Genomic DNA, 72089 nt, shown 5'->3' with positions numbered 1-72089 from the left:
AGCAAGTTAGACTTCTTGCTTCTACACATTTAGCCACTACCCAACTGAGGGATTTGATCTAACGGTACTTTTGGTGGTACAATACAAAGACCATAATTCAAAAGTTATGATCTCTTCAACTAATGTAAGTAAGGTAGTAAATAAATTAGTTAGTTAGTTAGTAAGTAAGTAAGGGGAAGCCCTGGATGGTAGCTGCTGCTAACACTGCATTTCAGAAACAGCACATTTATAACAAGACTAATGCAGTGTACTCAAAGTGAAAATGTACGAATAAAACTGAGAAACTACAGAAACGGAGAAAACGTCAGGCAGAAAATTTATAATTAATTCTACCTCTAATATGCATGGAAATGTTCAGTTTACAGGAAGGTGGTGTAGGCATTCAGTTAGGAGTCATGGTCCACCTCTTTCAAATTCTCCATGCACTGTTTTGTGTTTTCTATTCATGTTTGTACAACCGGTACAAGACTTCCTACAGTACAAGCTCTTCTCTGTGAGAGCTAGCAGAGGTAGTTATGAGTAGCTGATAATCAAAGAGGAACTGTATATCCAATTCAAGAAAAATAAAGCTAGAACAAAGCATTGAACCTTCATAAATATTTCTTCTGCAATGTTATAGAACACTTAAACATAAATCTAAATCTAAATCCACATCTATATGCATATAAATACATACACAATAAAATGGATTAAAAGGAAAATGTTTTGGAATACCTTATTTCTGAAACCTCTCCTAATGTCCCTGTCTTTTTTTAATGCTAGCCACCAGTACAGGAAGATCAATGAAAGTCTCTAGATCCAAGAGCAGATCTTCCTTACCATAGAAAGAAAGTTCAAACATCTTAGTACAACGCAGTCAGAAACAAGATACAAAAGTACCTACTCCGTAATTCTTGAGAATTACTTTTGTATGGAGACTCAGTGCTGTGAGAGAAGTTAAAATGCCAAGCTATAATAAAATATCAAAGTGGGCAATGAACAGGCTTTGAAACTTGATCTTAAGGTTCAAGTTGCTACACAATTTTAAAATATTGATTATATTACCAGTGTTCTCTAATATGACTATGACATTAAATTAAAACTAAATACATTAAGGGAACATTCTGGCTGCAAAGGTCAGCATTCAAAAACAAAGAAACAACAAAATTTAAGATAGGTTATGAACTTTAAACTGGAGAAAAGAATAATATTTATTTTCATTCTCACTGCCCAGTAAGCAAACTCCTTTCTCATTAATTCTGCAGTGACCATCTTGTGTGTTGAAGGCCTAACAGCTCAAAAACCATGTGTGTTAATTTAGCAAGATCTGTAGGCTTCAGAAAGCTTAGACCACATTTTTCTGTTTTGTGAACAAATGCTAACTCAGAATAAGGCACAGATTTGTATGCCTGAAGGAATCTAGAATGGCAGAAAATATCTATACTTTATGAAGTCTAGGTCTTTTAAATGATAGATTTGTTCTGAAAAGTACCTAATACATAAATGGCATTTGGTAGGCATTAGGAACACACTTAGAGAAGAAAGTATAAAGACAGATGAAGAAAATTAGTCAGGTGAATGGAGCAGTAGCAGGAGAAGAGGCTCACTGGATGGCTTAGTAACATTAGAAATGATGTTCAACACAGCAGCTTAGTTGTCATATGCCTTTTCCACAGTCCAACACATTGCTAGCCACAGGCGATTAAACTACAGTGTAGAACACATTAAAATGAAAAGCTTTTATCCAAAGGTAGTTCCCAAATACTTCCAATATTTAATCTCGTAGCACAGAGAAGGAATTTTAAACAGAAAATTATTAGGTCTGGATCTCAGCATCAGAGACGACATCATTTGTAAGGCAATTTATAGATGCTAGCATTCCTCCTTCTCTTGAAATATTTTGGTAATACTGCAGCAAGACTTAGTTTCCAGTCCTAAATGCTTATAGTCCTTTGTCCTTGGTGCTTTTTCAGTGAGGCTCTGCTGCTTACATGCTTTGGCATTTTAGGCAACATGCATACCTCAGTGTGAGTGTCCAGAGTTCCTGGTGAGCAGCTCCAAAAGAGCATTTTGTTTCCTGGCATTAACCGACTCTGATCTCAGCCCGGCGCTGAGGTCAGCTGCAGGACCAAGGCTGGCTTTCAGCTATGCGGAAAGTGCTAAGGAGAAAGACTCCTGGCAGAGTTACTCTGTGAGAGGTGACAAAAAAGTGACATCCTCCCTCAAAACCAAATATTGCAGTAAATAATCTTCCAGACCTAGAAGTGGGTAATGATAACCCTGCTGGGGTTTTATTTTCCCTGTGAGCGGAACATTCGGTTTTGCTGATGTTTCTGAAACAAGTCAGGATTACAGCACTAGACCTAAGCACAGTGTACGGTCCAGCAGTGAGCGGGAAAGCTGTTGACTCCTGGGTCAAATGTCTATGAAGACACACAGAAACACGCACACTGCTTCACCCGGACATTAAACCAAAGCAGTAATGTCTCTTCGTAGCTTCTCCACAATCAGAATCTCACCCTGTAGCGACTTGCAGAGCAAACAAGAATCTCACAGCAAAGCTACATTGCAAATGATGCAGTAGAGGTGCAAGGATGTGCAGAGCTTAGGGGGCACCTGTGTCTGAAACTGTTCTTGCTAAAAGGGAGAAATGGGGGATAGATTTGCTATAGTATTTGCCACCAAATATTACAGTTTATAACTGAGAACTTAATGTCTTCACTAATAAAAGGGCTATTAGGTAAAGTGGAGCAGATTAACATACTGATGTTAGGAAATATAACATGATTCCCCTTGTAATAGTATTCTGCCACATGACACAATGCAAGCGTTTGTGTTATTGCCCATTATGATGAAGTAGCCACAAACCCAATATTCTATCTTAGAAAAAGAGAAATCCTTCCCCATGACTTTTTAAGAGAGACTGTCCTGACAACTGTAAAAACAACTAGCCTAGTAAAAGATTAAAGGAAGGCCACCTTATTTAGGGCCCCATGAACATCATGTGGTTTCTCTGGTTTGTACTGTTTCTTTTGAGGGTTTCACAGACAGGTCTGTTTGCTTTCTGTTTACATTTGTCACCATTGGGAACTGTGTACCTCTCATATCTCAACTGCTACTAGTAATAAAACAACATAGCTGGAGGCAGGCTGCCAGCTCAGTAACACAGTAACAGGCTGTGTTAGAAAATGTTCGGGCTGTTGCAGTGATGATCAAGAAAAAAAAAGGAAGAAAAAAAAAAGTAGTAAAAAACCCCTGGCAATTGTTTATAACCAATGACAATAATATTACACCAAGACAGGTAATGGGCAACAGGATGAATTGATATATGGCTAGCTCAGATTTCTTCAAAAGGAAGCATTTTAGAATTTTTTTACCATCTGTTGAGTAGCTCTGGCAAGTCACCCTCAGAAAACTGCATCCCTTGGCCAGTCTGGTGATGTCCTCCTTGCCCTGAAAAGGAGAAGCTTGTCTTAAGACCTATCAAATCTTGACCATTCAATCCTCCCTTTCTAGCTCTCAAAGTCAAATCACAGATCTCTCATGAAAAATACCACTGTATATATCCAACAATATTTGAGAATTTGTTAACACGTCTTCAATTTCATCACAGCAGAGAAAGGTGGAAAACATAAAAAGACACTTTAAAACATTAAGCTTCCCTGTCATACACTGCACAGGCATATGACACAGACATATGAAATAAATAGAACTTGCTACTTCTTTCTTCAGCAGTGGGCCCTGGTAATTTCAAAATGTCCTGTCAATCCTCCATCATGCAAAACACACATTACACTCTCCTCATCTAATTTTGCTTCTCCTTCTCTTCTCCTCCTCCTTTGCCTTTGCCTTCAACTTTCCCTTCTCCTTTCCTTACTTTTTTCTTCCCTTTCCCTCTCCCTCTCTGCCTCTGTTTTCTGTCTCTCCCCTTCTTCTTCTCCCTCTTCTTCTCCCTCTCCCTTTACCTTTACCTCCAGAGACAAACAGACTTTGGAAAGGCAAGATCACACACAAAAAAATTAGAGTAGGAATTCTCATGTAGAAATAATGTTTTGCACTTTAAGCTTTCATTTTTTCAGTGTACATACATCTGCAATGACCTCTAAAATTAAAGAATCTCAGGGAACAAACTGCTTTTAACACCAAGGGACAAACACAATCATGAAGCAGGAACTATGTTTGAGAGTTATATTTGACATTCAGAAGTTACTAAATCCACCTGGATTTCATATGTCTCTGAACTAATTTTTTTACATGAAAATCATAGCACCTTGGTGACACTTCAAACATACTTCCCATCAAAAAATACTGATGCTCATACTATTTGACTAGAAATCACAAGTCTTATCTTGAGACCAGCTGGAGTCTTTATCAATCTGATGATGAAGATTTTTGGGCATACACTTAAAGCAAACAGTATCTGCTACTTGGCTTTACAGTGCATAAACCACACAGGAAGATAGTTGGGCCACTTATTTGCAATTTTTCATCTTATATTTTCATTAAAAGATCCTTCCATACTGAATAGCAGCAACAAAACTTAAACGAGCAAGTGTGCACTAATGGAGACAGATGCTGTTCTGACCTCTACTTTTCAGGATGTGACGGCTGGTTTATATACCATCTGCCACCCTTTAGAGATGTCACCTGAGAGTGATGTTACAGATGCAACATGATGGCCAATTGCTGCCATTTATACAAATCTTATGGTTCAGCAAATGGAGGCAAAGCTTGAATGAAAAAAGCATTATGCTACTACTGCTGCAGAAAACTTGGCTCTTAACCTGACTGGCTATATAAACTAAAAACTTCCTAAAATATTTCTCATGTGAGAAGAATATTTAATTCAAGTTTCAAAGACAAAAATGAAACTTTCATTTATCACTACAGTGATAAAGTACTATGGACTCGTGACTATCAACCGAAGAGTTTTAAGAATTTCCTGTTACTCTTATTATAAATAACTTAGTAAAAGCACCAGCCTTTTCCCTTATCTTCAGTGCTCTATCTTGCAGCATGAGTATCTATTTTTTTACTATTTCCTCTTTACTGCTCTAAGTAACTGGACATTTCTTAAATATAGTCCCTGCAGCACTCAGGAATGCTCTTCTGGGAGCTTAAACTTTACAATTTAAATGTAATGTTAACAGTTTAAAACTTCCCAGTCTTATACTTGCTAATTTAACAGTCTCCTCCCATCCCACAAAAAAAGAAACTGAGAAACTGCCAGTTTTAAATAGATAATAGACTTAATGACAGTGTCAGGTGTTAGAGTGCAGCTTTTCGGGAAAAGCCAGACTTTGTTCCAGCAGAGGCTCCCCATGATCTTCAGATGCCGTCATAACACTAAAAAGACAACACATCAAGAGAGATAAAAAGTTTTTCTCTCTTACATTATATAAGTAAATAATAGGATGGAGTTGCTGGTCTGAAAACCTTAAAGATCTATAGAACGAAAATAGCAAACAAAATTATTATTCTTCCAACTTTACAAAAGGTAAATCGAGACTCAAAATTTTAAATGGTTTAGTAAAGGTTATGTAGCAATTTTTTCCTTAGTTATTTGCTTATGATGAAATGTCCCTATATATCTTCCACAGAAAATTATCCACATTTCTATAATATAAACTTGATTAAAGCAATAAAAATAAAATTAGATATTTTAATAAGCATATGCCTGTAGACCTAGTTCAATATACGTGACGAATAAAAGCAAATTAAGCAATGCAGTGTGCTTATAGTAATCTAAATACGGTATAGGTGACAGAACTGGATCCATTTTAATAACAACATAATGTGTTATGTCTAAAAACATAAACTGAAATTACATGGATTTAATACTATGTTTATTTATATTTTCAAATATCAGTATAATTAAAAAGCTAATGATGTAAGAGACCAGAATAAGACAACTATGTGCAATTCCATTATGCTTCCCACATTCAACTGCTCAAACAGGATGCAATGATCCTATATAAAGTACAAAATGGAATTGAAACAGGGGGAAAAAAGGAGAGAAACAAAAGTGAAAGGTTGTCTACATTTATCTTTCCCAATCTCCTCAGTAATCCCTCACATGATTACCTTACTTGCTATTGAATCAGTCAACGACCTTCCATTATTAAATGTTGAAGAGAATGTCAATAACGCCCAAACTTCCTTTTCAAAAGCAGAATTTGCAAACATCAGAAGAATCTGTTCCTTAGCTTCTGAAGTACAAAGAGAAAAGCTGATGATGTCAGTGATTTCCTACTAGTGGAAAATGCATGTGTGCTCATCACAGATGGAACAGAGAGATCCCACAACAGACATGAAAAATCAAAGCATTACTTTTTCCTTTCAGGTTCACCCCTTTAGGACTACAGTGTCGATGGCCTCAAAGGTTCAAAAGTTGTATCAAATCTGACTCTGAAACAGTTTGCCTCCTCTACAGCAAACCGATATCACGTAACATAGAATCGGGCCTTCAAATTTCTGGTGAATGGAAATATTAGAGAATAAAAAGAAATAGGATGGCTTCCTTTTTGTTTAGTTTCATTGACATAAGCACACAATACAGTCTGATAACCAGAATAGACACCTGCAGGCATTCTAAAGATGCCCCTACTTCAAGCATCAGTATGCAACAATATTGTTGAGTTTTATGGTGATAGGAAATGACTTTATTTTGCCTTGCTTTCAGCATTTTTATTTATTCTTTTTTTAAGTGAAAAACATTTCTTGGCTCACATGGTTCCAAATTTAGCTTCAGCTAGCCAGAACAGGGAGTTGTATGGGCAGATCTTCAATTACAGTAGAGCACATTCAGACTCAAACCCAGAGCCCCACTTCCTCTCTTCCGCTGCAGATCTTCTAGCATCTGCCTGTTACAACCCGTGGCTTGCAGCACCTTCCCTTTCGCTGGCTGTGTTACTGAATGAAAGTTGTGGTGGGTGCTTCGGCTGAACTCACTCACACCCATCTGTGTTGCTCTCAGATGGCATGGGGCCCTCCAGGGGATTCACTTACATAGAAAGAGACTTAGTTTAGAAAGACTGTGTAGTGTTAGAAATGGAATAATCAAGGGACAATTCTTGGCTTTCAACAGCTGTTCAGGAGCTGAGCAAGTTCAGCAGGATTTTTATAAGCTCTCTCTTTGACTCATGTTCTTAAACTTTGCCTTTATTACATTTTAGGTAACTACATGATATTTGTGTTATTGAGCCTAACTCCATAGTAAACATTTGCTAAGGCTGGAGACTGTATACATAGGAAATTTCCAGAGATTGAAAAGGAATTGGGAGGAAGGAAGGAAGGAAGGAAGGAAGGAAGGAAGGAAGGAAGGAAGGAAGGAAGGAAGGAAGGAAGGAAGGAAGGAAGGAAGGAAGGAAGGAAGGAAGGAAGGAAGGAAGGAAGGAAGGAAGGAAGGAAGGAAGGAAGGAAAACTGTCACCACGACCAAAACAGATAAAATGATTTTAAAAAAAGGCAACACTTTACAAAAATGCGAGAAATCTGACAGCTCCCTGGATATTTTGTGTTTGCAGGAGTGGATTAAATGTTATATTAAATGAAAAGTTTACATGGGCCAATAAATATGCTTCCCTACGGATTGCATGGTACCATGTCTAATGGTACTGCTCTTTGGAGTATGCTTTATGTACTTATCTTTTTTAATTTCTGTTCTAAAATTAAAGGGAACCTCCCGCCCCCCAGTCTAGCAGTAGAAAGCATTAGTTTTTCTAACCTTAAAAAAAAAAAAAAAAAGCAAGCAAGAAAGCAAATTAAAAAGAGGAAGTTTTATTTCTACAGTCACTACTGGTGGTTTAAACCACACAGCATTTTCACTGTTCCAGTTTGTCAGGGTAACATATAAAACATTTGCTGATTAACATAAGAACCAACTATTTTGCAGTTTAATCTCATATGTGTATAAGAATCTGAATTACCACTCTTGCTAGCCCATCTGTTTCCCTGATTGCTGCTTGCTTCTCCAGAGGGATAGAAAACAGTAATTTAGTTGCTTCATTATTAACACCTGTGATTTTCACTGGCTGAGAACAAACATGCTCAGTTGGTGAAAGAGCCATGCTAGCTTTCAGGTCCTTACTCTGAGGTCATTTAATGTTGGACAAAGGCGGAAGGTTGCTACCACTGGAAACTCACCCACAGGTCCTTCTCTGTTTGCAAGCAACAGGTCCAGTGGAGCCCCTTCACTTGTTGGCTCACTCACCAACTGTGTCAGGAGGTTGTCTTCCACACATTCCAGGAACTTCCTACACTGTTTCTTCTCTGCTGTATTGTATATTTTTCTATATACCAGCAGACATGTGGTAAGTTGACATCCCCCATGAGAACAAGGGCTAGCACCTGTGAGACTTCTCCCAGCTGCTACTGTCTCCTATGACAATGACCCATCTCTTTTTCTTTATGGAAGTTTTGTTGCAGGGAGTAGGCCATCTTAACCTTGGCAACACCTCTAAGCTAGATGAAACACCATCCTCATTATTGTTTGGTTCCACTTGCAGAGCCTCATGCCTGTACTGTGAGGGCACCTGGGAAGGTGGGTTAGTCACAGAGGAGATACATCTGGTGCTCCGGACAGGAACTTGTCGCCATTGTCCCCCATACCTTAAGTGACCGTGTTCAGCCAGGCGGAGAGAGGGTAGGGAATCCTCCGTATCATGCGCCCTGTCTGCCTGCTGGGCCTGTGCCAGGGAAGGTAGGGTGCAATTCCAGCAGTCTCCCTCACTGTCCCTGATACTCCTCGGCCTACTCACCTCCTGCCAGAGCTCTGCCACTGAGTGGAGGAGTTCCTCTACCTGGGCGCACCTCCCACAGATGTGCTCACTGCTGCCATCCAGTACTGGCGTAAGAGTAGGGCATACCCTGCAGCCTGGCACCTGGGTGGCAGCATCTTCTCACCAGAGCTCCGTCTGGGAAGCTGTGTCAGTTGTGATGGGTGCAGATCAGATTCTTCATCAGATCAACAGCCCTGAAAGGAGAAAAAAATCTCTGTGAATTACAAGGAGCCTCAGGCAAAAGGGAAATGTAGATATTTATTCAAAGGTTACAATTACATTTCGGGAATTGTATCAAACAGAAGATCATTTCTGACAATTTAGACTACTGGTTTACAGATAAATCACAACACAGGATCAAAATAGTATTAACTTCACAATTAATTTTTCATTCTTGGTTGCAAAACTATTGTTAGGAATTGCAGCCTTCAATCTCATACAGTAAACCAATCCTCATCAGGTAATTTCATTTATGCAGCTGTGAAGAACATCAAAGAGTCTTACAGGAAACATTCTGTCTGGGAGCTGCAGATCGGGGATGACTAGTCTAAAGATATGCAAATAAATTAGTTGTTTTACATTTATCTTTAGGATGCTCTCTTCCTCTTTTTCATCTTCCCTTTAATATTTCCTTCCTCTATGTCCCCTCTTTGAATTTTCTGTTTCCATGCATGAAATATATTTTCTGTAGAGATAAAAGTCCATGGCTTGATATCCAAGTGGTAGAATGTCTAAAATTGTGATAATGTGAGTAGAATTTGAAGGACATTAACACAGCGTTTCTAAGTCAGAGCAATTGTCTTGTTCAATACTAGTCCACCAACACTGACATAAGCACTAAAGAAACTACCTATATTTCAAGGAACAGAGTCATATTTTAGACTTCTGTCCTGCACCTCAAGTTGTTTGTGAAGTTAAGTAAAAAAAAAAAAAAAAAAAAAAATTTGTTTGTTGCTAGTCAATGAAATCAATACTTACTTAAAAGGAGGAAATTATCAGATTCTGTCAAACGAATCGCTTCAAAAAGAGTGAGTATGTCTCAAGTTGAAACGGATGTATAATGTAGAAAGACCTCATCATTTTTTTTAACTCTTCCTGCCAACAGATGAAGAACACTTACATTAGGCTTGATAGGTGTGTCGCTTACTTTTGACATGAGAAAGCACAAAGACCTGTTGACTTGGCAGTGAACAGAGCTACTCTTGAAAAGATTTCGTCTTTTCTGTTGGAGGTTTCAAAGGGTAGTTCTGATGATAAAAAATTATTTTGTATCTCATGTAAGGATTGTCTTATACCTGGCTTAGTCTTTTCTCTGTCAAGCAGGACTGTGAAGTGTAGGAGCATCTACTCGGGAGTTTTCACTATGATGGTAGCATTCAGGAGTCTGAGACACTCTTACAACAGCTATTGCACTCTTAACCAATGAAAAGGTAACAGCTGGGCAGCTGAAGCTCAGTCCAAACAAATTCACAGTATAATTGGTAGAGTAGAAGATTCAAAACGTAAGGCAAAGTGAAGATTTCTCTGGGAGTGCATGGTTGCCAGTGGTTTTTTAAATCAAGCAGTGAGATTTCCAGGCACTGTAACATCAGTTTACATCACAGTTATATCATCATTGTTCGAACAAGATGTGCAAGAAGGTACTTCTCTTTTTCTTTTTCTTCTTTTTCTGTTTTGTTTTCTGTGTGCTAACGTCCTACCATCTGAATATGATAACTCCTATCTAAAGAGATAATCTCACTGGTTTACTGGAACTCTTGTGCTTAGAGTTTTGAGACTATCTTACTGCAGGGTACCCTAGATGTATTTACACCTCAAGCTAGTTTAGAAACCAAAGCCAATATAAAAATCTGTGGCTTTATTGAATTGATTTCTCAGTGGGAATATATAACATAATAATTCTGTGCTTTGCTTTAACTTCCTTCAGATCTCTGGGTGGATTTTAAAGGTTTGATCTATAAAGACCAAAATAGTAGACAGTGAAAAACACTGCAGTAAAATGTCCTCAGATTAACAGGGTAAATAATAATTGCAGGCCAGAGGACCACCTAAAATGTGGTCTCCATCATCAATGTAGAAGACAGCAAAGGGAATGAGGATGGAGATAGCAAGACAAAGGAAGGATGTTTTGACTCCATAATAGCTTTATTCATACTGCACTCTGGGGCTTTGTGAAATGCACAATTTCACCTTCATAAGCTGAGGAAGGACTACAGCTTTCCATTTCTTATACAAGTCTTGTACATAATCAGGAAAAAAATATGTTGATTACAGCATTTTTGAGACGGTTCAGAGCTGATCATGTACACATTAAGAATCCTCCGAGCACATGTGAATGATTGGGATGAGTCTATACGTGACATCTCAGAGGTTCATATGTGATTAGTGAAACTATGGAATTGTCACTTTCGGCTCTGTCCAGGATCACAATGTTGAACTGCTATGTCGGTTTTGGCAGAAATATTTTGATTCATGCAGCCTGCTAAAATTTAGTGCCACTATCCTGCTTGGGTTGTTTGGTCAGAATTCAAGTACTATTTTGGATCTCTCTGCATTGGATTCAAGAAAAGGACACCCAGGAAGAGTCGGTCGTGTCAATAGACTCGTATCAGCTGGTGAGCTGAAATGTCTCATAGACTCCACTGCATATACTGACTGCATTTCCATTGAATATGATGGCAGCTCAAACACTCCTTACACATAGAGACGGAAAATGCAGGTGGTTTATTCTCAGAAAATATGGAAGAAGCCTCCAGAATGTGGAAGCATGTTTCATCATGGAGGAAAACCCAGCTCTGTGTGTAGACGTGTCTGCAGAGAGCAATGAACTGCTAGCAGGTTCCAGATTCCTCTGTGTGGAAAGTCTCAAATTCCTGATCTCCAAGTATTCTGATTAAACCAGAAGCCAAGATGCCACTCAGAAATGTTTATTAACAGACAGATTTCTTAATTGCATAGCATTTATTTTTCAAATCCAATAAAGCTATTTTACTCCATTGATCTTGTTTAAATAGTAATTAGTTTTCCATTTATTAGTAATACACAACAATCCTGGGATCTGAAATCAGATGACTTCATAAACAATTTTCTCTAAATCCAATTCGCAAGCTACAGATCTACTGCTGACATATACTGTTGGTATTTTTGTCCATACCTGCTTATTGAAAGGAACACTGCATAAATCTGGTCTCCAGATTTCAAATTCATAATGACACTTTTAGTTCATAGTGGTTAGCAAAGAAATGTATAAACATGGTAAATGTTTTGGTACTGATGGAATTTTCTCTCTTGGCAACAAGAATTAGGAACTGCTAAATAATTAAATTAAGGTTGTAAGTTTGGTCAAATGAGACTACATTTTTTCCCCATATTTCACCTGTGATCTCATCCAGTTTCTCTCCTAATTGTTAATGTACGGTACCATTAAAATATTTGCTTTTCCCTTCTGAATTTAATTTTTGCTTCTATTTTGTTGTGGTTATCATTAGAAAGGATCCTTCACTGCTTTTAACTTTCTACTAGCCTAAACAAGGCATCGTTATGGAGACACTCAGCAGGAGTTTACAGAATCTGCATTAACTGGGGAACCTGCAGGTTTTCCCTGAAGTTTTCAGGAACATTCACTGGAAATAAAGCAGCTTCAGAGGTCAGGTAGGTTCTCTCAGTCTGTGCTATTGTGGCAATCCTCTCACACCTTGTACATCTGAATAGAAAACAAAGAGAAATCCTGTGGCCATATGCGCCAGTCAGCAACAAATCATGTTCTCCATCACTGGCCAGTGCAGGATCCACTACATTGGTGTCATTCTTTACACATGCTTGTCTCGTTTTTCTCAAAGGTCTCCAGCCTTCCCAGAGAAGCTATTCCAGAGGTCTACTGTTCTTTACCATTAGGGAACTTCTATAGTGTTTGCCTGCTTTGTTGGACTCTAAATTTGAAGATGAATAAGCCTGAACAATAAACCGAATGCAAGTTATGCTACTTGTTTAAGATATGCTGAAGAGATGCTGACTTTAATCTGTTCTATATTATAAAGCAGCTGTTTTGAGGGAGTTGTCAAACTATAAAGCACTTCTTTATTTCACACACCCACATTCACCTCCAGTTTTATAGGCCTCATAAAATGCTTATTTGCTTCTCATGGACAAATAACTCCAAAGAAGGAATGGTGAAGAGATATTACTGTCTGAGTTTGTTTGGTTCTTCCCTCAGGTCTTGTTATCCTTTTTCATTCCTTCAGTTGGAAATTGGCACAAAACTTATTTTTTTCATCTCTTGGTGATACAGTTATACCTTTTCAAAACAGATTGTGTATTTGTTTATCATTTAGACATTACTAAACTCTACCACTCCACCAGGCTGCAACCACAGAGCGGTGAGGCAGCTATTCAGTTACACTCTTAACTCTCACCACTCACGTAAGTCTTAGCATAGTGGAAAACAATGCTTCTAATAGAGGACCTATAGCCTATTCATTAAATCCATCTATCTTTTTTTCCAGTCCTGTGGAAGGACAATAGTCAGCTGGAATCAAGGTCTTTTTCATAGGTATTTTCATTGTTATAGTCCTATGTCTATTCCTTATTTCAGCAGAAAATTAAAAAGATATTTTTCAGGTAATCAGACTCAAGTCGCCAAATTTCCTGAAATTATAATTGAACCTGGTAATGTGAAATAACACAGGACTAACAGAAAATCTAACTGTGATTGTACTAATAGGTTGGTATCTCTCTGTATTTTCATAGAGCTGATTCTTATTTTCATCACCATGAGATGGTCCTGAAATAGATCTATACATCGATCCCCTAATCCTTAGGTATCTCAAAGTTATGTACTTTTGTTTAAGAGTTTAAGGTCATTGTCCAGTTCTTAACTTGTCTTAAGTGTCAAACCTTAAAATTCTTCTCTGTCAGCCATTTCATGCACAGAAAGAATATAAAATATTTAACGATTAATATCTTTCCAGTGCTATAGAGTAAAAGAACTTTTTATGCAACGGCATTTTAATAGTTCCTACTCTATGCCATAAAAGAGCGTTTTTAGATTTCATCTTATTTAAACTCCTCATTATTTCAAATCTTTCATCATGTTTTCTTGGTCACAAGTTTCTCTTGCATAGCTAAGTAAAAGTCATTTTATTTGTCTTCATGAAAGTGCTCATGCCATATGCACATCACTCCTATGGGACATAGTTTCTTCTCAAACATCTTTAATGAATAGAAAAAGACTTAAGCATATGCTTATCATTAAGTATGAACATAAATCTTTTGGTTAGCTAAAACTCAAAGTTCTGGCAGGATTTCAGCTCATTAGTAATTTTCTCTAGCATTTTAGAAAGAGAATATATAGTTTTTGCCTTGTATAACATTAACACATAAATTTCAAGGCAATTAAAACAGTAATTTTTAATGGCCTAGTTAGTTACAATTGCATGCAAGCCTTTCTGTTTGCTGAATACTCAGCCAAAAAAAACATGCTTATTTGCAGCCTGAAATTCTACTTAGTAGTATAGTTCAGCACTACTGTAATTATATGTTATTAAAACCACGCTAAACTTTAGCTGAGCCAAATTCATTGGATCAAGATACCAAGATAAACACGGAATTACAGTATAGAATAACTCTATTGCCATCTGATCAATTAAATTAATTTTCAGGGGAAAAAAATCCCATCAAACAACAAAACAAAACAAAAAACCCCAAACAAAACACCAAGCCACCCTGCATTAAATTACTTACGCTTGTCTTTGATCAGTTTTCTCTGAATCAGTTATTTCTTATTCAAATGAGTATCTTAAAGGGCTTTTATCACTGTTGTTCAAAATCTTATAGATAAAAACAGATTGTTATCTGAGGACAATATCTAGAAAGGAAATCTGAAGAGGTATGCACTTTTTTTACTTCTCTTTTCAACTTGATTAGATCAGATGTGATCAATAAGAATCATACTTAATTATATATTGTTATATTCAGATGTTAGTAAAAATAATTAAATACATCTGTTTATCTGTTCATAACAAAATGAGGTAACGCAATTTTTATTTTTATTTTTTTCTGAGATGTACCTTTGAATGGATGTGAATTAAGAGAATGGAATTCTTTAAGATGTAAAGTGCAAATAACTAAAATTATTAGAGTATACAATCAGTGATTTAAGATCAGTTTAACAAACATCTCTAAAAGTTATCACTGAGGAGACATCATTAAATAGTATGGAAAGTTGGAGGGCTTGGTTGTAGCCTTAATGTTATTTAAGGAATGTGCGATATGCCTGTACCTCTTCAGAAAGCAGTGACTCTGAAAAGATAATATTAATTCAAGTAGAAAATCAGCTGACAGTGACATCCCAGTAGGACTCTGTGGAGAAATATCCTTGGATCTGTAAACAAGACAGAGGGGCAAAAGAGTAGGAATTTGATTTTAAACCTGAATAAAGGAGTTTTAAGGAGTTCATCTTTAAAACATAGCAGTCACAAGGAACACAATTAGATGACTTATCCCAGGATTTAGATGTCTCACAGCAGGAGACTTGCAGACATTTCGGGTTTGTTTGGTTTGGGGTTTTTTGGGGGGGGTTGTTTTGTTGTGCATTTTTTTTGTTTTGTTTTGTTTTGTTTGTTTGGGTTGTTGTTTTTTTTAAAGAATATCAGTTTATCCTATTTAATGTATAAGTATAATCTTTAGTACCTCCTTTTTTTTTTTTTTAATGGCTCTAGAAGAGGTGCCGAGGTTGTTTCAGTGATGAGAAGTTGAAGACAAAGATCAGAATACAGATGAAGACACAACATTTCACAGTGACAATGATTAGTCATCGCAGCAGCTGCTAACCATTCAGCTGGTTGGCTGTTTCTCTCTCAAAATCTTCAGATCAAAACTGGATATTTCCATGGAAGCTATCTCTTAGTCAAACCCAGACATTCAAATCTGTGGGCAGTGTAGCTGGATGAAAACAAGTTTTAGTAAAGCCCAGGGGTAGCTTTGCTGGATTAAATGTAATAGTCTATACCAGGGGCTACAAGGACATAGCTAATCTAACGGGGCCCTGTAAATTCAGAAGGTATGTATTAGGAGGGTAACTACATTGCCCTCTTTGCCATGTTATAGTTTTTGGCAGCTAATGTTCATGTATCCTGGACTGCAGGATGATAATTAGACATTCAGTATTATTTCAGCAGAGACAAATAATGTTTCTTCTGAACCATTCCTGTGGTATATTTGATTTGTCTAATTCAACCAATACTAGGTAAAGCAAAGTCATCTTCAGCCATGTGGTGTTTAAGGTGCAAATGGGACTTTGAGCAAGAACATCAGAGTTGGGTGTCTACTGCAACTTTCCTGTATTACATCGTAGTCACTGTTCCCAGTCTTGGGGGGTGGGGGTGTGTGTGTTAGGTGGGTTTTTTTCTTGGGACTGTTTTTTTTTTCTTTTTTCTTGGTTTTTTTTTTTTTTTTCTTTTTGTGTGTGTGTGGTTTTGTTTGTTTATTTGTTTGGTTTTTTTGTGGTTTTTTTTTACCAGATGGATAGCTTTTAGTAAATTTGCTATACAAAACTGATCCTCCTCCTTGTCATCTGAAGAAAATGGTCAGAATGGAAAAATAGTCCCAGTGGAGTTCAATTTGAAATTATGATATTAGAAGCTAATATGTTGCAATGTCCAGGATGTGTGATGGTAGAAAGGGAAATAGTTACGGTGAATGAAACCACAAGAACCTCCCCTTAGAAACAAGGTTAAAAACATGTTTTTAGGAGAGCTTTAATTTACTTTTCAACTACTCGCTGAAAGCTGTGGTATCACTAGTCTCAGCTGAGGTTTTAAAACCTCTGCATTAGCAATCCCAAGAAAAGGATGAGGCTTGGTACATTAATTATGCTATCTTACTTTGCTCACTTTGCAGGTAAGTAGTGGGATTTTTTGTTGGTTGTTAGGTCAGGGGTGGGTGGGTGGGTTGGTTTTGTTTGTTGGTTTTTTTTTCATTTTACTCCAGAATTCTCCAAACTAACTGATCAAGGAAGGCAGTGCTAATTTTTAATCAAGGATGAAAATGTCAGTTGCTCAGTTTTACTTCGTAAAGTCTTCACGCTGCTGTTTTATGGAGGAAAGCAAAAATGAGTAAAAAGTGTAAAATACTTAAAAGAATAGATAAAAATTGAAGTTACACCCAATTGATACAAAATTAAAATAACATCTGACTGCAAAAGGAGAAAAATGTGGGTTCATTTTTGTGTGTTCGGAATCTATGCTGACATTTTTATATAAACATCAACTTCATAAACTATTATTAAGTTTATTTCAAGATTTTTATAAAATTGGGTCTTGTAATACTTTCCAAAGTGTATGTATTCACTTACACCAACAAAATTAAAAGAAAAAACATAAAAGTTATTTAAGACTAATTTTTTCTTAATTGTGTAGCCTGATGAAAATGCAAAAGATCTCTCAGATATGTGTCATCTGTTTCTCTTCACAAAGTTAGCTAACTCTCCTTCATTGACTGAGGTGAGACTGGTTTTTTGTGAGTAGTGAAATACTGCTATCAATGTGATGTACTGATTTTTTTAAATATTTATTTTTCACCCAAATGAAAAGTATGTCCCAGAAATTCCTCTGGATTATTTCAATTTTAAAATGTGTTCACATTAGCTTTCAGGAATCTCTTTCAAGTACAGCCCAGTCGTTTCTGAACATACTTTTCTTAGTATATGCGTTCTAATGAAAAAAGTCTAAAAAGAACGACTATTAAAAAATAGGAGTAAACAGCTGTTTTAAAACATCTTATTGATTTGTCTTTATATTTTTAAATGCACGTTTTGACTGCTCTTAGTAATGACTTTCCAAGTTTTTATACTCTGTATAAAAATGTAGATGTAAAACTTAAAAGACAAACTGTTTCATTTGAAAGCAATTCCATAAATACAAGAACAGTTGTGATGGAAGTCTAGTTGTATGTCCTCAGATGGAAAAGACAAGATTCATGTCATAGAATTTTTAATGTCTTTATCTGAATTCATTAATCTATGTGAGAAATCAGTTACCAAAAACAACACAACATTTTACCTGCTTAAACCTTTATTGTGGGATGAAATTAATCTTGCCTTTAAATTACTATTTCTGTTTATTGACTACAAATTGAGAGTATGGTTAAGCGTAGGCATTTAAATGTGGATATTTAAAGTGAAAATAACTGAGTTTAATGTAGAATAATCTCAAGTGATTTATTAGTTAAAATTTCAAAACTCAAATGCAGATGAAGCTTAGTCATGTAACGTGCTGAAAAGAGCGAGATGTGACCTGAAATGGGTGTCAGGTAGGGGATCGTTCTGCTATTCAGAAGAAATTGTAAGAGTTCATCACTACGCTGCCTGGAAAAGCGCCTTCAAACTACTTGCAAGCTGAGGCTTGCCTAAGTAAAGTGCACCTCAGTGACCTCCAGGATTTGACTCGTGCCATCGTCCCTGTCGAGAGGGAGGAAATGCAGATGTTGCAGCCTGCCAACTTTTAGACTGGCAAGCGATTGCCTCTGGAAGAGGGAATGTCTAAATGCATTATCAGTTTAGCCTTCTGGATCCTTTGCAATTATTATCAGATTTGATTCTTGAGGTCTATTATCTTGTTTACAGCCTTTTTTTTTTTTTTGCCTTTTTTTGCCCTTTTTTTTTTGCCTTTTTTTTTTCTTTTTAGCTGTTCAAAGCACAGTAATATATTTACTTCAGGCATGCTCCCAGTCATTTTGCTCATTGTTGTCTGTATACACACAAGAATTTTCTCTCAAAATATCCATCTTCTATGGATTCATCATCGTTCTGCATTAACTGTGTACATTTAGCTTATGTGCCCATAGTGTCTGTGTAAGGCTTTCCTTGAAAAATAAAAAAAAAAATACCCAGAGACTCTGGGATGTGATGTTAGGAACTACTAAAACTAAAAAATTATGGAAATTGAAGATTTTTTTGAGATGGCATAGAAAATTTCCAAGCAGTGAGTCTGAATAAACTTGAATAATCCTTGTATTTAGTTTAATACAGGCACAGGATTTCTCTTTCCCTAAGGTATTCATTACAGTTGTGTTTATTTCATTTTTTAAATTTTTTACTCTGTGTAGCTGTAATTGTGTTTCCTTGTTTTCTAGTATTGCCCATAACAAAGGGCATGCAAATATTTAAATAATGATGTTTTGAAATAATAGGATAAAATTAATGGAGCATTAACATTACTTTTAGTGAAGGTAATAATGATCCTTAGTTTCCTTTGGTCTAGTCTCATTTTAATATAATCCTGGCTTTTTTGTGATATTGACCTCTAGAACAATTGTAACTGCCATTTTTCCTCTAGATCTCCTTCAAATTCATAGAATGGAAAAAGATTTTTCACATCTTTTCATTAGTTTAATAATGGCATAACTATCTCATACTGTAAATTGTATCAGTGCTATTGGCAATGTGTTTTTCCTGGTAAAATCCTTCATAAAAATACTATATGCACATATACAGTAGTTGTGAAAAGAGCATTTCAGTTTTGCACATTGCTCAGAACAAAGGTATTTGCAGAGCTTTTTCAGTAAATTGTTGCCAAAATGAGTTCTAGTGTCATCCTTCATTTTCATACAAACTGTAATATGCCCAATGACTATCCAATAATTATTAATTGTGTAAATAACGTATCCAACAAACTTTTATAGAGACAATAAAATTTGAGCCGACAACTGTTATGTACACAGGAAATATAATAGTTAGATGAAGTGCAGATGCTTGCAGAACAACATCTTAAGTTTGTAAAGCTATGTGTATTTTTTATAAAACTTTTTGCAAGTTGAAAACTTGTCTGAGCAAAGCTTCGTCATGAAGATATCCCAAAAGTTTAAAAATAATAGGAACTGTACACAAATTTAATCTAGTCCTCTGCTCTTTTGCAAATTCTACTCTGTCACCTCCTGGGCTTGCAATTCTTACACCCTACATGTAATTTATTTGATACGTGATTTTTAGGCAAAGCTAATGACTGTCTTTCTAACTCTGAACGCTGGCTGCAGCATTGGTTTCTCAGAAGGCAGTAGCAAAACTGTTGCTTGCCTCATCCTTGTGCACCTTTGCTATCCGTGCTTATAGCTATGGCTTCCTGCGCATCCAGATGTCTGCCACACCCGAGTATTCAGCTGGCCAAGACAACCCTTCCTGAGAGAGCATACCTCTGTTTCCTTGAATGTCCTTTACTTACGCCTTACAGCCAGCAGCAGCCCAGAGCTTTCGGTTGTGCAATACCCTGAAGATGCCAGCGTGCTCCTCAACTCCACGGTGTGGATGCTGTGCGTATTTGAGTACCCCAGCGAGAGGAACGAGGAGCCGGTCGTGTACTGGAGGAAAGGTGCCGATTGCCACAACCAGCAGAGCCTCCAGTCGAGCCCTGGCGTGGGCAGGCCACAGGTACACATTACAAAGAACACCCTCAGGGGATTCTCCATCTTAAAACTGAGCAACGTTGACCAGAACGCCAGTAACTCCTATTTCTGCGACGTGACACTGACGCAGAAAATCCAGGGCAAACGTGGAAATGGCACCAAGCTGACCGTGCATGGTAAGGAGCGCTTAGGAGTGACAGAAAAGGACTTGATGTGTGCAAGGTGAATTAAATTTTCCTTCAGCCTTACTGCCTTCTCCCCCAATGCTCACCTCTGCTGGAAGAAGAGGGGGATAAAGCAGTCTGTAGTCGTTTGAGTAGGGGAGGAAAGGCAGGCCTTTTGTTTGAACTATTTATACAGCTGGACAGACAGACTTCTTGGGGACAGAGACTTTTATTTGGAACTAAACCGGTTCACATGCAGTAGAACATTGATTCTATATTTTATATATTCTAAATACCATGTACATTTACATACATAGCATTAATTAAATTATATATATAAAAATACTTAATATTCTCCACATTCTGGATCTTTACTCCATACCAAACCAACCAAACAAAAACCTCCAAATCCCCAACAATCTTCCATTATGTTTTTTTTTATTCTCTCCACTCTTTATAAGCCAGGGGTCCTTTTGAAATATATAGTTTGTGCTTCCTCTTCCAGTTACTGAAAAATGAACAGTAAATTCACACAGCAGTGTGAGGGTTTTTAGAAAGTGTGCACATGAAAGTAGGGATAAGTGGGCGTGAAACTTCTTTCCTTTTCATTGTAAAATAATTTTTAACACCTTATAACTCTTCCCCCATCCTCAAATTATGAATCCAATTTCCATAATCTTGCTGGGGATGTGACCTCAGTGACCAAGATAGATACACTATTGCAGATGAGTCAAGTTTTCTCCATGCGGCCTTTCCAGACAAATCTGACCAGCAAATACAAACCATCTCTCTAATTCTAGATTTCATATTATGTTTAACAGTTGTCCAATGCAAATCTTCTGAGTCGCTAAAATGCAGCAGCCAATGAAATTCTTTTGACTATCGCACCATAAGCATATGTTTGATTGTTTGGTCTGGTTTGGTTTTTTTTAAAAAAAAAAAAAAAAAGAAGAAAAAACTTGACTGAGACTCAGTAAGATAACTGTTATTTAGAGTGGTTTTTTCACCATTACCTAAGTGTGTGCCACATAACAAAGATGTTTTCAGATACTCCACTTTTAGTAAACTAAGAATTTTGTTTACTATCCATTTCATAAGTATCTTACAACAGGTTCAAAAATCTCATATCTGAAGTAAAAAGAAGACAACAGTTCTTTCATGAGAAACGTGACCTTTTAACCTGAAAAAAAACAATGAAAGAAAATGGGATAAAAATAAAAACATCTGTGCTGCCTTGCCAATCCTCACTAATCCTTCAAATTAAATCTTATCGGAAAAGCGAGGGTTATATTCTTTTTCTAATATGTAATTTTCTTTCTCTTTGTTTCAGATTTAAAATGCAAAGACTGTATAAGATCAGATAAGACTTGGTGGGGTTGGTTCCTTCTTCTTGGATACGCCATCTTTGTCACCACAGTTATCATAGCTGTCGGTGTAAGTAATAACTTTAGAAGTAAATGCTACAAACCTAAAGATGGAAAAAAGCAAGCTGTGACATATAGAGAAATTATATCTGGGGGATTTTTCTGATCTTGCCGACAACTGGGAAGCTATTTGCTGTGTTGCTGGCTGATCTTTGACTTTTACCTGGAAACAAAAGTGAATGAGAAAAAAAAATCACCTAAATAATTAGCAGTTTGAAACACATCCTGCTCCCTCCATGCTTCTGGGCTCCAGCTCCTAATTTCATCAGCTCCCCTGGACACACATCAATGTCTGCTCTTCTTTTGTCTTACTTGTGTTCTGGCCAACCAGCCAGTCATGCCAGGGCTTTATGCCCACTCCCACCCACTAGTCGGTATGGGTCGCTGCCTGACATTTGACTGGCCAACAGTGCAGCTCCCTGGCAACTTGAAAACTTGAAAATATTTTGCAAGAGAAAAAGAAAACATTTTTTTGATACAAAAATGTCTAAGCCTGGTGTGATTTCTTAGGCTTCCCATGATATTTTAAAAATCCTTCCCTCTTTCCTAGTTGTGGCTTGGTTCCTCACTTCAGGAAAATCTTCATAATCATTTTAATCAATCCTTTTTTATAATTTATTTTTTTAACCAAAACCTAAAAAGCTAGCTGTTAATGAATAGCTCTTCTTTGATACTACTTGGGAATATCCTTTATGTAAATTAAACCATTTGGAAAGAAAGAAACACGAGCTGAAGAAATCTGAGCTGTGCCCTAATGATGCAAATGAGCATCACAGTTCTTGAAGGCATGGACAGCACTACACTCGTGCCTAACACTCAACAGTTACAAGGTACTCACATTTATGAGGTCCTTACTTGCAAATGTAGTTCAAAGATTATCATTTATAGGAGACCTAAAAAATTCTTTGTGCTTCACCAGCATCTGTCCTCAAAACCAATATTGAAGAGTCTCATAAAAGTTAACAAACGCAGTAAAATTGGACCAAGAGGGAATAGGTACCGAACTTAACAGGCTTAAAGGAAGAAAAATTAGCTCTTGAGGACTCAACAAGGTTTTAAAATGGTGGCTATTTTAACTCCAGAAAGATGGATCTTTCAGGTAGCCACGTCCTGATCGAAAGGCAGGATTTCCTTCACCTTGTCCTCTATTTCTCAGCTTGTGTAGTTGTACGTACATGTCACTGAACCTGGCATGGTGGCAATAGCTTCCTCACTGCTGATACCACTGCAGAGCCAAGACCTTCCTTATTATATAAGACTCAGCACCAGTGACATAAGTTACAAGACTTACAATGACATTTATGGTATCCGATTGCCCTTCTAGGTCAAGTAAAGTTTGGGTTTTGTTTTCTTTAACAACCAGTTGTTAAGTATGGTTACCTCAAAGCCACATCAAAACCAGAATTGTTCACAAAGTTCAGGTAGTAAACTCGTGCCAGAGATGTGGCAAACAGTCAAACCTTGCTAAAATACAGTAGCAGCAGAAGCCTGCCAAAAGCCATTTCACATCCGTAATATAAAAAGGAAGCCAACCTAGACTCTCCTAAAATGAGTCACTGTGAGTACAATTAGCAAGCAGTAGCGAGCAACTGGGTCTGGCTGGCATGGAGTTTGACTTTCTTCAAGGCAGCCCATATGGCATCTTGTTTTGGATCTGTGGTTAAAACAATGTTGATAACACACCAATGTTTTGGCTGGACAGTGCCTGAATGGATTCAAGGATTTCTTTTTTTCTCACTCTGCCACCCAGGGAGTAGGCTGTGGGTGGACAAGAGGCTGGGAGGGGACCCAGCCAGGACAGCTGACCACAACTGACCAAAGGGATATTCCACACCATATAATATCATGTTCAGCAATAAAAACCGGGGTAGGAGAAGAACAAAGGGGCTTTTTGCTTCTGAGATGACCATTGCTCAGAGACTTGCTGGGCATTGTTCTGCTGGATGGACATGGTGAATGATTTCTTCTCTATCACTGCTTTTGTTGGGTTTCTTTTTTTCCTCTCTCCCTCACCGCTTAAATTGTCTTTATCTTGACCCATGAGCAGGTTTTTTTGCTTTTGTTCTTCATATTCTTTCCCCAGTCCCCCTGGGGATGGGGGAGTGAGTGACGAGCAGCTCTGTGGGTCTGTGGGCTGGGGTCAACCCACCACACAGACCAACACTGAGATTTATAGTTAGGAAGTTTATAATTTTTAAAGGTCATTTCTTTACCAAATGACAAATGTTTCCTGTCATGAAAATGTACATTATATCAAAATCAGAATGTAAACTAATGAACGTGGGACTAGAAGACTCAAAGGCCCTTTGTACCTTACAGGCCACTGCTTAAACCCAGTGTGTCATGGCTGGTGAAGTCCTTCAGGGAGCTTCTGTATGGAGCTGTTAACCTCGAGAAGAGATGTGACCTGCCTTTTCTGAGTCTAAAGTCCTCTCAGCTGTTCCCTTGCTTCTTTCTTCTGCCAAACTTTCTCAGTGCTTCCAAGTCCAGACTAGGGCACAGCAATGCGCTATCCCAATGACACTGGTGTGACAACTGTGTCTGTTTTATGGAGAAATCATTACAGTGGTCATGTGGGAATTCCCCCAAAAAAGGAGATACCCATCTCATCCACTCTGAAAAAAAAAAAAAAAAAAAAAAAAAGTTTTTGTTATCTAAGAAAAAAGAATGAATGAAAATGTCTCTCCCCCTACTCCCACACTCTATTTTTTTCTAAAGTAACTGCACACATACATCTTCAAGTATAATATCGGGAATTGGAGAAGTATTAAATGAAATCACTGATATACAGTTGTACATACTTTCTGCCTATTTCTTGAGTACAATGTGAATTGTCCTTACTCTGCTACCTGTAAAAGCTTAGAATCCAGCATCTAAGAAGCTAATTCACTGAAATAAATTAATTTAATACTGTTTGATGATAGCTCTTGCTCTTATTTTAAGCCAAATTGTGCTATAATTGTTCTGCTGTATCATAGTGGCCCAGATCTGACCATATTCCACCTGTTTATTTTGTTAGAACCAAGTAAGCTATAAAACGGTCACTACATAAGTGTTAATATCTTAGCAAACATATCACTAACATTTATTATTAACAGTAGTAATGAATAGTCTGTCAGTTCATGAAAGTGTGGTTAAAATTAGTATTTCCATGTTTCATTTTGACTGTGATATGCATAACAACTTTTAAAACAATTCAGAATAAATGGTGGATTGTTATCCCAGTAGTTAACAATATGTTCTCTAAAAAGATGATGTATCTGATGGAAACATTTTTACTGCTTAATAATATATTTTGTGGAATATTGCAACAGATTCACCAGTGCTGTAAAAAGTGCAAGAATGAATCAAGAAGTACAGATAGCCATGCTACCCTGCCAAGTGAATGGATTTATGACCAGCCATCCAGGCCAGTTAATAATGGGTTTAATCAAGAATATGAAGATATGTCGCTAATAAGAACTTTCAGAGACATTGGAAGGAAAATGATATAAGAAGGTGCGTGCAGTTGTAACTAAGATAGGAGCATGTGTGATGTGTGCTACTTCTATCGAGGTAGAAAAGAAACATACAAATTACTGCATTAACTTGGAATGTTTCTTGTTCAAGTTTTTTTCATCTGTTCATGTATTTATTTCAAACCAAAAAAGTTAGTTACCATTCCATGCAGCTACAAAGGAAATGTGTTTACTGTATGTAACTATCGTAAAAATACTGTGAATGCTAAAGGCATTCAAACTTCTTTTCAATGCCAAAACCCCCTTTGTTTTCCTACTTCAAACACAAGGACACAGTTTGCTATTTGTTTTTACCCAGGTTAAGACAGTTTCTTTTCTTTAAAAATGCAATTCTGTAAAACAGTATCTGTCCACTGTAATGACAAATTTGAAGAAGATTTTGTCAGAGAGGAATCCCTCACGTGCTCCCAGTGCACTGTCTGACCTTACCTCTAACTCCTTACACATCCCCCATGTCTACAAATCCCTGCAACTTCTTCCACTCTTTGCTATTTAGCCAGCTGTGCCACTCATGTAACGCATATTGGGTGCATGCACCTCCCAACAGAATGAAAATATTTCATGTGCTTTTAAAAGTTGTAACTTACTTATATGTTTTCTGAAGAAACATTAATTACCAAAATCATCTTGACATGTTGATAGGCTACATAGAAGTTTACTGCTGTAGGGCTTATCCTTACTGCTTATGTGCCATATCTAAGACTGTAATATAAAATATTTGGATTTAAAAAGTGTCTTTTAAACTTGTTTTAAAGTACTTAGAGTACTGGTAGAATCTATCTAAATAACAACAATAGAAATAAGATGCATAGAAAGAGCTTATCATAATTTGCATTAGTAATGAAGTACTTGAAGAAGCGCTGCCTTGGTATAGTGATATGTGTGTGACTTGAAGGAAATTAATACTTCAACAAAGTATTTAACTTGTTGAAAATATCTTTTTTTCTTTTTTTGCCTAGTCAAATATTGCAAGCTGAATATTGTGTTTCAAATTTGCTTACCACTGAAAACATACTATGTGAAAGGTTATGGTTCATAGAATAAAATGACAGAGGTTACAGCCTTATACATTAATTGTGCAGTAGTTATAAGAAGTGAGTAAACTCTATTCACTTAAAAGGGGAGAGCCAGTCATATAGTTGACACTCAGGGCTGGACATTAAGAAGTGGATACACACTGTTAGCTGGATTCAGTTTCAACTTCATCACTAGCCTCTTTTTCTAAAATACTTCCTTATTCTATCAGTAAATATGCCAAATAATTTTCATTTCAGAAATTGATCTGAGCATTTGATGCCTTTTGGTGAAAGTACTGGCTAATATATTTAGAAAAAGTGGAATGTGACTTTCATAGGGACAGATAGACGGTGCTTGAGCATTTGGAGAGGGGGACAACATGGCATTTTTTTTTAATTATTTTTTTTAATTATTTTTTTTTAATTTTTTTTTTGTTATTTGGACAGTGGGAATTAAACAATGGTCTTCCCTCCTCCTCTACCTAAACTGGGAACTGGCTGTATCTGCAGCCATATGTATTTAGGTTTCCAGACTCAGTAGATCAAACTCTATTTGTGAATGTTAATACATAATTAATTTCTTTTTCAATGAAACTCTCTCTTCAGAAGCACTTCAAATTTCCTATTTTAAGAATGTTTTAAAAATAAAATCCTCAATTCGTATAATATATGTCTGACTCTTCATTTCAAAGTTAATATTATAAAGCGGGTTAAGTATTAAGGCTTTAAATACAGGGAATGTTTATACTTTTAACATGGAGCTTTAGAGAAGAGAGAAATAGTCATTCCATCCTTTAAAATGCAAGGTGTGAAGTCCATCTGAGCCAAAGATGCAGTTCTGTGAAGACGAGAACTGAAGGCAGCCGTCACTGAACCAAAGTCACCTTCAAGTACAAAAAGCACAAAAGAGGTCAATGCATTCAGTGAAACCTTCTAGCTCTGGCATTTTGGCAAAAATGACAAGAATTCATACCTAATCTAGCAGACATAACTAGAAGGTGCATTTAAAAAGCATCTCATTCAGATAAATCATATACTGAAATGGGACTGTTCTCTTTCCACTTTATAACACTGCCTCCACTTCAGATCAACGGCCCTTCAAATGAAGGTCAATGTGATTTCTGCACTTTTTCACATGCTTCTCAGAAACAGCTGAGCTATTTTCTGCATAGCATTTCCAAAGAAGTTGGATGTAGACTTCCACTCTGAAAAGTTACATATTCAGAAAGTTCTGGGGGACTGAAAACAAGTAATACGTTATATGTTCCATCATTTACCACCTCTTGCATGACGTGAGGTAAAGAGGGCATGCCTATACCAAAAGCCTCTAGCTGCATCATTTCCTTTTCAAATACCTGCAGCACACTACATGCACATGTTCAAGGCCTCAAGAAGACAACAGTGATTTCACTATAATATCATAAATGATAAAGCTACATTAGAATAGAATGAGCATTGTAAGAAAACCAACAAAACCAACAGCAAACAAAGACCAGAAAAAGCTACAGTTGGATTGTTACTTAGTCCAAATATATCAGGGCAGGAAGTTAAAACTGTATCTCAAGTTTCAATGCATCCAAGAAGCTAACTGTTGGGAGGCTCCTGGTCAGCGACTGCAACACAACTATACTTCAAAATGAAATTACCAGGATCACCGAATCATTAAAAATGCCACAGTAACATCCTAGTAACAGCTGATGAAGAACACCTCTCTTCCGCATTCCTTTCATCCTACAAGTCTCGCAGTAAATATCAGGGCGGTTCCCAGGGTCTCGGTCCCAACTTCACAGCACTCTAGGTCTGGCTCTTGTTCCCAGAGGCAAGCACCGCTTTCTCCCTGGGGACTGAGCTCTCGCGTTCCCGGCTTGCTTAGGGCAAAAGCTGAGCTGTTGTTGCTAGGCGAAGTTAATGACACCGACTCAGGGCTAAGATTTCTGCTATCTGACGGAATATGTGCGTGTAGCTGTGTATGAACAGGGGTTGGAGAGAGAAAACCAGGAGTGGGTCATGCATAACTTCATTAATTATGGAGAATACTAACAGTTAAACACAGACTTTCATGGCTCTTTGGGGTACTTCCATGTTTTTGCTTTTATAGTTGGTAGTTTTTCTAGAATTTATTTGTAGCTTCATGAGGAAAGATGGAAACGTACTGCATTTTTCTTTTCTCACACTGAAACTCCAATTTTGTAATCTCAGTAGGTGTTGTGTTGTATATCCTTATCAAGACTATAATTAAAATGGAAGGCATAAAGTCTTACAGAGCTGTCCAATTCAGAAATATGGAAAAGACTTTTCTTAATGCTTCTCTGTCTTTCCCTAGTACAGTTACAATTGCACAAGTTCTCTCCCTTGTAATTACCTAAGACTGATTAAGAAAAACATATTTCAAATTTGCCATTACTTTGTGGCATATGAAAAAATATGGTGGTAACTGACCTGACTAGGGGAGGAATGGTATCTTTGTACAGCTTACATTCTCAAACCCAAGTCTATTCTGTGTTGGGAAAATATGAAATGATTTCAGAAAAAAAAATTACTCCCTGAACAAACAATACCTAAATCATGTGAGACAAAAAAAAAAATTATGTATAGCACATCTCTGGAATTCAACAGCATCTCAGACTAGTTTCTTAAAATCAGTAAAAATATTTCAGCATAAAAGATCTGTGCGGCCTGTCTATAGACCAAGATGAAAAGATGCAGAACAGAAATTAACTATTCTTAATAATCTCTTAGGATTTGTATGTCTTGTCTGTTTAAATATATTTCTGTATGGAACATTTCAATAAGAAAAAAATACCTTAGCATATACTTAGCATAATCTGAAGTAATAATATCAGAACAGATATATTAACATTGTGCTTTATCATAAAAATATGTTCATCCTCAGGATAAAAGATTATCTTATCCTGACTCATCTTCTAGATTTGACTGTGTCTGTGCTAATGATTTTCAAAAGAATTTGTAAAATCTGAATTTAAAAAAAAAACCAAACCCCAACAAAATAATGGTTTCCTAGACAACACAGCTAGCAGAGTTAGTAAAGTTTCTGCAGAAATGGAAACTTTTTTAAAAAAATTATAAATATTGTTTGCAATTATCTTCATTGCAACCACTTGCTAACAGCATCATGGTACAAAATAGTTATATATTTTAGCAAGTTTAATTTCCTTCAGCCTTTTAAGATATTAATAACATATTTTTTAAAAACAGTTATACAGCATATTTGTGTAGCGAGTCCACCAGAAGATGAAATTCTGACAAGCGCAGGTTCTGCTTTCAGCCACACAAGGACTAAACCTAAAACACCCCTAATGGCACGGAACAATAGAATCTATTTAAGTAGTATTCTTAAAATTACAAAATAATGTATTTTATTGTGGTTTGTTCTGACAAGACATCACTAACTGATTTTCAACTCCATTTATTTAGGACTGTTTGAAAGAGAACTTCCTACTACCTTAGGCTTTTGTGAGAAATGTGAACAAGGTGGCTAGGATCCTTTTTTTCAGCAGAACTGATTTATGACATTCTAAAAGAAAATTCCAGCTATCAATTAGCATAATTAGCCAGGAAAGATCCATACCAAACTGAAGAACTTGCAAAGTGGTAAAAAACACCTGAACGTCCTTCCATTCAGAAAGGCTAACATTCACTCCTTGAAGAATATGACTACTATTAATAGAAAACAAAGACTAAGAAGCTCTGATCTTGTTAGCTTTCTCACTGGTTCTCTTTTAAATAGAGAATATTTAACCAATAAAAATGTATGAGTGTAATTGCCCAGTAAGGCTATACATGGAAGAGATTTAAACCAGAAAATGATTAGGTTAGGAACACAAACAGCCATACATATTCCAAGTAGGAAAGCTGGGATAGTGTATGGATAGGATTAGTATTAATATGGATGAAAATAGGTAGGAGACTATTGGGATAATAGGGATCAGCTCTTTTCCCATGAAACAGACTGACCTAAGTAAAGGTACTTTTTAGCTTTCCTAACCTAGAAACAGCCTTTCTAAACATTCCTCGGTTTCCCCTCCTTTGTGTAGTGAAGGTGAATGGCATGTACATGCCACAAAACCAGAAATAACATCCCTTACATCCACATGGTCTCCTCTGTTCTAGATCATTTTTGGCAACAAAAACATTGCTATATTAACAGATATGGGAAACACACTTAAAACTAGACATTTTAAAATGAAAGTTCTGTCCAAGCTCAAACACTGAAATAGTGAGTCAATAAATACAGACCTAAACACAAATTGAATTAGGAGGCTTTGAAGTTTACAAAGATAAATAGGAAGAAATCATGACCAATTCACACAATTACAGAGACTAAAACAGAAAGTAGACTCACCTTTAATAAGGTTACGTCTCTCTTGTAAAAACATTACTTTCCTTAGGAAAAATAGGGTTTCTTTAAACTTTACATCTAATATTTTCAAGGTGATACATTGGAGGGATTGGGGGAAGGAGGAAAAAAAAAGTGTAGTATTTGCAAAACCTGAATGCTTAGAAGCAGCCTTGGCTTCTTATATGAAACAAAGAGGCTGTGACTTTTGTTCCAATTCACCATTTGCAAATATTTCCCAAATATGCTAATTGATCAAGAAATACTCCTTTTTTCAAACAAGTATAATTTTTCACACAAACAACATGGATTTAAACAAAGTTGGCTGAAAATAATACATTTCTGAAAGTACCTTTACTATACTTCATTAGGACCAATTGAAAAACTTAGAGAAAATGGGGTTTCATCTTTCTACTTTGGGTAGGTCATACACAATCAAAAACCATTTATAAAATGGTGGTAACTGAAAAATCTGAGTCTTGCTATGAATGCAGCAGTATCCGCTCTGAATGCTAGTGTTACATGACTGAACACATTTCTGTTCTCATTCAACTTTTATGCTCCAACATATTAAAAAACCACTTTATCTTACCATAATGAACATTTCTACATCTTATGTCCACATTAACATGATTTTATTCTTCCCGAAAAACCTTGCATCATCCTGTCATAAACTTATGAAGGTCAATTTCTAAAGCATTCAACGTTACCCGTGGCTCTTAGGGCTCAGTAAACATGTGTCCTGGTTTTGGCTGGGATAGAGTTAATTTTCTTCATAGTAGCTGGTACGGGGCTGTGTTTTGGGTTTGTGCTGGACACAGCGTTGGTAACACAGGGATGTTTTCATTACTGCTGAGCAGTGCTCACACAGAGCCAAGGCCTTTGCTGCTTCTCACACCACCCCACCAGCGAGTGGGCTGGGGGTGCACAAGGAGTTGGGAGGGGACACAGCCGGGACAGCTGACCCCAACTGACCATATGACGTCATGCTCAGCATGTAAGGGGCTGCAGGAAGAAGAAGGAAGGGGAGGACGTTTGGAGTGATGGCATTTGTCTTCCCAAGTCACCGTTAGGCATGACGGAGCCCTGCTTTCCTGGGGATGGCTGAACACCTGCCTGCCCACGGGGAGTGGTGAATGAATTCCTTGTCCTGCTTTGCTGGCATGCACAGCTTTTGCTTTACCTATTAAACTGCCTTTATCTCAACCCACAAGTTTTCTCACTTTTACCCTTCTGATTCTCTCCCGCACCCCACGCAGGTGGAGTGAGCGATCGGCTGTGTGGGGCTTGGCTGCCAGCTGGGGCTGAACCACAATATGACACTGCAAATATTCCTGTGGGTCACTTTAATACACGCTGAAAGAAGTCGGATTTTTATGGAGCAAAGCAAACTGTGACAATGTTGATGCTCAAAAGCAACATGCATCATCAGTAAATGAACTTTTCATTTAATAACCTTCTCCTTTAAAAGTAACTCTTAAAAAACTGCATCCAGATAAACAAACTTTGTACAGCCTCACTAAATATACATGGTGCCATTATTGCTCAGCAAAGTAACCAACTAGAAGATGCATGCTGTTTCTGAAAGCTTGTGAGTAGCTCCAAGACCCCAGAACGCTAAGTGAAAACGCACTGTTTCAAGTTTCCACCAGCATGCCAAAACAGGTGTTACCATTGAATCAGAGACTTAGGCATTATCTAACTATTTTGATTCATGCTGAAAGTTATCCTCTGTATAAATGAGTACGCAAGTGAGACAGGCACAGGTGCCTTGGTAGCACAAAGGTAACTTATTTCAGTCTCACATGCAAAAATTCTGTCCTACAGATCTGGAAATCTTGCAAGCTATCCTGTTTTCATTGTATACGGAACCTAGAATCTAGAAAGAGTTGCTGTTCTAAAATGGAAGTAAGGTGCTTTCCATCAGCAGGTTTGTTTTGTTGTTGTTTTTTTTCTTTCATTATCAAAAACAGTAATAAAAGAATTCAATCCCTGCCACATGAATCCTAATCTGATGCAATCTACATGTGAATATAAATCTGCTGGTTATGTGCTGAAGAGGCTTTCAAACAGCTATTACTTTTTTTTTTAATCTTATTTCTCACCTCCCCAGATTTTTTGCTGTGTTTGGGGAATTCTATAATTTCATACATATTTAATTCAAACTCTAATTACTCTTTTTTAAAAATATTAAGAAATCAACTTAAACACACTTAAAACACAAACACTGTTTGCTTTTAAATAAATAGTTGTGAATTTTAGGATTTAGGCATTAAGACTGAAAATACTGAACTTGCACTTAAGGTAGTCTTGCAAGAACAAGATACGCAAGTCTGAGTTCATTACCTGCTGGCTGACTTCAACTCCTCTCCAACAGACTGTTTTTTTGCAGATAATCAGGTTGTTATAGCATTATGAGAAATTTAGAAATGAGCTCTTGACAAAAGTTCCAAGAAAATATATTTATTCAATTTCAGCAGAGGAAGAAAACATAATAAATATAACAATTTCTTACACCCTTCTTTACAAGATATTTTTACTTTCAAATATCACACTTCTGTTACAAATTTAACTTAGTATTTCAAATTTTAAAAGACCATGTTCACTGAAAAAGGCAAGAACTTTTAATGTTAAAAAATAACATATATCAGCGTAAAAGAGTGCAAATGTTTTATTTCTTGTGGCTAGTACTAAATGTTACAGTCCTTAGAACACTGCAAAATATGTATTAGATCAGCAATATTGCAAGCATTCAATTAGCATGCACAAATATTATACTAAGTGAACAATACAGATTGTAATTTTTCATGGTGCAACCTCAATTTGTCTCTCAAATAACATTAAAAGAGACTTTTCCAAATTTCTGCAGTTATGAAAACACGAGCTTTTTACAAATCCCACACTCAAGTTCTTAGCTAAAACAAAATGCATCTAAGCTTGAACCTCCTCAAAACAAGAGAATTACCAGGCAAGTCCAGTTCCATTCTGACATGCTTATACAGGTCTTCAGAGTGCAACTGATTCTTTCTCAGCAGAAGCAGATGTGATTCCATTGGGATTATTATTTCCATAAACTGGAATTGGGACAGCAATCATGTAGATTCTGTAGGATGCCTGTAGCTGTGTTTTCAGAGCCATCAGGTTTTGTTAATTTTCTATGTACCACCTATTCAAACCAATTTTCTTTCAGTAAAAAACGTACAGCATCATCAAATCCATTTTGGTATAACGACTCCATTTTCTCCTGGTTTGGTGGGAACAAAGCTTGATTAAGTCTTACTAGGTTGGCCAGAGACAGCTGCAACAGACCGAGAAGCTATAAATTAGTTTAATAAAGCAACTTACCTAGATTTGACTGTGTTGCTATCATCTGTTTCATGTACCATATGTAAAAACAAAAGACCAGCATGGCTATGCCTACACCAGTTTAATGATTAACCATGTTCAGGCACACAGCTGAGCACCAAGACAAACTGGCACAAACGCTCTGCATACACACTATTAAACTCACAGCCTCCAAGACAGGCTGTCTGCCTGTAAAACTGCCCAAAGTTTCTGAAACAAACTTCAGAAACATTCCCAGAACCATCTGGCAAAATGGTAGCTGGCACATGTTAAACTTGTGCAAGAAAATATTTTGACAGCTTACTAGTGCAAACAACCACATTCTCGGGAATATTCCCAGGCAATGTTTAACATATGAGTATAAATGTAGCTTGTATTACCAACCAATTAGGAACTACTCAGCATCTCAAGTGGTCACTTATTTACAATATTGTAAAAATAAAAAAGAAAAATAAAATAAAAAAATTCTTAGCTCATATTTTTACAGCTCTAAAAACTAAGGGTGCTTCAAATGGAATAGTTTAAAATGTTGCCTGAGATTCTGCACAAGTCTGCACTTGCAGGACCCTAGAAGCAGTGTAACTGCAATTATTTTTCCCTCTCTAAACTGAAAGACGTAGAGATTCTTCTCTATGAGGGTGCTGAGGCACCGGAACAGGTTGCCCACAGAAGTTGTGGATGTCCCCTCCCTGGAAGTGTTCCAGGCCAGGCCGGATGGGGTTTTGGGCAACCTGGTCTGAGGGGGGTTGGAACTGGATAACCTTTGAGGTCCCTTCTGACCTAAATCATTCTATGATTTTTTCCTCCTCTAGATGCATCAAGTACTAGATACAAATCACAACCAAGAAATATACAGTAAGCAATTGCATATATTTTCAATATATATGAAATCAAGAATTGCATGCTTTACAATCATTTACTAAGTACTATGATACTTAAAATCTCTCTGGGAAACATTATAAAGATTTAGAAATTAGTCCAGTTTAGGATATTACTCAAATTAAGAAAACATATTAAGAACCATCTAAAAGAAACTTTAAAACCAGTACCAATTATTGCTAATCTTTATTTTTTCTTTCTAATGGAGTTTTGTTGACAGCTAAGTCTACTGCTATTCAATATTTTCTTTCATTATATGAAAGGAAGCAACACTGTGGTTAAAGTTTGTGAAACAAAGCCTGCAAAGACAGAAATGTCACCAATGAAGAAGAAGCCATAAGAGTTAGTCTTAGCCTATATTTCAATATACAGAAATGGCTTGTAACATCTAAGCAAATAACTTCTGGAAAAATTTTGTGGTCACAAATATGCAAAATCTTAACCCAAGCTCTCTTGAGCAATGAGGTGACAAGTCTTTTTATACCATTTCAAATGTATGACTTAAACTTGTATTTTAAATTCATTTAAAGGACCCAATTTCAATAAGCATGAAGGGATGTTCTGGAGTTTCCCTCTCATCAGATATTCTACAGAAGTCTTAATTATTTTTTTTCTATAAACACTCTGCCTAGTCAAAGACAGCTGATACTTAAAGCAAGACTAGATTATTTACATTTAGTAGCCTGTGATAATTTGCTCAATTTTGTACCAGATCAATACAAAATTTATTCTACATTCTCCTTCCCTTGTGTTTAGGAATAAGTTTACACTCCATTTGGAAAACAGAAAATGCCAAAACATTACTTAAGTTGATATATAAGCAGAAAATAAACAATAATAATAACCTTAACTACTCAACTACCTTTTCTTTTTCTGAAATTATTAAATAAGCAAGCAACTCACCATTATATCTTGTTTTGCAAATTTAACATAAAGATCCACACGTCCTTTATCTTGTGGACAGATATCTAGTCGACCGCTGAAAGGAGAAATCGTCACAGTTCGTCCAACAGGCAAGATAGGAAGGCCATTAGTAAGGCCACCATCAACCCACTTCTATTGGAAAATAAAAATATTTTCAAAGTAACCTTAGTACAGTATGATCATAACTGAATACTTCATCCTTCCCGCCCCTGCATCCTCCAACCCACCCTCAAGAAAACTTACAAGTTTCCTTCTCAGAATACCATGAATAAGCTTGAGTATGCAGCATAAAAATCAAGGAACTGACAGTGTACATACAGAGTGTTTAATCAATGAGCATTTGACATAATGTATAAATATGTGTGATATATTTATAAAGCTACTGATAAGGCTTGTTAGTTGATCTAATAACAAAAGGCTCAATACAGAATTTTTCTCAATGCATACGTGAAAAGACAAGACTATTAACATTACACATGAGCAGTACCATATAATGTATGCTCCTCAAACACTACTCTGATTCAAACTAGGAGCTGGACAATCTGTATGTGCAGGTAAACTGACTGCACAAGCTAAACCAAACATGACTTCGCTCTTCTTCTTCCAGAGCCTCTTGTCTTCTTACATACATACCACAAGACAGCAATACCTGGAAAGTGAAGGGTAAAGGTGGGAAGGAGCTGAATGACTACGGCACATAAGAGGAAGCAGACATCAAGTCTGCTACAGGAGTTGAGTGTTGGAAAGAATGGGGAAGAAAACCCAAAAGCAACCAATGAGTTTCTCACCGAGCCCCACATATTTCTTGGTTCTAAAAGCAGTCCAGAGATGAGAGCCTGATCTTCACAGGGACCGTAACCAAATTTCATCCCAGTATAAGCAAGAACAGCTGTGACATCTCTTTCCAATATATTTTATACATACATATTTCTTTCTGTACTTACATGCAGTATCAGTCAATATCAGTCTGCTGGCTAGATGCATTCACTGACACCATACACAAGGTCTGATGATCAGATGCATCTCAATGAACTTTACAAATCTACAGTTAAATTAGTCATTCCACACTTCCTTTATCATCAAGGGAGAGAAAACACATCTAGCACATGATTCACCTTATCCTAAAGTACATATTTACATCTGATTTGAATTGTGCTAAAAAAGTGCTTTCTTCTTTTCCACTAATACAGGAAACATATATTAACTATGTAAGATGTAGACTACTGCAGACATCTAAAGCTAGGCAAGTTGAAATGCTGTAAGAAATAATATTGTAAGATTCACCTCAGTGTTTCTTAAGGGTTTCACCTCCTCAAAGATAAACTGAATACTCCAGGATATCTAATTCAAGTTTCATTAACACAGAACACTGAAAACAAATGGCAAATTGTACTAGTACTCTTTAGCACCGACCAGGCAGAAGACTGCTTTTCAGTTGTAGGTGATGCTATATGTGATCATTTTGAAATGGCAAAATAATGCAAGTTTTCCCACAACATTACTGAAAATGTCACCAGAACTCAATCACAAAATTAAAAAAAAAAATCTCCCAGAAAAAGTATACTATTGGGAAGTTGTTTATGACATCTAAATTAAACTTGTCTTCAAACTGCTGGACACATTAGCATTCAGTGTAGTTTCCTACTATACAGGAAGCATCATCTCACATTACAGTGTTTGTTGTTCAAAAGCCCCTGAGATTCTCTGAGGTCCATCACTTAGTTGAGATCCCTCTCAGCTGTGTCCTTTACCCTCACTTAAAGCAAACCTTTCAATTCTATAGGTATAGATTTGTCCCAGCGCCACGTTTGAGTTCATGCAACCAAACGATTTTGTTGCCACTTGCCCTTCCTTCTACTGTCAACTCCCATATCTGGCGATACATGGATTTACTCTCTTCCACTTGGATACATATCAAGCACCATTTGGGGGGGAGAGGGCTGGGGCATTGCTTTGTCCCTCCCACCCACCCTCTCTTCACTTTCTCAAATTAAATTTGCCATTTCACACTTCTTTTATGCTCCTGAGTTTAAAATATAAGCTACAAATATTCACATTCAATAGACTCCACGGCCCTTCTCACCCTATTATTTCATAACATGCTTTAGAGCTTGACTTGACATTAGCTCTTGAATCCCACAATCACCGTTGAATTCCTTCACTTTCCTCAAGAATCATTATTTCTCAGCACTTAGGATGGAGATTATTTCACTTTAGAATAGGAGGGGAAAAAAAAATATCCCAAACCATTTAAATCTATCTTTCAGACTTCTCAAACTCCATTAGGCCATTGTTGCGATAACTATGAGTAAAGCTGCAACATACCTTAACATTTCTAACATCAAGGCTTTTTTGGTGTGTGCATCTATAAATAGTCATTTATTATGGATTTACATTCAATGCTCCTTGGAGTACTAAGTGGCTTTTTGTTGTAACTCCTACAGTGACAAGAACAGTGGTGCCCCTGTCTAAACCAGGTCAAAGACACTGTAACAGATGACACTATTAATGTCTTTCATGAGTCTAGCTTAGTACTTTTACCATTTAGAAATTCTCCCACTTTTACAAATTATGATTATTTAGGTTTTTCCCCTCTCCTCTTATGTAATTTCAATGTTTATTTGAAAATCAAAACATTTACCAAGGCAAGGGCAATACTTTTTATTAAGCACTATATTTTGTAGATTCTGTTACTCCTGGCTGATATGCCCTCTGTCATTTTATTTTCTTTCAAGCATTTGGGAGAAACTGCTTCACAGTCAACGATATCTCAGCTCCATAGTCCCTCATGTTACATAGTTAAAATAAAACATTTATATGCTGCAAATAAAAAGATATAATGGTTCAGATTCTTTTAATTCCATTAACAAATTCTTGACAAATGCTTCTTTGCTGATGAGGCAAATTCCTTGTAACTTGTGAATTTGTTTATTTTTTGTAAGTACAGTGCAAAAGACAGACAAAGTACTGAAATAACGTGCAATGAAAACCAAACCAGACAATGAAATTGAGGATGCAGGCTGGACCTAACAGAATCTACCCATTTATTAGTAGATGTTTCTTACAGAGCTGTTCTGTAAGAACTACAGTGACACAAACTACAGCCTCATCATCAGATACAGTCAACTCAATCATGTGTGGATCTTTATCTGTCTTAAAGATTAACCTTGCCAGAGACTTAGAGGACACCAAACCAACTCAAACAAAGGTAATATCACATGGAGCAAGTTTGCCTCACTGTTACTGGAAGCCTAGTCCAAGGACACCTTAAATCCCCAACCCAGGTAAAAAGCTAGTTGAGGCCATTAACAGACTATAAATTCTCAGATGTCATTGTACACTCCCTTTTCCTTCAGATTACTTTTAGGCTTATCAAACCAGAAGAAAACATACTACAGACAGACTGATGTCATGCCTATGCTACCATGCAATTTAGCTCATACACCCCAAAACTCTAGCCTCCAAGCATGCATACTACAGGTATGCTAATTCCAGTATGAGCCAAATGCTTCCCAAAAAGCATTCTTCCTAAAAAGAAAATAGAAGTGCAATGCTGGGGACACTTTACCCTGGGGTTCACTCTCTATAGGCAGTATGGACAGGCGAGCAGCAGGTTTGGCTATTTTCTGATACTGTTCCAGGAGAGCTGCACCATACTTCCTTACTTATCATGCAACACGTGCCTCAGATAACATACTGAAATACATTTCAAAAACACTTCCAGATGTTGCCATGGACCTTGTAGCCTAAGGAATTTACTCCCTGAAACTAGTGTAAATGCAGACAGACAGAACTTTGGTCTGTTACGGTAAAGCTTTCAAGAAACCTGGAATATGATGCTAACATGATAGGTGGCTTCACAGAGTCAAATCAATATCCAGCCTTTCTTACTGACTTCAGTGCTTACCATGTCTGGATCATGAGGTTACATGTCATGTATCTGGCTCTACACTGTGTGCTTTAGGGCTCCTATTACCCATCCACATATGCTCGTTACCCACTATTTCAAGTCACAGAAATACTACTGCAATAGAGATCCTATGGGATCCCTGCCATGGGCAGGGACAGCCTCCACTAGACCAGGTTGCCCAAAGCCCCGTCCAGCCTGGCCTTGAACACTGCCAGGGAGGGGACCTCCACAACCTCTCTGGGCAACCTGTTCCAGTGCCTCACCACCCTCACAGTAAAGAATTTCTTTCTAACGTCTAATCTAAATCGACCCTCCTTTAGCTTAAACCCATTACCCCTTGTCCTGTCACTACTTGTCCTGATAAACAGCCCCTCACTATCTTTCCTGTAGGCCCCTTCAGGTACTGGCAGGCCGCAATTAGATCTCCCTGGAGCCTTCTCTTCTCCAGGCTGAACAACCCCAACTCTCTCAGCCTGTCCTCACAGGAGAGGTGCTCCAGCCCTCTGATCAGCTTTGTGGCCCTCCTCTGGACACGCTCCAACAGCTCCATGTCTGTCTTGTACTGGGGCCCTCAGAGCTGGATGCAGTACTCTAGGTGGGATCTCACAAGATCTCCCATTAAACAGAAAAGCACAATGGTGGTCCTTTAAATCGCAAAAACATTTTAGAGTTGGTAACACAGCTTATCGTGAGAATCATCTTTACAAAGAGAAGCTTCTTCTCATGGTGTCAGACATCTTTAGGAAATAGCTTCATGCTACAGAGATCACTTCAGTCTCAGCACCCACAATTTTTGAAACAAACTCATGTCATCTTTCACAATGTTAATCTACAGTATCAACAGGAACAATAGCTATTCTACAAAATACAGCACTGCAATTCCCACCCACCCTTCCCCTAAGAGCAAACAATTACATCACAAAGGAAGAATGCTCTTACAAAAACAAACAAAAACAAAAAACAACCCCCCACAAAAAAAACCCAACCAACCAACCAAAGTTGGTAGTTAAACTTAATGAAAATTACCTCTCCTTTATATTCCACTGGTTTAATTCCTGCATATACTGGTACAAAACTACTTGCTAGCAAGACCTAGAGAAAAGAAACAAGAAAGAATAGAGAACAGAAGTGAAGAAAAGGCAACAAAGTAATTCTGAACCAATATATATTTTCATATATATTTATCTAAATTAAATAATATAGCAGTAACCAGTCAATATATGTTTTACATAAAACCACTGTAATCTCAAAATGTCTTCTTGTTGTGGTATGTCAAATTATGATTAAAACTATTCAGTAGGATTTGGGCTTTTTATGACTTGACAGTGACAACTCTTAAAACAAAATATCACAAATTAACTCATTGATTACTGTGATTCAAAAGAGTACAAACTCAGTCTTACACTATGTAAAATAAATCTATGATTTTGCAGAAGCTAAATATTCATATGCTGAAAAAAATGCAATACAGACTTCCTACCCTGAGAGACTGTTCTGACAGATGTCTTGCGCACCCCCAGCCATCCTGCTGGCAGGGCAGTGTCAGAATCAGAAAAGGCCTTGACTCTGTGTAAGCACTGCTCACCAGTAACAAAAAACATCTCTATATTATCAACACTGTTTCTGGCACAAATCCAAAACATAGCCCCATACTAGCTACTATGAAGAAAATTAACCCTCTCAGTTCAGACCAGGACGATTGTCAAAGACAACACTGGTCCAATCATTCTACTGGCATATTAATACAGTGTTTAGTCTTCTAATAAAACAGATTTTCTAAGAATTAAAAATTTCCAAAATACCATAAACAGCCTGAAAATTCACATATTTTTATCAGTATTGATACTTTGCATTTAATACATTCAAGTATTATCAAATTACTATTCGTCCTATTGCAAACCTACATTGCTGTCTACAGCAGTTCTCAATTGTTATTTGTTTTTTAGACCAGGACACCTCTTCTGTCATGTATAGATATGCATACACATGCACAGACATTTCTATCCACTTATAGAAATATCTATGAGAGCGTGTATGTATCTCTATACCTATGTATCCACTCATATATATATATGCAATCTGTATACAGCATTTCAAAGAGAAAGGGTAGATGTGTGGATGAAGTGCAGTATGTCAGAAATTTTCATGTAGCTAAATGTGGAGAATACGCATGCATGTACTTTGCATGGCGGCATAAAAGAAATCTGGGGAACAGAAGCAGATTACAGACTGGAGTATATACTATGTGAAAGGTGATCAGGTGATCTACAACCCATGAAGATTATGTAAAAAAAATGCTTGAGTTTTTTTGGTGGAACTGCATTTACTTTTACAACAAATTAAGCTACTTTCAGTATTACACATCTCTCCTCCCCTCATAAGTTTTAATTAAGGCTCTATATAAAGGTTTTAACTTTCACTTCAAGAACTCTTTTCTTGCCTATTTCTCTTCCCAGTGACCTAAAGCACCAGAGCTTTGTCTGAGCTCATATAAAATAGCTTTCTCTTCTTATTTTCCAAATGTGAAACTGCAGCTGTTTCTCTACCACACAGGCCTTTCCCTTTCTCCTCTCTCGTTCAATTTCATTTCAGTAACTTTGGCCCTTCTAAACTAAGAGAAATGGGGACAAAAGGTTTAGTGATAGGAAATAGTCAAAACCAGGTGCCCCCTGCAAAGTGTAAATTGTTTTCAAGAAGACTGAAAGCAGTTGGCCCTCCTTATAAAGTCACTTAGACCTCAACAGCTAGGTGAGGAAGGACAAGTTTGAAGAACTAACACTTTCAGTATTTCCCTAAGAGACCAGTGCGGACTCCTATTCACTGCTCCCACCTTTCCAAACTAAATACAACAGTGTTCTGTGACCTGCTACCTCACAAACATACAAATCATGCCTCTCTTCGCCCTCACCTTCAGTTTAAGAACTTCAAGTCTAGGAATGTTGGCATGTGATGATTGTCTTCACACATGAAAACACTATTTCAAAAGTGGGAGATTATAAACTGCCTTTCCACATCCACTGGGAACAGTAAAAGAAAATAAGAGCTTAAAATTGTAGCAACACATACTCAGTTTAGCCATGATGAAAAACTTTGGAACCGTAAGGCTTGTTAAGCATTAAAACCAATTGCATATGGAAGTTGAAAGATTTCTAGCAGAGGGTACAGAAGTTTTGTTGTTTTAAAACACTGTCTGCCCAGCAGTATCTTTACCCATACCTTGGATATAGCTGAACATGTCTAGCAGAGGCATAATACAATTACATAACCTAACAAGCTCTATCCTCTATGCAACTGGGGCAGCCACCAACATTGTCTGTTGTATAAAATATAGATGCATAGCTGAAGGCGTGCAAAACCCCCATGTATTACAAGATGCACCGAAAGAACAGACAATATGAATGTATTCCCATGAGCAATTATTTTGAATTTTATTAGTTATTCCAACTCATTGCACTGCTAGCATATGGAACAAAAGAATACAACAGAAATGGTTAAGTCAACAAAATAACTATTGAAATACTAATAAAATATATGTATATCCAAGGTCATCGTGAAGCTTCTAATGGTCTTCAGGTTAGAAGGTTTTGCTGCAAAAAAGCCATAAACCTACAGAATAACAATCTCTGTGCTTGTCACTGCTGGCTACCATACCTAAAAAAACCACTGCATAATTTAAGATAAATATGCAAAAAGTTTAAATCCTACAAATTTTGAGAACTGTTTGACTGTGTAGAATATAACAGGGTCAAGATTTTAAAATAATGATACTTTAAAGGCAAACTTCCAATGCATACTTTGAGATTTTGTTAACAAGTGTGATTTTTTTTTTTCTTTAAGTGTCAGTTATAAGGAATCTCTTATTTACTCTAAGCATCCACAAAGATAGGGAAAGAAGTCATTCCTTCTTATGCTATTTCCTTCTTCATTCCGCTATGATGTCCTGTACTAAGATATAAACAATTACTAGAAAGAACATTTGCTTTACATGCATCTGAATTCATCCTACTATTTCATATCAGCTTATGTATATAATCCTGATCCAAATTTAAAGTGGCATTCAAAAGAAAAAGAGATGGGCAGTAAAAGATATGCTTTCCAGTGACAGTTAAAATATAGTTTATAGATGGTACTTAACATTACATCATATCTATTCTGTACAAGGACTTAAAAAATAAAAATTCCAGCATATTGTACAAGACAGGAACTTTCTTTTCTTTACTTACTTTTGTGATGAAAGATAATATAAATGGTATCAGTGAAGTAAGAGATTCAAGAAGACTCAGCGAATTGTTACAAAATTTGGAGATCCTCTATTTTATTCTCATCTAATGTAACCATTACTCACCCTGTTACAGACTTTGCCTACAAAGTAGTATTTTAAAAAACAGATGAAGGAAACACACACAAAAATAAACTTTAGCAAAATTTGTGAAACTGCAGGATCAAATTCTGCTTCCATTGTATATGTTATAGTTGTAGCACCACTGATAGTATAAGTGATTACTTGAGTGAAACAGTGATTTACTGTACAGCTAATAACATACTCCTAAGCCTTGAAGAAACTCAAGCATTTTTATTTAAAGCAGCAATATTCTACTTCATTACCTTAATGAGGTCCTCCCTGGAGGCAAAACTTGAAACCAAGTGATTTTCCCCATTTTTGGTGTTAGTGACTGACACATAGAGCCGGTTCTCAGCTATCTCATGAGCATTAGAAGGAAGAATAGACTCTATGCCTTCCCTAGAGTAAAGAAAATGCTAAGCATTATTCACCACCATTATTTAAAAACCTTGCAAATATGTTAGAGCTGAAAGCTCAGCATGTGCTGAGCTCCCCACAGTACAAAAAAAAATATGCACACTCTTCATTTTCACTTAGATCTTCACACAAAAATGACCTTATAGATGCGTTAAGATAGGTACCTAAGTGTTTTCATAAAATCATAACCAGGTGTTACAGCACCGAAGTCCAATTTTCTAACTTCCTCTGCAAATCCATAGGCAAACTGCTTGCATTTCTGCAAATTAAAATAGTCACCATTAAGGATGTTTTAGTTATGGAAGTATATTCAACTGTGCTATCTAAAACATAGTACTGGCTAAAATTTTAGTCAAGAGAGACGTGTAAGATCCACCTAAAATATTTTCCTGTATGTGGTTGGTTTGTAACAAGATATTCATAACAACATGTTGATCCTTTTATAAGAACTGATTTCTAAGAAAACAAGATCCCTAATTAAAAAAAAACCAAAACAAAAAACCTTCACTAGAATACCACTTTAACAATCAAGGAAAGTTAAAGGCTATTTTTCTACATATTACCACTGCTAAATAATGAGTTCTCTGAACCATCTCATTACAAGAACAATCATTTATATTTCAAGTGTAAAGCCACTTCTTAATTCAAAGACTGCTTTGGTACTAAAACCAGACACAAGATGCCTAAAAGCATTAAAGAAATTACAATTATTACAGTTTCTTCTCACTAGTGCAAAACCCATGCTACTAACAAATACACATATTTAATGACTAAAATACTATGGAAGTATTTAATGAACAGAATACTACAATGGGTGACATAGGAAGAAAACATAACTGCAGAAAACCAGGTAACAGATTTCACTGCACACAGAACCTCTTTTATGCAAGCTGAAATGCCTAGTATTAATGACTGCAGAAAAATAGCTTGAAGTGAGAGCCATAAGAAGGAGAGTAAAGGAACAGGTAGCATTTATTTTTTAGAAAAAAGATTCTGAAACAACAAATTAAGATTCTGAATGCTTAAGACTCACTATTCAGTATTTGTATTCCTTTTTTTATCCCTTCATGCAAACTTCTGTAATGATTTTAGGGATTTGGGGAAAAAAGCTAAATCCAATCTTAAGCAACTTTCAGAAATTGGTACTCAATAAATATATTATGCCCATATTCACCTATATATTCACACGTTTACCGAATAAAAGAGCTTTCCATAGATAGTTTGGAGTTCTGGCTTATTAGCTTCCTGTATGAAGAATAAATATGTTGCTAGTAACAAATATATGATTGCTGTGACTGGGAAAAGGAAAAAAAAAAAGAAGGAAAAAAAATAGAGAAGTGAATGTGTCCCATTGAGGAGGAAGGTAGAGGAATTAATGTTTGATGGAAGGAAAAACAGGAGAGAGTTGGGGTGAGGATTAGTAGAAAATCAGGAGCAAGCTGGTTGAAGCACTTCCTCACATCACATGTATGACAGAGCAGTTGTAGTAGTTCTTGCATCTACTTTCTCTATATGGCCTTTGAATAAATCTATTTTAAAAGTTCATTAAGAGGTCCATACCTCTTAAAGCAACCATCACTGTAAAGATTTGTGCTAATTCATTTCACATAGGTTAGATTTGCACCTTTACCCTACAAGGTAATTGCCAGTTCAAAGCCAATTCAAATATATAAAACTAGTTATATGCACCCAGTCTTGAATTTATTCTACATTAGGCATTCTACATTCAGACACCTCTATCTCTAGAGAAGAAACCCATAAACCCTACATAGAAGCACCTCAGAACTACTATATTTATATCTAAGATACTTTCATAAAGTGACAGGGAGCTAAGCGTCACAGCAAGCTGGATGAATCCAAACCTAGGTGAATCACAGAAAACTACTTTCCATGTTACAAGTGCCAAGAATAGACCATAAAATTCTCGCTGCCAAAAGGGACAATTTCTTACAGCTACAAATTGTTTGTAATTTTAGTGCTAGAAGCATTAAACAATACATCTAAATTTTAAATAGTAACCGAGGACATGTTCAGAAATTGTAACTACTTGCATTGCGTTAAGCAAACTTGACATCAAACATGATCAAGGTACTTTTGAAATAAATAGGTACTTCTCTATAACTCTATAAGCCTCCCTAGAATTCTCAAGTCCCATGTTTTTTCAACAGTGACAAAAATCCAAGATACAATTGAAAAACATTTGCAAACTGTCATATTAGAACAGCAACAGTCAAAACAAAATATCCTTAATGTTACATTCTCTCCAAGATAAGGAAAGGTTGTATCAGAGCTTTGAGACTAGGAGATGGAGAAAGTCCTAATTATAGCCTAACACAGCCATCACTGGGAAAGAAAAAAAAAAATACAAAGAAAAAAATAATTAACTGATGTAAGAGTTATATTTGTGGATATAAAATATTTCAAATTAGAAATGTCATAAAGGTAATACCTTTTCATATCATGATAATTTTATTAAGTTCTATTACTCGGTCACTGCATTTACTTAAATTCTATGAGAATTAGGAAGAATTTTTCCCCTCTCCAAAATAGCTCTCAATTTTTCATTTAAACAATATAACAATATGACTAAAAAGTAAATAATAAAAAAGGACTAAAAGCTTCATGAAACATTCTTCAGTTTGTATTAAAATGACATATATTGAAGGAAAAATCCATCAGATTCTATGTAATATAGGCTTAGTTTCTACAAACATAAAAAATAAAAACTCTTCTAATACTTTTACTTAGAAAGATCTTTGTAAGTTGGACCACACTGGGAACAAACGCTCATACCTGGAGCCTAGAATAAGCAGAAAAATTTCCTTGGGCTAACAAAAGGCTAGCTGCTGTGCTGAACATATACAAAATTAAAGTCAGAGGTATGCATTATAACAGGGACACTTGAAACCGAACCACTAGTCAGAGGCTACAGAAAAGGAGTATCACCTGAACAGAATACAAGTAAGGTTCTCTTCACAACAGAGTGGAAATCACTGAATACCGAATCATATAAAGAATGCACCTGGGGGCTGGTGGGGTGAAAAGAGGCCAGGGAAGAACTTACTGCTGAAAGCAACAGAAGCATAGCTAACTGCAAGCTAAATTCATACCACAGCAGAAACAAACAACAAACAGAGAGAAAGATCAGTGGCCAAGTGTGGTATTGGCTGGGACTATTGTTTGAATCAAATGCAGTGAAAGTTGTAACAAGCGAGGCCTGGAGAAAGTTACCTGATGCTCACTGGACTGAAACCTAAGTGTATTTAGAACAAAAATCTAACAGACTTTTTTCCCCTCACAATAACGCTGTTCATTGTAATTCAATATTAAAGAAATATTAACATTTTGGCAAGGCCTAATCCTCTACATATATTAAGGCAAAGTCACTACAGGCACTTCAGGAGGGCAAAGTAGTCTTAACGTAAGGGGAAAAACAAAGAAAAGCCAAGGGTCTCCCACAGAATCTGTAATAGAATAGTCATTGAACATCACTTTGCTGTCTCTACATGACACCATATCCATGGTGAAAAAAGGGTGGCATTTCTGGAGGAAAAAAAAAAAAAAAAAGAAAACAACCAAAACCAAATACACACGTATGCAGCGTGTCAGAACAGAACGCCGTGAGGGTTAATCCTCCCTGGCATACAGTGGGGCTACTGCTGTTAAGTCGTGAACTGTGCTGAGTTTAAAGGAGGTGCACAAGCCACTTCTTGCACCATTTAACGGAGCACAGACAAGGAAAAAATTTGAGCCAGTGTGTAGTATTCTTTGCCTTTATAAAGGTACAGTCCATCTACCATTTTCATCTCTCTTCAAAAAAGGATAAAAGGATGGTGCTACATATATGCTTAAAAAACCCCTACCTCTAGCCAAGAAAACAATTATTAACTTTGCAATGTACAGTGATTAAGTGCATATATATTTCAGTATATTAAAGTATACCTGGTTGCATACAACTCAATATTCACACATTTCAAATTTATATTTACATAGCTTAAAATATAAAGTTTATATGACAGACTTTTTTCATAAAGAAATATTTGCTTCAAACATTTCTGCCCATGAGTCACAGATTTTGTTAATGAAAACACATACAAGTGTTCTGTTCCTTTACAAGGAGCAAAAAGAAAAACAAGAACCAAAATATCAAAAAAATCCTTAATGGTAGATGATTATTTAAAAAATGTCCTTTGTAAATGATCATTTCCTACACCTATGAGTTTATTAATTTACCTCCATATTTTCTGGTACTGCTAATAAGACAGTGGCAGCCAGTGATCCTGCAGAAGCTCCCGCAAAAGCTTTCACAACTTTCAGTAACTTCTTACCATGTCTGTAAAAAGCAGCTGCTGCCCCCAAGTGGTAAATACCCAGAAACCCACAAGCTGCAAATGACAGATTGATATGTTTCATTTTTGCTGTGGAAATAAAGTTTCACAGTCAGAAAAAGGATCACTTAATTTTATCTTACAGTATACATATATACTTTTGGCACAGAACATATAATATGTGTATAACAAAAAACAATTTAAGTACAGTAAAACCTTTTGATTTCTAAATACATCAAACAAGTAGCAGATAGTTTGGCATCTCCAAAATTAACAACTCTACGATACTCCTTAGCACAAACCCCTTTTTCAATCAAAATATACATAAACACAACGTAACTGCACATTTTCATCTAATTTGTCAAAGAAATTAAAAAAAGTAGCAACTCAAAAGTGATAAATGAATGCTATTGGAAAACAAACACTATTAGCCACCTAGAATAAAAATCAAATTAATTATAAAATTGCTGGTTACTGTGTCATCATATTCACCTTACACACACACAGCCTTGAACCCAATATAATTCTCTAAAAAAGTAATGTTTCCTTCACATTTGGAACTCATTTGTTTACTAGTATTATTAGTAATCACTAATTGATAAATTCTTATTTAAAGTAATTTCTTATTTAGAAAAGAAATACAACATATTGTTGCTACTATTAAAATAGTAAGGAACCCTCCCACACAGCAAAGTAAAATACAAAGCACTTAATATATGAAAACACACATACTCTGAAGGTGTCAAGGACAGAATTTAAAACTAATAAAAAACACAAGCAGAAAGTTCAGATCATTAGGAGTGGTTTATTTAAAAAAAAAAAGGCTGTACATTTTATTAGATCTTCTGTTTCTGCAAATAGCTACAATCATAAGACCAAGATATTCCACATATTATATTGTACAGATATACAAGATATTGTACAGATTATCTTATTATTGAATTAAAAATAAACTCCTAATATATCTGGGAATTTCTCAATATGAATGGGATTAAAAAAAATCAGTATACTCAGGAATATACTTAATTTTTCTGGTTCATAATGAGATAGCTGATGAGATGTTTCTTTTGGAAATCATTTATAGACACTGTAGTATGAGTTCTGATGGAGAGGGGCAAACATGTACAGAAACAGAGTTTGGTTTAAATTGCCTCTTCAGCTCAGAAATGGGAAGAGCAGGAAAGATGAGAGTAAGAAACAGCTTTCAAGACCAGTAGATAAGAAGATATGCTAAACTCAACTCTTTTAGCCATAACAAGGTTTACTATTTAAAAAAAAAAAAAAAAAAAAAAAAAAAAAAGGCAGGGAGAGACACCAAGCGCAAGCGTCTCATACTGCCAGGTCCCACGGGTGCATCAGTTATTCTGCTAAAACACTACACTATCATAAGGCAGTCTATCAACTGTTCTTTACGCCCTTTACACTGGAAAGGCTTACATATTCACCTGTATGTATGAATACCTAACACATTTGTAACATACCTAACACATTTGTACTAATACAAAGGATTTCAGGTTGGCTTTTGCTGTGGCAATGAAAGGCATTTGCAATGAAGCAAATGATAAATGGCATTACCACTTTTAAAAAGAAAGGATCTTTTAATTTAAAGAAAAATCACTGTATTGCACAGAAGGTAAAAAACATGCTTACTCAAGATTTTACTGGAAAACAACAAACACAATTCTACTTTGAAGATTTATATTTTTAGTAGCATGCAAGAAAACAAAAATAGACTTTGAAGTATGATGCCATGATGTTCTTCCTTTCAGGCCAGTTAAACTCTCAGGAGTTTAACCAAATGCTGCAGGTGTGGTGAAGCTGGTTAAAGCAATTGTATTTTAAGTAGGAAGAAAAGCAAGCATGGAAGAATTAATTCCCATTTTTATTCAAAACAGATTTCAGGCTCAAGACACTATTAATGTGAAACATGACATAAGGACCACGTTCGCATAGTTGATCAATCAGAAAATAAATAAGCAAAGTAAGAGTTCAGAAATCCCAAGAATTACGTCTAAGGGATCTATGCAACGTAACTAAGAAACACAAGTGTAAAAACAAGCATAGGTATGCTTATGTACATGTATATATACATCTTCTAAACCTTCTACAAGGCCCATCTACAAAGCATTCTAAAAGGTATCCCTCCCTGCTGGAAAATATTTAGATGTTCAAAAATCAAAAAAAGATTAAAACTAAAAAGAGTATCTAAAGCACAGTTGCAGCAAGAAATTTTAGATTATATGTTTGGGGTTTTTTAAGAAAAAAAAAAAATCCCTATGAACATAGAAGACAATCACACTTCAATGTATAAAGAATTGGCTGGTACATTTTCTCTAAAGCGAGAGGAACAGAAAAGGTTATGTGAACTGAAGAGATTATTTGAATCTCAGATCAAAAGCTGCTGAAAATATACCGACTAAAGTCTGATGTTCATGCCTTCTCTTAAAACTTCCTCATGAAGCTGTGTATTCTCTTCTATGATCTTTAGTCCTATCTAATTATCAGTTATTGTGAGTAACCACTGTTCTCTTGAGTGTCTGGATACACGGCATTCATTCTTTGATGAGAGTTAATTTCTTAACACTTAGATCCCATACTTCTCTTACTCCTTCTTCATTCCCCTACCCAAGAGGCAGAGGTTATCGAATGAGCATTATCAGTTTCTTGACTGACAAAAGGATTCAGTGAGACATGAACGTGCTAAAAGAAAAAAGAACACTAAGATTTCAAGTAAAGGAATACTTTTAAAGAATGCTGCTAGTTTCACACTCTGTTAAGAGTAGACTAATTTCAAAAAGATGACATTAATGCAATCCAAACAGCAGTTAAAAATATTTTTTTTTTTTTTTCAAACAGAAGTACTTGATTCACTGGATTTGTATGGCATGTAATACAGCACTGTTTTACAAGTTCCCCAAGAGAACAGCATGGCTGTGTTATTTTTATAATTAGGGTCAGTTCCCAGGTCTACACTACGTATTTGTCACATATACATGAAATTTTAAAACAACTTCAGTACAAATGTTAACTGGCAGATGACATTCAGGTTCAAATGACAGATTCAGTGGTCACATCTAGCTGCACGACTGAGAAATATAACAACCCTGTGAGTGGGTAAATAATGAAAGAAAAAAATCATCACTGAATCACAGAATAATTCAGGAGGTCTCTTGCACAACCTTCTTCTGCTCAAAACAGGGTCAGCTATCAGAGCAAATCATCCGGTTGCTCAGGGTTTTATCAACTTGTTAATTGAAAAAATCATGTAATGTTTAGCTCCTAAGTGATAACAAGTACCTCTGTTGTTGCGTGAAACAATCAGGTCTTCTTTCCTTTGTTCAAAATATTAAAAGCAGTGGAGTATTGCAAATAATCAGCATTATAGAGAAGAAACAACAGAACATTTAACATCTTCATTCAGCACTACCCATCTACCTGCAGGGAGGTTCTGTACATTGAACTCAAGGCCTCTTACAACAAATCTGTAACAAAGCACTTAGCTACAAAGATCATACAGATGAGTAAGAATCATTTTTCTATAAGGAACTATCTGCTCGACAGATGCAGTTAAGCAATGTTGTTTCATGTTGCAAAGGAATCTCTGAGTAAGAGGAAAAGATAAGAAAGCATTCATTAGATGAATGTCCTGTAAAATCAGAAAAGCAAGAAAGAGGAAACCAAGATACTCACTTTTATAAGAATATAAACTTTCCCATTTCTTTTGATTCTTGCAAATATGTCATGGCAACACTTGACTTGCAAGTTAGAATGGTGTATTTCAGAGACAGTATGATTCAACAATGTCTTTTGCTTTGATGATCTGGTAGATCACTGCTCTTTTGATTAAAACGAATAGTAGGGTTATAACACCTCCCAAGAGGACATCCAGAGAATTAAGTCTACAATATGACTTTCCCCTGCCAATTTCTTACAGAGTACCAGAAATAGGAACACAGTCACATCTGGACATAGACCATTTTTTTAGCTGCCTAAACAAATAGCAGAAAGCCTGCTCTCTTAGACATGGTACACCTGTTCCACAAGACTTCAGAACAAATATTCCTAGAGGGTTTAATGTAAGTTCTGACCATTAAAGACATTATCTATTAACTCAAATTTATCATATTGGCATGTGTGAAGAAAAAAATTCAATGAACCTTAAAAGATGCACAAGTACATTTCAGCTAGACAGTGCACACGCTGTAGAGTCATGACATAAACAGGACAGCAAATGCTTTTGCCACTGCTTTTCAAAAACATTATCTTCCATGATTGGCAAATTTAAAAATACAAAGATTTTAACTGGCAAAGGGGATACATATGCTTCTGTTGTCTACAAGAAAAAAACAACACACAAACATAAGTACAAGAAGAAACTAGAAGGACAGTGGGGCTGTTCAATCTCATTACTTTATTCATGAATGCACCTGCATTATCTGTAAACATAAATCTAAGAGTTCTATTTAAAAAATTGTTCCATCTGGGAAAAAAAATAAATTTCACTGGTGATTAAAAATATACTGGGGGGGGAGGACATTTCTGTTTACTCAGCAGTATCTCATCCATTTTTAATGCAAACCCACAAGAGAATGTATGTACAGAGAAAAGCCTGTACAGCCAAATTATGATGTAGTACAACATAGCTTTTCAGGAGAGGTACTGTCTTCCTAGTTGTCACACACAAGAAATAGCACAACAGTTTCTCATACTGCTGTTTCCTGAGCAATATAATTATATAAACAGTGTACAGTCTCAGTGTCTTAACCAGTCATAAGTACCTCCCCGTCATCCCATTTGTAAACAAAAGTTGAAAACGCCCAAAGCAACTGACTAAAAAACCTTTACAAACAAAAATAAATATACATAGAACGCGAATGACCAAGCACCCGGAAGCACAGGAGCTAAAATGTATGATGCACATTTGAGGATTAGTTATTAGGTAGGAATGACAAAACAAGCAAAGTTATGGAAAGAACTGTTTAGCTAGGCAGTATTGCTAAAATAAAGGCCATAATCATAATTACTAATTTACCTGAATCAGAAATCACTGTTCACACTGGAATGTTTAATTGTTTTTTCATATTTATAACAGAAAAGAGTTCACTACCATCACAAACCATTCAGAGCCCTCAGTGAACACTGAAGAAATTGATTCTCCTAGTCAAAAATAGGTTTGCACAAAACAATAACCCATCTGACAGACTCTACTTAAGAGACACCATAGTTGCTAGCAAGAGAACGGGAAAACTAAGTTTTACGTCTATCCAGTCACACAGAATAAGCATTGGAAGAGTTTGATGAAGTTGAAGGAAAAAAAATTAAAATAATAATACAAAATACTCAGTATACAATCCAATCAGCCATTAAGACACTTAAGAAAACTACATGACTCTTTGCAAACTATAAAAATTAAGTATAATCCCCTTATAATTAAAAAAATAAACACATCACATGATACAAAACCTTCAAATTAAGAGTTTAGACCATCTTCATCATTAATACAAGATGTCTAGAGAGGACAAGGAAGGCTGACTTCTCAAGAAGAGGGTGGCAAAAGGTTCAATACCTTCTAATGAATGTCGGCTTCCATCACATACTCCACTGGGACTTTTTCCAGCAGCTACTTTTGTTCCATCTGCACTAGTAGCCATTCTTGCATCTACTACTGATTGTTTATCATTTACCTTGGAAACCTACAATCATGCAGACAAACATTATTATTAACAAGAGAAACAATAGGTAAATATAAGATGAACATCATTTATCCTTAAACAGATTAATAAAGCCAGTTAAAATAGTCATAAAGCCATCTAAATTTCTCAGTTGCTTAGTTCCCCCTAAACTAGTTGAAACCACAATGTTTCATTATTTATACATGCAGCAATTTATATTGTAAAGATGAACTTAATTAGACATCTACAAAAAGAAAAACATTGCCATTTGGAACTGTGAGTGTCCAAGATTAGCCTTAATTTTGTGTCCTTTCCCACTATGTTTGTTTATATCCACAGATTTCTTCTATAATCACACTCTTATGCTTTTATCCTCCCTTACCAATCCAATAAAAATTGGGGTTCCCCCCCCCCCCTTTTTTGTGCAACATTGCATTAGTAAAACATTTTCCAGAGAACTCTGGTCCTATTCTTCACTAAACAGCTGTCACTAACTAATAAGCCTGTCAGTCATCATGCAGTATTGTCTGAAATATCATTTGGGGGGGGGGGGGGGCAGTTTCTTCCCGACTTAGAACTATCAGACACAAAAATTTCATTCTGAAACACTGGCTTTCCTGCAACTTGTTGCTGCCTGCCCCTTTACCTTGATATACTAAAGGCATCTTTAATTCTTAAATAAGGCTGCAAGATCAAAAGCTTAGCTCTGTAGATTCTAAAAGAAATTGTATTATCACTGTCTCTATACACATCACTTATACCTAGAGCACCACAAAAATACTTACCTGGAATTTAACTCCATTACATGGCGTTCTTATGGTGCAATTGTTTAGAATTCCAATCCAAAACTGCTGAGTTTTTGGAAACATGCAACTACAGAATTTGCTTTCTTTCAACTGAAGCAACAGTATTTGAGCACTACAAAGACTTTTAGCAGTCCACATTTTCTTAAAAGTGACCTCTGGATCCAGATGATGTGGTAACCAAACTGACACTCTCAGAAGCTGTTCTACCATGGAGTTACAAAGGAAGTATTAATAGAGGCGCTTGGACACCACAGAAGTAAACGGTCAAAACTTTCTCTCTTCTAAACATAATCTGTTTAAAAACGTTCAGCGTAAAAAAAAAAGGGGGGGGGGGGGGGGGAGAAAGTAGTTGAAACTTAGTTGCAGATCAAGGCTCTGATACTTTAACAAGGCTCTCTTCACAACCCTCTCACTTAAAGGCAGATGCATTAACAGTTGATTTGCTTGGCAATGAAACAGTTCTAGGCAGAACTTTTGTTCAGTAGCTACTCTCTCACCATCCTCCATCTGGCACTGTGTTGTTCGCCACTACGAAGTTAATTGTTAATTTCAGAAACAAGAAGGGCTAAAATTGTTAGTAATGCAAAGAACAAGCAAACAAACTGTCCCTTATAATTAACAACATGAATACACTGTTCCTTCTACCTCACCTGAAAAATGCACAAGGAGAGTTCCAGCAACTTCAAACCAATTGTTCACAAAAATAAAGTGGTGATGTCAAGATCCTAGTAAGAAAAACTCAAGCACACTGGCTGTACAAGGCAAGCCTTGTAATCTTCTATGCTACAAGGATATCGTAGGAGTGACTCACAAATCAAATATAAGTCTGGTTTACATCGAGCAAGACTTTAAAGAATAAGACATGGAAATTTACTTGTTCAGATGAAAAGCAGGTTACTGCCCTGACTATCACTGCAAACAAACCCAGTGTGATTCCGTGTAGGCAAGGTCTCAGAGGTACACTAGCAACTTCAAATCTAATCCCAATCAAATAAACGAGTTTCAGGTTTTCTGCTTCATCTTATGTGTCATGAGATGAGGCCTACAATGCAAGTTGATTTTTCCTCCCTCCACTTTTGCTCAGTAAACAACCGATATAAACAAGCAAGACCGAGCTGAAACGATGAGACAAAGTATTTAAATGTAACGAAACCAGAACGTCAAGTGACAACTGAAGCGAATACAACATTAAGAAAAGTCACTGCGTCTTTTAAACTTCTAAATTTACAAAAGGTTGATTTTTAAGCAGGCCACATCCCTTCAAGTTTTAAGCGCCCCCCGCCCCCCCGTCTTTCCCCGTTTCCCCCACGCAGGCTCCTGCCTCAGACCCGCCCGGGGGTCCAACGCGGCCAAGCGACACACCGGCGGCGCCCTGCCCCTCTCGGCTGCCAGGCGGGGCCCGGGCCGCGGCGGAACGGCCCCGACTTCCTCGGTAACGGCCACGGAGCAGCTCCGGCAGGGAGCAGGGCAGGCCGCCGACGGCTTGGGCCCCCGCTCGGGGGTGGAGGCGCGGCGGGACCCGAGAGGCCCCAGCCCGGCCCCGGCCCCACCCCCGAGGCGCCGAGCGCCCCGCCCGCGCGTGCCCAACCGCCACGCACCCCGCCCGCGGGTGGCTTGTCCTCGCGCCAAAGCTCGCGAGATGGCCGGGGCTGCCCTGCCGCGCTCCCTCCTCCGGCCTCCGTGCGTGGGGCGGGCAGGGGGCACGGCGCCCGCGGAGCCTTGGCGCGGCGGCCTTCCCCGTGACACCGCCCCGGCACGCCTGCGCAGCCGGGGGCGGCCCGGTAGCTGGGGGCGGGAGGGGGGGGGAATGGAGAGTCGCGTCCCGAGGGCTGGGAGAAGCTGCGTCCTGGGGTTCCTCCGAGGGGCGCAGCCCTCAAGGGGAGCCTGTCGGCGGGTGAGGTGAGCTCGCTCTGCCTTCCCCACCTGGCTGACAGGTGCCGGGTGTGGCGGCGTGCCTGCCTGGGCTGGCCTCGCCGCCGCCTCCTGCGGCCTGCCGGCAGAGGAGGCCCGCGGGGTGCCTTTCCGCCCGCCTCATGTCGTCACCTGTGAGCTGTCGCTGTCACCCGGAGACGTGTGGGAGGGTGACCGCACCCCGCTGGCACCCAGCACCGCCCTGGTGCCGGGCCGGGCACTGTGTAGGGAGAGGCTCACTGTTGCTGAAAAGGTGACCTCAGGGCGGCAATAAAGTTGAAATTTTTTTGCCTTTTTTTGCCTTTTTTTCCTTTTTTTCTCTTTTTTCTTTTTTCCTTTTTTTTTTTTTTTTTTTTTTTTTCCTGTTTGTGTTCTAGTTGTGTTCTGGCAGACAAGTGCTAGAGTTAACACAGCGCACAAATGCAAGATGGAGAGGGCTCCTGTAGCCTACAATGGATGAAGAAAACTAGGGAGAGCAAAGATGCCTGTGAGATAAAAGAGAGAACTCTCCCAAGGGTCTGACTGGGGTTAAAACTAAACTAGCTAGGGAAAAAAGATACATCAGATTTCACACAGGTTGGCCTCCTTCACCTCTGGTATCTATTTTTCTTACTTTCAATATGGGAGGGGCTGATACGGATTTTGGATAGAAGGAGGGGCAGCCATTTTGGGGGGAAACCTTGACAGCTTCTGTTGTCTAAAGTGGTTGTGTACAGTTTAGTCATCTTTTCAACTGCTAAAAAGCAGTAGTTGCATAACAGTCCTGGGATTGCCGTGCAGCAGCCAAACCATCTTCTGTGGAGTTACTGCCTTCTTTTTTCATCATCCTGCACTCTTTCCCCATATTTAAAGGATGAGCTTTTAGATGAGAAAACCAGATGAGCGCTAGTGGTGGAAAAAGAATCTTGTTTTAATTATAGACAGAGTTCTAATTTGTAGTGGGCAGTGGTATCATTAGGACCACACTTGCATCTAAATTGATACTTGGTTGACAGCTATGGCAAGTACAAAGGTCACAAACATGGCGGGAGAACTGTTTTCACTCCCGTCCTTCCAGATGTGGACTCAAGTACATGAGTTATCTTCTTGTTCCTTCTGTACTGTGTCTGATCTATTAATGAATTGGAAAATGAGTGAAGTAGATTAAGCTTTCTGAGTTGGTGAGAATTAAACCTTGAATCAGGGATAGTTTCAAGTGTAGGCAAAGCAAGTCATTGCCAAGGACAACAAATGGAGGTAGTGTCTCTCAAATGTAGCAGCTGGCACTCGTGTCTCTTTTTCCCTTTTGGAAGAAAGTATAAATAAGTCTTCTTTGGTTCCCTATCTCAACTCACTTGTTCCTCTTTCCCTTTCCCTTAGCTAGACTTGATCAGACCCTTACCCTTCAAGTGTCAAAGCTTATTTTTATTTGTCACGTGTTCATGTTTAGACAAATTTATCCATATTCAACATTTTTATAGCATATCTTTCATTCTTTGTTCCTTTAATAATTGTTCTTTGTAGTACTCTTTTCTTAAGAATAAAATGTACAAAAAAAAAAAAAGGCTTACATGACTTACATGAATATTTCAAAGGTTTTACAACATGGTGTTTGCCAGACTAGGTATTTCTGAGCACCAATATAATTAAGTTACAAGTTATTTGGAGGTGTGTGTAAAATCAGTTCCTTTAACAGGCTAAGCAACAGCAGTAAAAGGAGCTTTTGGTAACTTTACTTTGTTACATTTCTGGTCAGCGTGATTAAGTTGGTTACTGGTGTGACTACTATAACATGTCTCTACCAGTAAGACTGAATTCTTATTTCACAAATTGAGTGCTACCAGGAAAATGAGGAGACATACAGAAAAAAAATCTTTGAGATTAAGACTTAACTTGAAGGTTTTGTTTTAGTACTGACGAAGATGTTACACGTGTTTGTTATTCTGAATTGTATATTTTCAAAAATTATGTCTCCTACTCAATGTCTCTTTTCTATGAGCTCTGCATAATAAATTTTCATGGGGAGGGTGGAAGATTCTTGTTTTAGATAGGTGTCATTAAAGGATTTAATGCAGTTTCCTGCAGCATTAATTCAAATTGGCCTAGATCCAAATGCTGATACGTGGATTGAAAAGTTCAAGAAAATGTAACGATTTATGGCAGTATATTAAGATGTGAAGACATGTCTAATGGTGCATCACAAGGAAAAGGATAAGCTTTTCTTATGACGTAAGCGTGAACATATAGAAGATTACTGCTGAGCAACTGATACTCAAACCTATGGGTTTGGTAGCCACATAGAACTAATCCATTTCCTTGCCTCCTGTGTCACAGTCAGCTTAGTGCTAAAAAAAGGGTGAGACTCCCTCGGTCTTGAAGTTTGTTTGGGCGTCTGTGCTCTAAGGATACCAGGCCCATTGCTGATACTGCACAGCTATGCAACTGTGGCTCAGGCTTCTGAGGAAATTGCTGAGTTGTGGAAAAAAACCCAAAAACTGTGAGAAACACTGAAGAGGAGATTGATGTGAGATGAGAAAGCTGAAATTGCAGGCAGGGTAAGACAAGGAAAAGCACTGACGTGGGCAAGTATAAAACCATAAAGAAAAAGCAGGGCAGCAGAAGATGGCAGAACTGCAGCTGTGCTCCAGGGAGCTGCAGGAACTGCCTCTTCTCCTCCTGATTCCTGCCTGCCTGGCTGGTGAAGACTTTATGTTTGTCTTGTAACAGGTGGCAAGCATAGGAAAGCCTAGCCTAGTAGCAATTGTTTGTGTATGATAACCAATAAACATTTTTTTATACTTCTAAGCTGGGTATATCCTGCTTGCAGAATCACTTTGTGCTTGGCTAAGGTGTCCAAACAGTGACCCAAAGAGGAATGATTACAGGAGATGGAAGGTCACAGATAAAGCAAATGTAGGAATTGTCCCCCAAAAAAGTGATCTCAAAACAACAGAAGTGCTTCCAGATAAAAAAAAAAAAAACAGGCTGGTTTTGGATGGATACTGGTGACCTCACAGGGTAGAAGGAAGGTGGGGGATTAGGGTTGAAACCTCTAGCTGCAAGGGAACTGTGGGAGAAAAGAGGTGTTAACAAGGGTGGAGATGTGTTGAGGCTGAGAGAGAACAGTAGTTGAAGGCTTTCAGATGGCAAAGTTCAACAGCTGGCTGGGAAACCAGCTGTGATACTACTGGCCAATTTTGTGAAATTAGAGTTGGCAACCTCTAGCAAAGATCTTCTCCAAATGATATAGACATAATATTGAAATATTTAATAAAAAGGGAAAAATAAAAGCAAAATTAATTTCACCTTGTTGAAAGGCAAAGTGAAAATAGATCCAGTGCATCACTGAGTCATGACTAGAATCTCTCTAAGGTGTACTTCAAAAGAGACTTTTCATGAAAGAGTACTTTTTAAAAGCTATATTTTGTGAATGATACCTACAAGAAGGGAAGGGGAAAAAAAGGCTTAATTTGTCGATAAATGAATGTGAAGGTGAAATGCAGTTTGCAACATCATATGGGAAGATAATTTCTCAGAGCAGGGAGTGCAGTTATTTTTTTTCATTAATTGCTTTTTCTAGTTCCTGTCCTGCTTCTTTTCTAGTCTGTGGGAAACAAATATAAAACATTGGGACTACATCTTTGCTGGTGAACTTTGTTAGTAAATGGTAACATTGCTAAAGCCAAGCCAACAGTTAAGGAAAAGTCCACAATTAAGAGGAGGGCTTGAATTTTATGGAATAGGTACAGCTTGTATTAATGGTGGATTTGTCATTGCAAATACAAATAATTGAAAGCAAAAAAAGAGAAAGATTTTTGATTACTGGGAAGAGCTACATGTATGTACCTGAAGTTAAAAGTTCCAGAAGGCTATGCCACATTTAATCCAGAGGTGTGAAGAGGAAAGGAAAATGATGATATATCAATGTCAGAAAAACACCTGAAAGTGACAAAGAAGAAGTAGATTTAACTACTGCTCAAGAAAACAAATAACTTCAGTTACAATACTAATTACCATGGCATTGTATTATTAATTAATACTTACCGATTTCTGACTATTCTTTTGATTATAAGCTGAATAATTGCAGTGTCTCCCAGTATTTGAAGCCAAGTCTCTCAACAGTATGTAAGCAGAGGAAAGCCATCATTATCAGATGGATAGACATTCCATCATTAGTGTGAATAAATTTTAGAAATCTTAAATCTCTGTTATCTGTAAAATCTAAAACTTTAAGTGGTGAATAACACTTTATCATAGAATTCTGACAAAACGGGGAAACCCTCTAAACTACTCTCCTGGTTTCAGCTGAGAGGGTTAATTTTCTTCGTAGTAGCTAGTATGGGGCTGTGTTTTGGATTTGTGCTAGAAGCAGTGTTGATAATATAGAGATGGTTTTGTTATATAGAGATTTTTTTGTTGTTGAGCAGTGCTTACACGGAGTCAAGGCCTTTTCTGCCTGCACCGCCCCACCAGCAGGATGGTTGGGGTTACACAAGAATTTGGGAGGAGACACAGACAGGACAGCTGACCCCAACTGACCAAAGGGATATTCCATACCTTATGATGTCATGCTCAGTTTATAAGGGGCTTGGGGAAGAGGAAGAGGGGGACTGGCGGTGTTCGGAGTGATGATGTTTGTATTCCCAAGTAACCATTACGCGTGACGGAGCCCTGCTTTCCTGGGGATGGCTGAACACCTGCCTGCCCATGGGAAGTGGGGAATGAATTCCTGGTTTTGCTTTGCTTGTGTGTGGAGCTTTTGCTTTACCTATTAAACTGTCTTTATCTCAACCCATGAGTTTTCTCACGTTCACTCTTCCAATTCTCTCCCCGATCCCAACGAGGGGGGAGTGAGTGAGTGGCTGTGTGGGGCTCAGCTGCCAGTTGGGGTAAAACAATGACAACTACCTAATTGAAATTGTACTTAGAAATACTCGAGAAGTCTTTTATTTGTCATGTTCTGTGAAATAAGAAGCTGTCTTAAGCTGTAATTTATAAAGCTGGAACATAGGTTACCAGAGGTCCACTGAACAATGAACTCTCTGATGCAGACCTGTAATATGGCCTCTCAGATGGAATCAGAACAAAATATATGTATATATAAAACGTGAGACAGTTCTCCTGTTTAGTTGATTTAAGCCAAGAAAAGCATTCAAGGCAGAAGGCTAACAGTCTCAGCCTTTCTGAACAAAAAGGTACCATGCATTATAGTATGCAGGTAGTATGTAGTAGTTGGTTAGATATACTGAGCCCTACCAGAGGTTCAGTCCAAGCCTGAAGGAATTTGAGTTTAGTCGCATCCCACATTGCACACGAGCTTTACATGAGATAACTTGCAGGTTGACCAGCCTGCAGTTGATTTGAGCAGCAAGTGAAGCTGTGAGTGGCATGGTTAAATAAGCAAAACATAAGTATTTTGAAGACTAACTGATGTTGTGCAATTTAAGGCTCCTTAAATAAAAGAACACAATATTGTTTACAAGGAACACATAACACTAGTTTTTCATGGTTATATTGATTAAAGTTTGTCTTTATCTTGATTTCTGTCTGTTTCTTTCTGCCCCCAGTTTATCACTTGGGTGCCACTTAAATTTACTGATTAGGCAAGGTACTCTTCATTTTTATTCCCTTGCACCTGTCTGTGCTTTATCTGGAGCATTCTTTTAATTAAAATTGCGTAACAGCAGCTAACAAAAAGACTGCAGGTGAGATTTCCCCTGGGTTGACTCACAGCTGCTATCTAGATTGAATAGAGTAGCATTATTTAAATCATGCATTTGATCTGATTTTGCCACCTAGATACTCTACTAGGTCAACCTTTTAGCAGCTTTACATCTCTCAACGGTCTCTGAGAGTTTAGGTTGTGCCTTTACATATTTATATTATCATCTAGTTATAATAATAAAAGTTGTTTTCAATACAGATTATCATTGTACCACAGATACAGGAAGTAAGAAAAGAGTTTGCTTGTCCTTTGTGTTATACAACTGAATACTTCAGACTAGAAAATTAGTCTTTGCTGACAGCCTGTAAAGCTAATCTTCGCTTTTCTTTGCCACACATAGCAAATGTGCCAAGGAGTTTATTCAAAAGCAATGATAGTGAACAGAAAATTTCCTGGGTTCTACCCCTAAATAAAAATTGCAGGCCAAGGTATACTTTATTCTATTAAAAATAAATATCATAAATTTTAAAATTTAAAAAACATTGCTCTGAAATGAGACTTGGAATTAATCTTTTTGAAAGTTCTGTATTATAGATTTTCCTGCCCTATTAATTTTGGCCAAAAATTGTTATTAAATTATTTATTTAATGTAAAGTTAATATTGACATGTGTTTGCAGTAAGCTAAATTAGCTCGTATCGCATCTTAAGATGAAATAACTCACCCTCTGAATGGCCTCTCTTCTTTCAGGTACCCAAGGTGGTTGACTTAGAAGCCTCACTGTCGGGTGACTTCAACTATTAGCATGTATCCTACATTTAGGGACTCGCATATTACTAGAATATTGTAATTATTTTACAAGAGAGATGAGGAATCTGAAACTCACAACTTTTTAGAATGGTGTCTCCAGGAGCCCCTCTAAGGATTTTTTTCCTAGTGATGATCTCAACAGAAAATTTTGTAATAGGCTGGTGTGTATGTATATGCCTTTGTGTAACACGGCTGAGTTTTAAGAGACAAACACATGAAATGAGAGCACTGTGCATTATTCTTTACCTGGGTAATACAAAAAGGATAGTTAGTTGTTACAAGGTGGAAAAACACCCCTGCCCCTACAAATGCCATTACTTCCCAAACGACCTAGTAACATTTTCCTTTCTACTACTTTCCATGCTCAGCCCCGCTTGCCCCATGCCTGTTGGGGATGGGGGGATAGCAGAGAAATCCTCACCGAGGGCTGATGCACAGGCTCGGTGCACTTCCTGTCCTGCCATCTGTGGTGCCAGGCTCCATCCTAGCGTGTGCCGTGCCTCGGCCTGACCGGGAATGAAATATGACTCAAAGATTTACTGAAGGATTATAAAGTTCTCGTGGGGATGGACCCCTCTACCCTTATGGTAAGAGCTGCTCCTGGATTCCTTATTAAACATGTGGTGGGTTGACCCTGGCTGGGGGCCAGGTGCCCACCAGAGCCGCTCTATCACTCCCCTCGTTCATTAGACAGGGGAGAAAAGGTACAACGAAAAGCTTGTGGGTCGAGATAAGGACAGGGAGAGATCACTCACTAATTATCATCACGAGCAAAACAGACTGAACTGAGAGAGGGAATTCATCTAATTTATTACTAAGCAAAACAGAGTAGAGGAATGAGAAATAAAACCAAATCTTAAAACACCTCCCCCCACCCCTCCCATCTTCCCGGGCTCAACTTCACTCCCGGCTTCAACCTCCTCCTCCCTCAGTGGCACAGGGGGACGGGGAGTGGGGGTTACGGTCAGTTCATCACACGCTGTTTCTGCCGCTTCTTCATCCTCAGGGGGAGGACTCCTCTCTTCATTCCCCTGCTCCAGCATGGAGTCCCTCCCACGGCAGCAAGTCCTTCACAAACTGCTCTAGTGTGGGTCCCTTCCACAGGGTGCAGACCTTCAGGAGCAGACTGCTCCAGCGTGGGTCCCCCACAGGGTCACAAGTCCTGTCAGCAAACCTGCTCTGGCATGGGCTCCTCTCTCCACGGATCCACAGGTCCTGCCAGGAGCTTGCTCCAGTGTGGGCTTCCCACGGGGTCACAGCCTCCTTCAGGTGTCTCCACCTGCTCCGGCGTGGGGTCCTCCACGGGCTGCAGGTGGAATCTCTACACCCCCTCATCCTCCCTCCATGGGCTGCAGGGGCACAGCCTGCCTCACCATGGTCTTCACCACGGGCTGCAGGGGGATCTCTGCTCCGGCGCCTGGAGCACCTCCTGCCCCTCCTTCTGCACTGACCTTGGTGTCTGCAGAGTTTCTTACATCTTCTCACTCCTCTCTCCGGCTGCAAAAGCTCCCTCTCTAACTGTTTTTTTTCCTTCTTAAATATATTATCACAGAGGCACTGATTGGCTTGGCCTTGGCCAGCGGTGGGTCCGTCTTGGAGCCGGCTGGCATTGGCTCTGTCAGACAGAGGGGAAGCTTCTAGCAGCTTCTCACAGAAGCCACCCCTGTAGCCCCCCCACTACCAAAACCTTGCCACGCAAACCCGACACAACATGTCAGGACAAACATTTCCTCCAAATAAGATCTGCTAAGATTTTATGTGCCCTTTACCAATGAATCTGAAAATAACATTATTTTCTGTAAATTGTCTGTATGAGAACAAATAATTGATTTCAGAAATACCTCAGTCTGCAAATCCATTTCGTGTGTGTGTGTTGTGAGTGAGTGTGTAGGAAGCTCAAGCGCAGCTGATTGCAAAATCATGTAACAAATCAAAGGACTATTTAACTGTGAAATCAGTTGCCTTCCCACTTTATCCCTTAATTTAAAAATGTTTTTAAATTTCTTATTTCCCATACTGGAATAATTTGCATTAAAAACTAAGACAGAAATGGAAGACAGTAATTTCACCCATACACAGCCATTTGTTTCTAATTTTGCTTTTGAACTTCTTTTTTAAGCTACATTGTATCTCTTACATAAAGTAATTCCTTCTCTTAGTGAACTTTCCAGTGTAAACCATACTTACAGTACCTGGACACAGCTCTTGGGAGTTTCTGTAGTTAAAGTCTAAGCAGTAGGTGGCAATGCTGTTTACCTAGTCTTTATAGACCAATACTGTCAACTTAAGTGTCATTTGACTTTTCCAGTTCTCACTTCCATAGTACCCTTGATCCGGCTAAGGAGTCAAGGAGAAATCTTTTCTAAAAAAAATAGTAAAAAGATATGTTCAATATCACCAAGGGATTAATTTTTGGGAAAGGACAACTACAAAAAAGCCCCAGCAAATTATTATAAATCTCCAAATGTAAAGCAGATCTTTGTCATATGTTGCAAATTGTCTTTAAAAATTTCCTGGTAATCTTATGACCTGTTAAACAAAACATAGTAATATTTAGTGAAATTAGGAGCAGTCAGAACAGGGGTAGTGGTTTTGCTTTTTGGTTCTTTTTCTGCTTGATTTTATTATAGCTGAATCCAAAGACTTAAATGACAATGAAGATTTTTATTGGACAATCTAGAATTGCTCTTGGTTCTTTAATCTCCCCCCATTTTTTTTTTAATCCCAAAAGTATGCATGTTGTTTAGTATTAAGAGTTATCTTTCATGAATGTCCATATAGTTCATAAAAGGCCTAGTGATTTTTTTCTTGTTTGTTTTCATATTACCAGACTGTTTCATGTTTTCCCTCTCAGTTTTTGACATCTTGGGTGGGATTCATCAAAGGAATGCAGGCATGGGCTACAGTCTAGACATGGATATTTGAGCTAGTCATTCTAAGCTTCCTCAATGGTCAGTGAAGAGAAATAGGCATTTCTGGAAAGGAATTAATTTCAACCCACAGTAGAATTTTAAAATATGTTAGATGAATCATTCTCTAAAACTGCTTATTTTTCTTTATTGACATTGAGGAAGGTCTAAGAAAACCTCCTCAGAGGTAAATGATTGAAGTTTGGCAGAAGGAGCCTCTGTCCTGGCAACAGTGTAGACTCACTTGGCTGCCAAATGCTGAGTCCGCCATCACTTGAAATTCTGAGGTAAGATGAATTACTGTCTGGAAGCCAGAGAGCAAAACCTGAAGTCATCCATTAAACAGAAAAATTCAGTCAGAAAAATGGACACTATAGAAGGGGAATGGCACATTGCTATTAAATCACTCCATCTGCTCACAATTTGTCACATTTCATTTCCTAACATATTATTTCACGTGTCTACTTTTGTGATCCATCTTTTTCCTCTTGTCACAGCCTGTGTGGATGCCTGTGTTCGGGTTCACAGCTGCCATGCTCATGAACAGGTTGCCCAGAGAGGTTGTGGATGTCCTATCATTGCAGGTGTTCAAGGCCAGGTTGGATGGGGCTTTGGGCAACGTGGTCTAGTGGAGGGTGTCCCTGCCCATGGCAGGGGGGTTGGAACTGGATGATCTTTGAGATCCCTTCCAACCCAAACCATTCTGTGATTCTGTGATTTTGTGTTCCTCTCCCTACAACTTCCTCTGAAAACACTTCTGTAAGATGTTGTTTGGTGTTTCTTCTGTTAAATACGAGTAACTGAGATTCGGTACAGGAGTGAGAAGAGGTGTGTTTGTAAAAAGTGACAGTACATAATCATCTCTGTTGATGTGTAGGCTACTGTTCCTTTCCAAGTTCCAGTTCAATATGCAAGTAGTTAGGGCTTTTACATCTTTCACAGTCCCTAATACTTCAACTTTAGCAGATTGATAAGTCATTACATTTTTGCCCAATTGTCTGTGAAATTTGCTTTTTTTTTTTTATCCCAGTTCTGTACTACCTTTGCAAACATAATTTTTATGTCGATTGGAAAAGATTTAATATCTTTATAGTATAGATAGCTTCCTTGTATTGCATAATGTAGAGTACCAGAAGTCATTATTTTTCATCTGTTTTTTTCATCTTCTTGCCATTTGTCCTCTTTTGACTCTTTATCTCACCTTCCTATTGTTTTGTCATGCCTTTATTATATTTCTTGTGTCAAACCACTTAAAAGCATGTACAGTGGAGAACATAATGAGTATGCTTACATCATATGTCTTTGTAAGTATTTCCTATGTATCCACAAAATTTTTCATGTGACATTACTAAAAATAATGTTGCTTGTAACAGCATTTGTCTTTTGGTGAGTAATTAACCAAATTACCACTTGGTTTATTTTTTGTAACATGTTTTTTATCAATTTATTAGTCTGTTAAACTTTTGTCCACATAGGAACAGTAAAGAAAATTTATCTAAATAAACTAATGGTGTGAATATGAAGTGGATTAGTTAGGCCTCATTAATTCTTTGTAGCTACTGATTCAGAATTAAATAACTGGTCATAACAGTTCGTAGACATAAAAAATCTTTGGATGTTAAAATAGAGCTCATACTAAAGCGTTTTCATATTTGTTTTGTTTCTATGCATAGAAAGGTAAAAAGAATGGATAGGACTCTGATTTCTGTACTTAGATGGAATTCAATCTTTGTAAAAACACAAAAAAATAATTGATTTAAAAAAAACAGACTCTGTGAGTAAGGACACAAATGATCACTTCAGCATTTTTTGGCCACTTTTGAGCTCCGTATGACATACTGTGTCCCCGCCTTGAGAACATGCAGCTGCTTCTTTCCATGCAGGCAGTATGTGATGGATCGACACAGCCTCAAAGCGCTCACAAATAGCATTTAGTGACTGAAAATGAGTTATCCTCTCTTTCACCAGGTAATACACCTCAAGAGCACATGATCTCTTTGTAGTATCTACAGATACTATTAACTACACCATCACTAACATTTAACTTAAATGTCTCCTTTTCTGGCTGAGACAGCTCTAGACTGTGATAAGATAGTTATTTGTTTATTTACTATGACAAAGCATTCTTCTTTGTCTAAAAATAACCTGTTCGTAAGAAATCATGGCAAGTTCAGTGCAAAGCCAGAGAAAATTTCCTGAGCAGGGCAGTAGGAAAGGGCTTGGTGAGACTGAATAAGAGATTCTGTAGACAGGAGGCAATAGAAGACAAAATTATCTGAATTCCTGTTTGTATTTTGATCTGGTTTGACACATATGTTTTTGGTTAATTTTTTAAAATACCAGATCTGTCTGGTTTGAGTTCTGCTTTAGCCTCTCAGCTAAAGCAGAATTTCGCTTTATATTTTATGTCTGTAAACTTTACTAGCTAAAATAATCTCCATCACTGTAAAATGAGCAAAAGGCATTACTGTAATGATACTTTGCACTATCATTAAAAGCTATTCAACAACATTTGCATATGACAAACATTTGCTAATTGAAGCCTTTTCTACATTACTGTAGTATGTGGAGAGTTAATTGTTACTCTGTGACAGAGATAGAACAAAGATATGAATATGACTTGTTTGCAGGACTTTTCCTGTCTTAGGATTCTACCACCAGTCTGATATGATGACTGCACTTTTATAGTAAGTATCTGCTTAAGTGACTTGGAGATCTTATAATAGACACATGTATATAAGTACAATATATCCATGCAATAAATACTTTAAAAAGGAGGCAAAAGTAGATGTAAAATTTCAGTCCTTAAAGCAACCTGCATGAAGTTCACGTGCTGAATGTTTTGTATATGTCCACCACTTTCCAACCGTGGCTACAAAATAACAAGAGTTACCAGACTCAGAGGAATTCAGTGAGGAACTGAAGCCAGACAGAAAAATCTGTGAAATATCAACAGTTTAGTAATGTTTACTTTAAACTATCTGGTGTCTTAAAAAAAGAAAAAAAGAAAATTGAATACGCCTGTCTCTGGAATATCCTTGCTAACCATGACTGCTGTAGTAACATTTTCTGACAGATCTGCTGAATCTTCCTGAGAGGTAAAGGTGAACAAAGTGTGATTATTTTGATAACATTATCTCCCAGGAGATCAAGATTTTAACATGACAAAGCAGAGTTTTTGATGAAATGTTATCCAGTAATACTGTTTTCTGCCTAACTTAAGATGTCCTGAAACAAGTGGAAAGCTGGATGCTGGGAAATAGAGGGAAAATGAAGCTGTAACCTTCTAAATAAGACTTGTATGAAAAGGATTCTCTGCTTACATCAATTAACTTATATTTTTAGTGCTAGTTTTTTATAAATATTTCTAAGATGTGAATTCTAGACATAAAAATTCCTGTTTGGTCATATTGTTTCCCATCTCCCTGACTTTTTTTTTTTTTTTTTGATACATGAATGAAATTCAGTAGGCATTGAAATTGCTTAGCTCTAACAGAAACAGTGGAAATATACCTATCCTGAAATAGCTAAGTGATGAAAAGCTCATCTTAGTTGAAATCTGTTCCAGATGGAGCAGAGTTGGGTTTAGAATGAAGGCCATTGTCTAAACATGAAGTCAATCTGGGAGGAGGCCTCACTTTTCTAACAGAAATGCCATCCTGATATTTTTTTTCCAAGAAGTCAGTCTTCATTTGAATGGTTTTGCTGCTATAGGTGAAAACAATTGGTTGAAAAATTCCAGTGTCTTTGCGTGGTAATCCTTCCTGACTATATTCTGTTGCCGTGTGTCCTCAGGAACCTTTTCACAGGCCTCGTAGACACTGCGTAAGCAACCTCGTAGTGTTTGCCTCTGTAGAGCAGGGAAAGGGTCCAGTCTTTGAATCGGGGTGGCATGTGGCAGCAGGAGCTGCTGTCGAACGATGATTCTCTGACTCCGCTTCCCAGGAATCCTAAGCAGGAGCAAAGAGCAAGTCCGCCCATGAGCAAGGACTTCTCACTTCTCAGCCCAAACCCTTTTCGTATCGGGGCAGGGCTTGTCACCTCTGGGGAGCCGCGGGGAGACCAAAGCACTTTGGGAACAACAAAATAGTTTCAGAGTGCAGGAATTCTTACAGGTGAAATTCAAGCTACAAATATTTTGTTCCTTACAAACACACTTAAAAATATCACAATACTTTTAATATAATTTGTTATTTTATGACAACTTTTAAATGCTATAAATAGACTGTGGTGACTTTTGGCATACATGTGTTCTAAGCCCGTGGTATCTGAATATGGCTTAATATTGGGATATTTTGCTCTGAGTTACTGGCATTCACTATTTTTTTTAAAAAATGTTTTCATATTTAATTTCCAAGTAATTTAAATTTATTAATTTTTTGTTACAAAAAAAGTCCAATGTTAGAAATCATAAATGAAATATAGTAGAATAATAATAACAATGTTCTAGAAATTAATATAATTTCAGAAACTTTATTTTAGAGTATTTCCTATTGGCTTTGATCATGACAAAACAGAAATCTCACTAAATATTCAATAAATTTATTAATTGGTAAAAATTGCATTTTAAATTCATTCTTTTGTAATTTACAAATCAGTGAGTAGATTTACCCAAGCATTTGTTGAACTGGAGCAATAATACTAAATAGAATGTGAAAATACTTTTCCGGAATCGTCATTAGACATGGGTGAAAATTGCTTTATGAATAATTTGAGCGTGAACTACTGAAAGGAGTGCAGAAGCTCAGAAAATTAAATAAGCATGAAACTAACTCTTTAAGCAGAAATATTTAATTTCAAGCTTTTTCTTTGTCCTTACTGGACAAAGCATTTCTCCTTGCTGGAAGTGTTAGTGACAAAACCCCCAAAATTATCTCCTGTCCCCATTGTGTTGTGAATAAATAACTCCTGCTAGTTTAAAATACATGACGATCTTCATGATCACGATCCTCATGAGAAATGGCAGTTACACGTAAAGATGCTTACACAATACACAGGAGAAGTAATAACAGCTCAGTGTTAGGACCCCTAATGAACAACTTTTACAGGCTGGAAATAAAAGAATGTATTTTCACATATTTTTAAAAGACATATAAAAGCAGCTTTGGTTTACATGCCTCCATCATGCACAGAATGGGTGAACACATAGCTCCTGAATTCAGAAAATGGACTGTCTCTGCTTCTCTCTGACTACATGGGAATCCACAGAACCTGAGGAAGAAGGGAGTTACATCTTTATTTCCTCTTGATCAGTCAGTGCTACTGATAGGGAAATGTACATCTTAAGATACTGTAATAGGTACACAGCCTTCAAATGTCTATGGAAGGCTCATTGAAGCATTCTGCTTCTGTAAGCAATATAAAGCTCAGCTTATTTTATAAATGATAAAACTATACCTTTGGAATTATACTATATAGAGTAATCATTCTTTGCACTTTTGCATGAATGTGTAGACTTCAAGAAAACACTCAGTTAGAATCATAGAATGATACAATGCTTTGGGTTGGAAGGGAGCTTAAAGATCATCTAGTTCCAACCCCCCTGCCATGGGCAGGGACACC

The 72089-nt window shown here is 37.4% G+C and overlaps 2 protein-coding genes and 1 long non-coding RNA gene across 16 annotated transcripts; 2 read left to right on the top strand and 1 right to left on the bottom strand.

Annotated features, from left to right (window-relative positions):
- Positions 1 to 16278: 16278 nt before the first annotated feature.
- Positions 16279 to 26635, top strand: LOC142600139 (uncharacterized). The gene is made up of 4 exons (XM_075742938.1): positions 16279 to 16654; positions 19981 to 20328; positions 21647 to 21750; positions 25055 to 26635. Exons 1-4 carry the CDS (start codon positions 16606 to 16608, stop codon positions 25232 to 25234), a joined length of 681 nt encoding a protein of 226 aa, XP_075599053.1. The 5' UTR covers positions 16279 to 16605; the 3' UTR covers positions 25235 to 26635.
- Positions 26636 to 33078: 6443 nt separating this feature from the next.
- On the bottom strand, positions 33079 to 57202 carry PNPLA4 (patatin like domain 4, phospholipase and triacylglycerol lipase). Of its 14 annotated transcripts, none has more exons than XM_075736182.1 (9): positions 57178 to 57202; positions 55234 to 55452; positions 54343 to 54469; positions 48682 to 48866; positions 44613 to 44707; positions 44295 to 44430; positions 40716 to 40781; positions 35759 to 35911; positions 33079 to 33947 (listed from the first exon to the last, which is right to left on the bottom strand). In XM_075736182.1, the coding sequence occupies exons 2-9, from the start codon at positions 55390 to 55392 to the stop codon at positions 33798 to 33800; spliced, it is 1071 nt and encodes a 356-aa protein (XP_075592297.1). In that variant the 5' UTR covers positions 55393 to 55452; positions 57178 to 57202; the 3' UTR covers positions 33079 to 33797. The 14 variants fall into 14 exon arrangements, with proteins under 14 accessions (XP_075592297.1, XP_075632875.1, XP_075632866.1 ...); XM_075776760.1 differs by lacking the exon at positions 57178 to 57202 and adding an exon at positions 56576 to 56709 and having other exon boundaries at positions 55234 to 55546; XM_075776751.1 differs by lacking the exon at positions 57178 to 57202 and adding an exon at positions 56576 to 56694 and having other exon boundaries at positions 55234 to 56037.
- Positions 57006 to 59955, top strand: LOC142598243 (uncharacterized). Its single transcript, XR_012832538.1, has 2 exons — positions 57006 to 57153; positions 57543 to 59955. It is a non-coding gene; the product is annotated as an uncharacterized LOC142598243 (long non-coding RNA).
- The last annotated feature ends 12134 nt before the right edge of the window (positions 59956 to 72089 follow it).

This window comes from Balearica regulorum, chromosome 1 (genome assembly GCF_011004875.1).
Source record: "Balearica regulorum gibbericeps isolate bBalReg1 chromosome 1, bBalReg1.pri, whole genome shotgun sequence".
NCBI lineage: Eukaryota > Metazoa > Chordata > Aves > Gruiformes > Gruidae > Balearica > Balearica regulorum.
This window is presented reverse-complemented; position numbering and strand designations above follow the sequence as displayed.

What these genes read in the sequence shown, in the direction of transcription:
- LOC142600139 (XM_075742938.1), top strand. Translation starts at nt 16,606, where the DNA reads ATGAGGCTTGGTACATTAATTATGCTATCTTACTTTGCTCACTTTGCA. An exon ending in TTACTTTGCTCACTTTGCAG is followed by an intron (nt 16,655 to 19,980) that starts GTAAGTAGTGGG and finishes TACGCCTTACAG; the next exon opens with CCAGCAGCAGCCCAGAGCTT. An exon ending in CACCAAGCTGACCGTGCATG is followed by an intron (nt 20,329 to 21,646) that starts GTAAGGAGCGCT and finishes TCTTTGTTTCAG; the next exon opens with ATTTAAAATGCAAAGACTGT.
- PNPLA4 (XM_075776760.1), bottom strand. Translation starts at nt 55,464, where the DNA reads ATGGTAGAACAGCTTCTGAGAGTGTCAGTTTGGTTACCACATCATCTG. An exon ending in GTAATGGAGTTAAATTCCAG is followed by an intron (nt 54,470 to 55,233) that starts GTAAGTATTTTT and finishes GCATGATTGTAG; the next exon opens with GTTTCCAAGGTAAATGATAA. An exon ending in GATTTTATGAAAACACTTAG is followed by an intron (nt 44,431 to 44,612) that starts GTACCTATCTTA and finishes TCTTTACTCTAG; the next exon opens with GGAAGGCATAGAGTCTATTC.